We start from the raw sequence: 72089 nt of genomic DNA on the forward strand, positions 1-72089 counted from the left end.
GCCCCTCAGGCCCTGTCTTTGCTCCTGCAGGTTTGTATTCGGTTACCTGTCAGTTGTAGCCTCCTGTCTTCCTTTGTCTGTAGGCTGACGATCCATTGAGGGCCAGGTACGTCTTAGGCTCAGTGAAGTGGTCCTCTCAGTTAGCCCCACCCTGAGATCTTCCCGGCTCTGTACGTGTGTTTCTGGTCCCCATGCTCCACCCAGGCCAGTACCGCCTCAGGCAAACCCTTTACTCATGGGGCCTGCGTTTCCATCACAAATCTGTTCCATGATGGTTGCCACCTGAGTAGATGCCTGGCCTGCTCTGGTTGCCCAGGGAGACAGGGAGTGTGGCTTCAGAATATCCTGGAGTGAGCCCTATTGTTGCTAAAAGATGGCTGCTGCTCTGCACCTCGGGACACTGCTGCTCCGGTGTGGTTCCCTCTCAGCCGACTGTACTCTCCACACTCCTGTGTCCCAGAGTCAGCACTGATCAGCTGCAGTTTAGGCCCTGTCCATACCCCTCAAGAAATCACCCAAGAATCTGGACTCCTGGGGCACAGGCCTCCAGACCTCGGAGTGAAAGTGGAGAGGAGTGCTGGGAGCTCAGAGTTGCAGGTAGAGAATATATACAGTTTTATACAGTTTTATGCCTGGCATGAGAACACTGTGGCATCCTAGTAGGGGAGGTAGGTCCAGTTTTTAGAGAGTCTCTCCCATGGAGTGTAGTGGGAGGGCCATTGAACTCTGCTCATTTGTTTGTGGGGCACTCCAAGCCATTCTCATGGGGGAGGGACTCCCGTCCGCTTGGTGATGGATTTTGTACTTTTTGTTTGTATCCTTGGGGTCGCAGCTCACCTCAGCAAGGTTGATGTGTGTTCTTTGGCCTTCTCTCTTGGTGCAGCTTTAATCCACCAGGTTACTTGCTAAATTTCTGTCCTTTAACTCTCAGAAATGTAAGATTTAAACCTAACCATCCAACATTTGGATTTAGCAGACATCTACAGAACATTTCATCCCAACAAAACTGAATACACATACTTCTCATCAGCCCAAAGAACATATTCCAAAATTGATCACATCTTAGATCACAAGTCTAACCTCAGTAAATTTAAAGGAATAGAAATTATTTCTTGCATCTTCTTGGACCACCATGGAATAAAAGTTGAGCTGAATAACAACAGGAATCTGCATACTCATACAAAAACATGGAAGTTAAATAACCTTATGCTGAATGATAGCTGGGTCAGAGATGAGATTAAGAAGGAAATTGCCAAATTTTTGGAACAAAACGACAATGAAGACACAAATTATCAGAACCTCTGAAATACCGCAAAGGCAGTCCTAAGAGGGAAATTTATAGCACTGCAAGCCTTCCTCAAGAGAATGGAAAGAGAGGAAGTTAACCACTAAATGGGACATCTCAAGCAACTGGAGAAAAAAGAACACTCCAACCCAAACCCAGCAGAAGAAAAGAAATAGCCAAAATTAGAGCAGAATTAAATGAAATTGAAAACAAAAGAATTATACAACAGAACAATAAATCAAAAAGTTGGTTTTTTGAAAAGGTCAATAAAATAGATAAACCTTTGGCTAACCTAACCAGGAAAAAAAGAGTCAAATCTCTAACCTCATCAATCAGAAATGACAAAGACGAAATAACAACAGAGTCCTCAGAAATTCGAAAAATCCTTAATGAATATTACAAGAAACTTTATTCTCAGAAATATGAAAATCTGAAGGAAAGTGACCAATACTTGGAAGCATGTCACCTTCCAAGACTTAGCCAGAATCAAGTGAAAATGTTGAACAGGCCCATATCAAATTCTGAAATAGCAAACAACCATACGAAATCTCCCTAGAAAGAAAAGCCCGGGACCAGATGGCTTCATGTCAGAATTCTACCAAACCTTTAAAGTGGAACTAGTACCTGTATTACTCAACCTGTTCCAAAATGCAGAAAAAGAAGGAAGACTACCCAACACGTTCTATGAAGCAAATATCACCCTGATCCCCAAACCAGGAAAAGACCCAACAAGAAAAGAAAATTATAGACCAATATCACTAATGAATATAGATGCAAAAATATTCAACAAGATCCTAACAAAGGGAATCCAGCAACACATCAAACAAATTATACATCATGACCAAGTCGGTTTTATCCCAGGGTCTCAAGGCTGGTTCAATATACGTAAATCTATAAGTATAATTCAGCACATAAACAAATTAAAAAACAAAGACCATATGATTCTCTCAATTGATGCAGAAAAAGCATTTAATAATATCCAGCATCCCTTCATGATCAGGACACTTAAGAAAATTGGTATAGGAGGCGGCACCTGTGGCTCAATCGGTAAGGCGCCGGCCCCACATACTGAGGGTTCAAACTCGGCCCCGGCTGAACTGCAACTAAAAAATAGCCGGGCATTGTGGTGGGCGCCTGTAGTCCCAGCTACTCGGGAGGCTGAGACAAGAGAATCGCTTAAGCCCAGGAGTTGGAGGTTGCTGTGAGCTGTGTGATGCCACACACTCTACCGAGGGCCATAAAGTGAGACTCTGTCTCTAAAAAAAAAAAAAAAGAAAAAGAAAATTGGTATAGGGTGGTGCCTGTGACTCAACAGAGTAGGGTGCTGGCCCCATATGCTGGAGGTGGCAGGTTCAAACCCAGCCCCGGCCAAAGAAAAAGAAAATTGGTATAGAAGGGACATTTCTTAAACTGATAGAGGCCATCTACAGCAAACCCACAGCCAACATTGTATTGAATGGAGTTAAATTGAAATCATTTCCACTCAGATGAGGAACCAGACAAGACTGCCCATTGTCTCCACTGCTCTTTAACATTGTAATGGAAGTTTTAGCCACTGCAATTAGGAAGAAAAGGCGATCAAGGTTATTCATATAGGGTCAGAAGAGATCAAACTTTTGCTCTTTGCAGATGATATGATTGTATATCTGGAAAACACCAGGGATTCTACTGCAAAACTCTTAGATGTGATCAAGGAATACAGCAGCATCTCAGGTTACAAAATCAACATTCATAAATCGGTAGCCTTTATATATACCAACAATAGTCAAGCTGAAAAAACAGTTCAGGACTCTATTCCATTCACAGTAGTGCCAAAGAAGATGAAATATTTGGGAGTTTATCTAACAAAGGACGTGAAAGATCTCTATAAAGAGATCTATGAAACTCTAAGAAAAGAAATAGCTGAAAATGTTAACAAATGGAAAAACATACCATGCTCATGGCTGGGAAGAATCAACATTGTTAAAATGTCCATACTACCCAAAGCAATATACAATTTTAATGCAATCCCTATTAAAGCTCCACTGTCATACTTTAAAGATCTTGAAAAAATAATACTTTGTTTTATATGGAATCAGAAAAAAACTTCGAATAGCCAAAACATTACTCAGAAATAAAAACAAACCAGGAGGAATCACGCTACTGGACCTCCAACTATACTATATATAAATCAGTAGTGATCAAAACAGCATGGTACTGGCCCAAAAACAGAGAGGTAGATGTATGGAACAGAATAGAGAACCGAGAGATGAATCCAGCTACTTTTGTTATTTGACCTTTGACAAGCCAATTAAAAACATTCAGTGGGGAAAAGATTCCCCTTAACAGATGGTGCTGGGTGAACTGGCTGGCAACCTGTAGAAGACTGAAACTGGACCCACACCTTTCACAATTAACTAAGATAGACTCTCACTGGATTAAAGATTTAAATTTAAGACATGAAAGTATAAAAATGCCAGAAGAGAGTACAGGGAAAACCCTTGAAGAAATCTGTCTGGGTGAGTATTTTATGAGGAGGACCTCCCCCCACCTCAGCAATTGAAGCAGCTTCAAAAATACACTACTGCAACCTGATCAAACTAAAAAGCTTCTGCACAGCCAAGAACACAGTAAGTAAAGCAAGCAAACCGCCATCAGAATGGGAGAAGATATTTGCAGGTTATATCTCTGACAAAGGTTTAATAACCAGAATCCACAGAGAACTCAATTGTATAAGCAAGAAAAGAACAAGTGATCCCATCGCAGGCTGGGCAAGGGAGTTGAAGAGAAACTTCTCTGAAGAAGACAGGCTCACGGCCTACAAACGTATGAAAAAATGCTTATCATCCTTAATCATCAGAGAAATGCAAATCAAAACTACTTTGAGATATAATCTAACTCCAGTAAGATTAGCCCATATCACAAAAATCCAAAGACCAGAGATGTTTGCATGGATGTGGAGAAAAGGGAACACTTCTACACTGCCGGTTGGAATGCAAATTAATACATTCCCTTTGGAAAGATGTTTGGAGAACGCTTAGAGATCTAAAAATAGATCTGCCATTTAATCCTATAATTCCTCTACTAGGCATATACCCAGAAGACCAAAAATCACATTATAATAAAGATATTTGTACCAAAATGTTTATTGCAGCTCAATTCATAATTGCTGAGTCATGGAAAAAGCCCAAGTGCCCATCGATCCACAAGTGGATTAATAAATTATGGTATATGCACACCGTGGAATACTATGCAGCCTTAAAGAAAGATGGAGACTTTGCCTCTTTCATGTTTACATGGATGGAACTGGAAGATATTCTTCTTAGTAAAGTATCTCAAGAATGGAAGAAAAAGTATCCAATGTACTCAGCCCTACTATGAAACTAATTTATGGCTTTCACATGAAAGCTATAACCCAGTTATAACCTAAGAATATGGTGAAGGGGGAGAGGGAATGGAGGGAGGGGGCAGGATGGGCAGAGGGAGGGTGATTGGTGGGATTACACCTGCGGTGCATCTTCCAAGGGTACATGTGAAAGTTAGTTAATGTAGAATATAAATGTCTTACCACAATAATTAAGAAAATGCCAGGAAAGCTATGTTAACCAGTGTGATGAAAATGTGTCAAACGGTCTATAAAACCAGTGTATGGTGCCTCATGATCGCATTAATGTACACAGCTATGATTTAATAAAAATAAAAAATAAAATAAAATAAAAATAAAAATGTGAAAGACAATCCTTGCTGTACATAAACAGACTTGGACTGGATTTTGCCCACTGTCCAGTTTGCCAACTCCTGGTTTAGGTAGCCTGGTTCAATTGCAATATTATGCAAGCTGCACATGTGATTCTAACTTCTCTAACAGAACATTTTAACAACTTTAAAAAGATTAATAATTTATTCAACCCAATATATTATCATTTCAACTTCTAAATAATACTTAAAAAATGAAAGAGAAATTTTACAGTCTGTTTTTTGCACTAAGTCTGCTATACAATGTGTATGTGATACGGAAGCAGCTTGGTTTGATCAGCCCCAGGTTTTAGATGCTTAGGAGCCATGGTGGCCTGGTGGGAGGTGGCCCAGTGCGGACAGAGCCTATATGGAAAGAGATGCTAAAATTCTTCATAAAATTTTCCCATATGGCTGTACACAATGATTTTTTTTTTTTATTGTTGGGGATTCATTGAGGGTACAATAAGCCAGGTTACACTGATTGCAATTGTTAGGTAAAGTCCCTCTTGCAATCATGTCTTGCCCCCATAAAGTGTGACACACACCAAGGCCCCACCCCCCTCCCTCCATCCCTCTTTCTGCTTCCCCCCACATAACCTTAATTGTCATTAATTGTCCTCATATCAAAATTGAGTACATAGGATTCATGCTTCTCCATTCTTGTGATGCTTTACTAAGAATAATGTCTTCCCCTTCCATCCAGGTTAATAGGAAGGATGTAAAGTCTCCATTTTTTTTAATAGCTGAATAGTATTCCATGGTATACATGTACCACAGCTTGTTAATCCATTCCTGGGTTGGTGGGCATTTAGGCTGTTTCCATATTTTGGCGATTGTAAATTGAGCTGCAATAAACAGTCTAGTACAAGTGTCCTTATGATAAAAGGATTTTTTTCCTTCTGGGTAGATGCCCAGTAATGGGATTGCAGGATCAAATGGGAGGTCTAGCTTGAGTGCTTTGAGGGTTCTCCATACTTCCTTCCAGAAAGGTTGTACTAGTTTGCAGTCCCACCAGCAGTGTGAAAGTGTTCCCTTCTCTCCACATCCACGCCAGCATCTGCAGTTTTGAGATTTTGTGATGTGGGCCATTCTCACTGGGATTAGATGATATCTCAGGGTTGTTTTGATTTGCATTTCTCTAGTATATAGAGATGATGAACATTTTTTCATGTGTTTGTAAGCCATTCATCTGTCATCTTTAGAGAAGGTTCTATTCATGTCTCTTGCCCATTGATATATGGGATTGTTGGCTTTTTTCATGTGGATTAATTTGAGTTCTCTATAGATCCTAGTCATCAAGCTTCTGTCTGATTGAAAATATGCAAATATCCTTTCCCATTGTGTAGGTTGTCTCTTTGCTTTGGTTATTGTCTCCTTAGCTTTACAGAAGCTTTTCAGTTTAATGAAGTCCCATTTGTTTATTTTTGTTGTTGTTGCATTGCCATGGCAGTCTTCTTCATGAAGTCTTTCCCCAGGCCAATATCTTCCAGTGTTTTTCCTATGCTTTCTTGGAGGATTTTTATTGTTTCATGCCTTAAATTTAAGTCCTTTATCCATTTTGAATCAATTTTTGTGAGTGGGGAAAGGTGTGGGTCCAGTTTCAGTCTTACATGTAGACATCCAGTTCTCCCAACACCATTTATTGAATAGGGAATCTTTCCCCCAAGGTATGTTCTTGTTTGGTTTATCGAAGATTAGGTGGTTGTAAGATGTTAGTTTCATTTCTTGGTTTTCAATTCGATTCCAAGTGTCTATGTCTCTGTTTTTGTGCCAGTACCATGCTGTCTTGACCACTATGGTTTTGCAGTAAAGACTAAAATCTGGTATGCTGATGCCCCCAGCTTTATTTTTATTACTAAGAACTGCCTTAGCTATACGGGATTTTTTCTGGTTCCATAAAAAACACAGAATCATTTTCTCCAAATCTTGAAAGTACGATGTTGGTATTTTGATAGGAATGACATTGAATAGGTAGATTGCTTTGGGAAGTATAGACATTTTAACAATGTTGATTCTTCCCACCCATGAGCATGGTATGTTCTTCCATTTGTTAATATCCTCTGCTATTTCCTTTCTGAGGATTTCATAATTTTCTTTATAGAGGTCCTTCACCTCCTTCGTTAGGTATATTCCTAGGTATTTCATTTTCTTTGAAACTATGGTGAAGGGAGTTGTGTCCTTAATTAGCTTCTCATCTTGACTGTTATTGATGTATACAAAGGCTACTGACTTGAGGACATTGATTTTATATCCTGAAACATTACTGTATTTTTTTGATGACTTCCAGGAGTCTTGTGGATGAGTCTTTGGGGTTCTCTAAGTATAAGATCACGTCGTCAGCAAAGAGGGAGAGTTTGACCTCCTCTGCTCCCATTTGGATTCCCTTTATTTCCTTGTCTTGCCTAAGTGTATTGGCTAGAACTTCTAGCACTATGTTGAATAGTAAAGGTGACAGAGGACAACCTTGTCTGGTTCCAGTTCTAAGAGGAAAAGCTTTCAGTTTTACTCCATTCAGTAAAATATTAGCTGTGGGTTTGTTATAGATAGCTTCAATCGGTTTTAGAAATGTGCCACCTATGCCTATACTCTTCAGTGTTCTAATTAGAAAAGGATGCTGGATTTTATCAAATGCTTTTTCTGCATATATCGAGAGGATCATGTGATCTTTATTTTTGCCTCTGCTAATATGGTGGATAACGTTTATGGAATTGCGTATGTTAAACCAGCCTTGCATCCCTGGGATGAAGCCTACTTGATCATGACGAATGACTTTTTTGATGATAAGCTGTAATCTATTGGCTAGGATTTTGTTGAGAATTTTTGCATCTATATTCATGAGTGAGATTGGTCTGAAATTCTCCTTTTTGTTTGGGTCTTTTCCTGGTTTTGGTATCAGGGTGATGTTTGCTTCATAGAATGTGTTGGGGAAGATTCCTTCTTCCTCAATTTTTTGGAATAATTTCTGCAGTACAGAAATAAGCTCTTCCTTGAAGGTTTGATAGAATTCTGGAGTGAAGCTATCTGGACCAGGGCATTTTTTGGTTGGAAGATTTTTTATTGTTTCTTTGATCTCAGTGCTTGAAATTGGTCTGTTCAGGAGCTCTATTTCTTCCTGGCTAAGTCTAGGGAGAGGGTGTGATTCCAAATATTGATCCATTTCCTTCACATTGTCAAATTTCTGGGCATAGAGTTTCTGGTAGTATTCAGAGATGATCTCTTGTATCTCTGTGGGATCAGTTGTTATTTCCCCTTTATCATTTCTGATTGAGGTTACTAGAGATTTTACTTTTCTATTTCTTGTTAGTCTGGCCAATGGTTTATCTATTTTATTTTTTTAAAAAACCAACTCCTTGTTTCATTAATTTTCTGAATGATTCTTTTGTATTCAATTTCATTGCTCTCTGATTGATTTTGGATATTTCTTTTCTTCTACTGATTTTAGGCTTACATTGTTCTTCTTTTTCCAATTCCATAAGATGGCTTGTGAGATTGTTGATGCGCTCTCTTTCTGTTTTTCGAATGTAGGCATCTAAAGTGATGAATTTTCATCTCAAAGCTGCTTTTGCAGTATCCCACAGGTTTTGGTAGCTTGTGTCTTCATTGTTGTTATGCTCAAGGAAGTTAATGATTTCCTGTTTTATTTCTTCCTGTACCCATCTGTTATTCAACAGAAGATTGTTTAATTTCCATGCCTTTGTGTGGGGTCGAGCATTTTTGTTAGAGTTGAGTTCCACCTTTAGTGCCTTATGGTCTGAGAAGATACAAGGTAAAATTTCAATTCTTTTGATTCTGTTTTGTGTCCCAGGATATGATCAATTTTGGAGAATGTTCCACGGGGTGATGAGAAGAATGTATATTCTTTATCTTTGGGATGGAGTGTTCTATATGCATCTATCAAGCACAGTTGTTCTAGGGTCTCATTTAAATCTCTTATATCTTTGTTTAATTTCTGTTTAGAGGATCTGTCCAGCTCTGTAAGAGGAGTGTTAAGGTCCCCTGTTATGATGGTATTATCGGATATCATATTGCTCAGATTGAGTAAGGTCTGTTCCAAGAATCTGGGAGCATTTAAATTGGGTTCATAAATATTTAGAATTGAAACATCTTCTTGTTGTATTTTTCCCTTGACCAATATAAAGTGACCATCTTTTTCTTTTTTGACTTTAGTTGCTTTAAATCCACATGAATCTGAAAATAAGATTGCAACTCCTCTTTTCTTCTGAATGCCATTTGCCTGAAAAATTGTCTTCCAACCCTTGACTCGGAGCTTTAATTTGTCTTTTGAAGCCATTTATGTTTCTTGCAGACAGCAAATGGATGGCTTGTGTTTTTTAATCTAGTCAGCCAATCTATGTCTCTTCAGTGGGGAATTCAAGCCATTAACATTTATTGAGATAATTGATTAGTGTGGTAGTGTTCTATTCATCTTATTTCGTGAGAGTCCATTGCTTAGTTTTATCTTTTGCATCAGTGCGGAGGTTAGGTTCTGTCCTTTAATTTCTGAGTTTTTACTTTGCTGCTGATCCATTGTGGTGGTCAGTGTGCAGAACAGGTTGAAGTATTTCCTGTAGAGCTGGTCTTGTTGTGGCAAATTTCCTCAATGTTTGTATATCTGTAAATGATTTGATTTCTCCATCAATTTTTAAGCTTAGCTTAGCAGGGTACAGAATTCTGGGTTGGAAATTGTTCTGTTTAAGTAGATTAAATGTAGATGACCATTGTCTTCTTGCTTGGAAAGTTTCATTAGAGACGTCTTGGAGAAGCTTGGTTAGAGTTGAGGCGACCTGGGGTCTGATATCCCTCTGAAAGCAGTATGTCAGAATCTTTGGTGACATTTGGGAAAATTTCTTTTATAATATTTTCTAGTATGGCTTCCATTCCTCTGGGGCATTCTTCTTCCCCTTCTGGGATTCCAATAACTTGTTTGTTGGAACGCTTCATAAAGTCCCATAATTCTGACAGTGAACCTTCTGCTTTCTCTCTCTTCTTTTCTGCCTCTTTTACTATCTGAGTTATCTCAAGAACTTTGTCTTCTACCTCTGAAATTCATTCTTCTGCATGGTCTAACCTGCTGCTGATACTTTCCATTGCATCTTTAAGTTCCTTAATTGACTGTTTCAGTTCCTTCAGCTCTGCTATATCCTTTTTATATTCTTCATATCGTTCATCTCTGATTTGATTCTGTTTTTGGATTTCCTTTTGGTTATTTTCCACTTTATTAGCCGTTTCCTTCATTGTTTCCATCATTTCTTTCATTGTTTTCATCATGTGTATTCTAATTTCCCTTTCTGTCATTCCTAACATTTCTTTATAGGTGGAATCCTCTGCAGTAGCTACCTCATGGTCCCTTGGCAGGGTTGTTCTGGACTGGTTCTTCATGTTGCCTGGAGTTTTCTGCTGATTCTTCCTCATGAGTGATTTCTTTTATCTGTTTCCTTGCCCTAATTTTCCTTTCACTTCCTTTTGCTCTTTAAGTTCTCGTGCAGTTGCGGGCAGGTTTAGACCGATTGAACACACACGATCACTTGCCGGTTTTCCACTGTTTTAGTCCTCTCTTGGACTCACGGTGCCCAGATGCAAGGAGGCTGTTACTCGGCCGACATCTTGCTCTCCTCCACAACAGAATATTTTCAAGTAACTCTAAACAAACTTTTTTAAAAACACATCCCCTCACCTTACTCAAAGTCTAACATTCCCTCCCACAGCTGATAGGGAAAAAAACTGTCCTAGGGGAATGCTGAATCCATAGAGTTCAGGCACCAGAAAAGTGACTATCCCTTAAAAACTGTACTCTTAGCAGAGTCTGCCAGATTCTTCAGCTAAATATTCAACTCTGCACACAAGGATTTTTATAGTCTTGGAGGCTCATTAATGGAAACAGTGCAGTCACTTCATTAGGGAAAAGTGGAATGGGTTAAGACGCAGGAAGCAGAAAGGTTTTGGGATTACAATCAGATTTTGAGAGAATTTTAGAAAGGAGCATTTCTTCCTCGGCCTCTCCAGTGCCTATCCATGGATTCTGGCCTATGCATTTGAACCACAAGGCTTGAGAAATATTACAGAGGCTCTTCTATGACCCTGCAGATGTTTCTCGAGACGCTATTACCTGTCCGCTCCTCACTCTAGTCCCTACTAGAGAAGTTTTCATGCAGCTGCTCCATGGGCACCACTGGAAAATCCTCTGCCCACATTTCCCTCCCACTCTTCTTTCAACAGATTTTGAGTACCGAGCTTTCTTCCTCTTTTTCTTTTTTTTTTTTTTTTGTAGAGACAGAGTCTCACTGTACCGCCCTTGGGTAGAGTGCCGTGGCGTCACACGGCTAACAGCAACCTCTTAACTCTTGGGCTTACGCCATTCTCTTGCCTCAGCCTCCCGAGCAGCTGGGACTACAGGCGCCCGCCACAACGCCCGGCTATTTTGTTGTTGCAGTTTGGCCAGGGCTGGGGTGAACCCGCCACCCTCGGCATATGGGGCGGGCGCCCTACTCACTGAGCCACAGGCGCCGCCCCTCTTCCTCTTTTTCAACTGTCCTGAGCTTGGATCAAGTTCTCTCTCTCTACTTCTATCAATAGGTTTTTCTTATTCCAGGAATATAGTTAGGATACAAAGGGTCTATGGGGCATACCCAAGGAGTGGTTATACTTCCAAAATCAAAGGAAAATGGGTAGATTATTTTAGAGACATACATACCTGGTATTGCTTAGGACAATCACTATTGTTAAGTGACTAAATCCTTGCTGTATTCACCTTGTGATCTGCTGCACAGATGCCCTTTGGGATACTACAAGGAGCCACATCAGTGGCTGCCATGGAAGGGCTTGCTCTCATTCCTTGCAGTTTAGGGCTCCTATGTGAGACCACTATCCCTCTCCAGTTTTCGTGAATATGGCCTGTTGAGCCTTCACCTGAGGTCTCAAGTTGAGCCTCAGTTTCAGCTGTTATGGAGAAAAACCCATTCTCTCTTTGAGATATCCCTGAGGTCCCCCAAAGCAAATTTTATTTACATGACAAGCCTATGTATTTTCAGACCTCTGAAATTTGTTAAAGTCACCTAGCCACTTCTGTATAATTCAGCAAAAGACACTTGGACTTATTTATATAGAGTGAATAACTTTAAGACCATAGACCATTGCTCTGGGCTACAAACCTGTATGCCACCTTACTGTGCTGAGTACTTACTGTAGGCAATTGTAACACAACTTCGTGACTCAATTTGTGAATCTAAACATAGGGAAAGTAATACATTGTGCCACAATATTTATAATGGCTATGACAACACTGGTGATAGAATGACAGGAATGTTTTAGCTTTGTCGTAATCTTACAGAAGGTTTAAACAAGGATTTCCACACTAACTCCTTTTTCTCTTGTATTTCACAGCTCAGTCTAGACCTCCAGAACTGTGTTTTCTGGGAGTGTCTAATGCAGGCGTCCTCAAACTGCGGCCCGAAGGCCACATGAAGCGGTGTGAATTGTATTTGTTCCCATTTTGTTTTTTACTTCAAAATAAGATATGTGCAGTGTGCATAGAAATTTGTTCATAGTTTTTTTTTTTTTTTTTTTAACTATAGTCCGGCCCTCCAACAGTCTGAGGGACAGTGAATTGGCCCCCTGTTTAAAAAATTTGAGGACGTCTGGTCTAATGGAATGAAGAAACTCTCGCTCCATCTCACCCCACTTTTATCTCTGTCATCCAGTGTACCCTTAAAGAATCTTAAAATCTCCCCTAGCCCATGGAGCTTGTCTCTGCCTTCCCTTACCAGGGTCACTGCGTGGCATCTTGTTTCCTGAGTGACCCTCGTGATTTCCACCTCTGGGACTGGCATGAGGCAGCAAAGGATCCTGTTAGCCTCCATCTACTTGTGCCTGAATTAATCATGTCTTTTTATTTCTGGGCTTCTGATGAGCCTTTTGCTAGGTCAGTGGGAGAGCTGAGAAACTGAGCAGAAGATGCTGTCCCCACACTGCTGGCTCTGAATTGCTGCCCCATCTGTACATTCTTGTTTTTTAGGCCCTTGGTGCTTTTGGGAGGTCTAACCCCTTTTTGTGCAAAGGGGAGAGAAAGGAACCCATCTTCTCACTTCTCACCAAGTTCAGGATTAGCAACATAAAAAGTGGCTTGGAAGTTTAAAGGGGGTTAATTGAAGCAGTCTCTCATACCTGTGTTTTGTTTTGGTTTTGTGTCTCCTGTGGGATCTCAGTGAAGGAACTGGATTTTTAACCGTAACAAAAAGCATTGAGAAGTCTATGAATCATTATGACAGCCAATGAGACATCCTCTGCCCACATTTCCCTCCCACTCTCCATTCAACAGATTTTGCATGTCAGGCTTTCTTCTTCATTTTTAACTGTCTTTTTTTAAGGGTGAAATATAATATGGAGAAAAGTTCATAAAGCAATTTATGGCTTAACAAAACATTATAAAATAGACACCTATGTAACTATGACCCCAAGGTTATGAAAATAATAGCTTGTAGAAGCTTTACTGTTTTGCCTTTAATGTTTAGATCTGTAATCCACCTGCAGTTTATTTTTGTACATGGGGTGAGGTAAGGTCAAGGTTAATTTTTTCCATATGGATATGCAGTTTTCTCAGCATCACTTATTGTAAAAACTGTCCTTTCACTCACTGCTCTGCAGTACCTTCTTTTTAATATTATACATATGATATAAAAATTAATCTAGACATGCATAAGTAAAAAAATAGATGTTCTATATTCTCCTCTCTCTCACCTTTAGCCCTACCTTCTAGAGGTAATGACTAATGTAAATAATTTGGGATAAAACCATTTGTAATTACCCATGTATATAAATATATATGAATGTACATAGAATTTGTTTTTATGACGATTATATCAAGTTCTTCATACTGAAAATACCTCTTTTTGCATAATTTATTTGGCCATTGTTTCATATAGATCTATCTGTTAAATTGTTTAGCTTAAAGCTGCCTCTTTATATATTTTAAGGTGGCACTGAAGGTTTCTCTGTACAGAATGAACTGTACTCTAACTGGATGTGTAAACAGGCTGACCGACTCTAGTAACAAGTAACTAGTCTCAGCCATCACAGCAGCCAAGTTTCAGCCAATCATAGGCTGCCAACTGCTAAAAATGTGGAGATTGTTCACAAAGTCCCAGCTGCAGATGCTGGCATGGGTGTGGAGAGAAAGGAACATTTATACACTGTTGGGGGGATTGCGAACTAATACATCCTTTTTGGAAAAAGTATAGAGAATTCTCAAAGAGCTAAAAGTAGACCTTCCATTTGCTCCTCAATCCCATTACTAGGTTATCTATGCAGAAGAACAAAAACCATTTTACTATAAGGACATTTGCACATTTGCACTAGAATATTTATTGCAGCTCAATTCACAATTGCCAACATGTGGAAACAACCTGCCCATTAACTCACAAATGGATAAATAAACTATGGTATATGTATTCCATGGAATACTATTCAGCCATAAAGAAAGGTGGAGACTTCACATCTTTTGTTATTTACCTGGATGGATTTGGAGACTATCCTCCTAAGTATTACAAGAATGGAAAAATAAGCATCCTGATGTACTCAATATTAATACAAACTAGTAGATGAACAATTACATGCCCATATGACAGAAAAAGACAATTAAATTCAAGAAGGGGGGAGGGGATGGGAGGGAATGGACTTGGTAAGCTCTCACCTCATGGGCACAGTGGAGGGGTATATGGCACATCTCCGGGATGAAGGTTCAACTGCAACTTGGACTTTACCTAACAAATGCAAACAATGTAACCTAACTGTACGTACCCTATATTAATCTGACCATAAAAAGCAAACCAACATGCTTTTTTTTTTTTTTTTTTGTAGAGACAGAGTCTCACTGTACCGCCCTCAGGTAGAGTGCCGTGGCATCACACGGCTCACAGCAACCTCTAATTCTTGGGCTTACGCGATTTTCTTGCCTTAGCCTCCCGAGTAGCTGGGACTACAGGTGCCTGCCACAACGCCCGGCTATTTTTTGGTTGCAGTTTGGCCGGGGTTGGGTTTGAACCCACCACCCTCGGCATATGGGGCCGGCGCCCTACTCACTGAGCCACAGGCGCCACCCTCCAACATGCATTTTTTAAAAATATGGAGTTGTAACCAATCTAGCTGTTTCTGTTCCTCACTTCCATTTTCTATATGTCACTTTCCTTGTTCTTTTCATAAATATTATCCAACCATGAGGCAGCTCCAGAGTCACTCTGAATTTACTCTGGTTCCAGGCACTGCCCAGTTCACAGACTGTGATTTGCTCAATTAAACTCTGTTAAATTTAATTCATCTAAAGATTTCTCTTCATTTTTTTCTTTTAACATACCTTATCCCTGTAAAAGTTGCTGAGTAACTACCCCCATCCGGATGGATGCACTGTCTGGTGTATATGTTCTGTGAAGTACAACTACAATGATTTTATTTTATTTTATTTTTTTGTAGAGACAGAGTCTCACTTTATGGCCCTTGGTAGAGTGCCGTGGCATCATACAGCTCACAGCAACCTCCAGCTCCTGGGCTTGAGTGATTCTCTTGCCTCAGCCTCCCGAGTAGCTGGGACTACAGGTGCCCGCCACAGCACCCGGCTATTTTTTTGTTGTTGTTGCAGTTTGGCCGGGGCTGGGTTTGAACCCGCCACCCTCGGCATATGGGGCCGGTGCCCTACTCACTGAGCCACAGGTGCCGCCCAACTACAATGATTTTAAAGTGAAGCTGAGGAGAGAAGGAAGAATGGAAAGAATCCATTTCCGACAACCTGATTCTTTCTAAGGCATCAGGACTGCCCTCTGCAGCCCTTGCCCCTCTGGCTGGACCAGCTCTTGCCCTTGGCTTGCAGGGGTCCTGACCATGCTTTGCAGGCCTGCTGGCTCTTGTCTTTGGCCCCCTGATACTTCAGTGAAGAGCAGGCTGTCTTCAGGCACAAAGTGAAGGAACAACACCCCAGGATAAGCCCTTTCTGTCTCCAGCATAAGATGAATTTGAAATGTGGCTTGAACTTTGGATTTCTTTCGAGAATAAATTGTCCCACACACCCCAAGAGAACTGGTTGACTCAATGGCTAAAAGAACTGCTCTTTTGGGTGGCGCCTGTGGCTCAGTGGTAGGGTGCTGGCCCCATATACCGAAGGTGATGGGTTCAAATCCCAGCCAAACTGCAACAAAAAATAGCGAGTCGTTGTGGCGGGCACCTGTAGTCCCAGCTGCTCGAGAGGCTGAGGCAAGAGAATCGCCTAAGTCCAAGATTTGGAGGTTGCTGTGAGCTGTGTGATGCCCTGGCACTCTACCGAGGGTGATAAAGTGAGACTCTGTCTCTACAAAAAAAAAAAAAAGAAAGAAAGAAAGAAAAAGAACTGCTCTCTGGAGGTGACTTTTAACTTATTTATTTTTCTAAAGGTAAAATGTGAATTTTGAGTGTTCCTGAAGAGCAGGGGTGAGTCAACAGGGATTTTTACTGAAGCTTTTATGGGGATGCATTATGGTTAACATTCTCCGCACTTGAAGGTCCTTTAATGTGGATGGAAATTTATTAGCCCGCAGATAAGAGAAATGGAGATTTTTATGAGAGGCAAAGTTCTCTGCAGTCACTCAGACTGATTTCATGAGAATGCTATTTGTACAACCTCAAGCTTACTATTTAGAGAGAATTGTTCAGTTTTGATAAAATAGCTCTGAACATGAACAATTTCCTCCTATTACGAATGTTTCATTGTCAGCTGCTCTACTGCATTCTACTTATACTTCATCTTTTCTCTCCTTTCTCTCTCCCCCTCTCCCTCTCTTTCCCCCTGAAAGCTAAAGACAGACACAGGAGGCCGTGCAGGGCACAGTGGCATGGGGGAGGCAGCATATTTGCTAAGTGATGATCTGAACTGGGCTCCAGAGCCAGCCCAAAAGGGCTTGCCTCAGCTCCACCTGGGCAGCTTGGCCTCTCCCCTGGGTCACCTGAGTGCCATTTCTGCTTGGCCAAGAGGCACAGACTGCATCAGTGGGACCATTGTGTTTGTTACTCAACGCTCCTTCCAACAATTTCTTTTCTTTATTTTTCACCGATATGAATGTGTTTTTAATACGTAGTTCTTTGGAGGCAGGCATAGTTTTAGTGCAGAGCTTTCCAGGCAGCATCCCTCAAACCCAATGCATTTCCTTTCTGTAGAGAAAGGGACTTGTTCCTTTGACCCCTTGCCGTTCTTCCACCCTAAGGGGGCAGAGGGCACATAGAGCCTGTGGTGGAGCTGAAATGCCTTGAGCACATCATGCTCACCTTCTGGCCTCAGGTGCAGCCCCCAAAACTAGAGCAGCCTCACTGCCAAGCTGAAGAAATTAAAGAGAAAAGCGATGGAGATATTTTTAAGGAAAAGCAGAAAGCAGATTTGTTGTAGTCCCTTCAATATGCTAAAAGAGCATAGAAAAGCATAGAAAAGATAAAAAGAGACATCGAAATCAGGTATCAGCAGCAACTGCATCTCAATAATGACTACTACTATAAAATGCCCACGAGGCATTTCATTAAATTTGTTTCATACTCCTGAGACCATCATAAGCTATCTTTTTGTAGCTGAGGAAACAGAGACTTCTGCTGTAACACAGTAGAAGGAACACAGGTCTAGAAGTCATTTACTGGCTGTATGATGTTGGGCAAGTCATTTGAATTCCCTGGGCTTCAGTTTCTAGTTTGGGCTAGATTATCTTTTCAGTTCTAACATAAGTGGACTGACTTTGTGAAGCAAAGAAACTCAAATATACAAAACTGTTTATAAACCCATTGTATTTATACCTACTATCTTTCTTTTTCTTTTCTTTTTTTTTTTTTTAGATAGAGTCTCACTCTTTGGCCCTGAGTAGAGTGTCATGGTGGCATAATATCTCACAGCAACCTCAAACTCCTGGTCTCAGGCAATCCTCTGACCCATATGTAGCTGGCTCCCAAGTAGCTGGGACTACAGGGACTTACCACAATGCCCAGCTAGTTTTTCTATTTTTAGTAGAGACAGGCTCTTGCTCTTGCTCAGGCTGGTCTTGAATTCCTGAGCTCAAGCAATCTGCCATCTTGACCTCCTCCTGAGTGCTAGCATTACAAAACCCACTGTCTTCAAACCCATCTCTATATATGGGTGATAATTCCCCATCCAGCAAATACTCATTACCAGTGACATGCCAGGTTCTGTACTGGTCCTGGGGTATAGAGATGAACAGTGTAGGCCCTGCCATCATGGAATTGACTTGTGGTGACCTTGGGTAGTAATGGCGGCTTTAAATAGACTTTATATTTTAGAACAGTATTAGCTTTCTAGAAAAATCGAGGCAATAGTATGGTTTCAGTTTACTCTCACCCAGTTTCCCTTATTATTAACATTTTTCATTAGTATGGTACATTTCTTACAACTAACGAACCAGTATTGAGACATTATTATGAACTGAAGTCCAGAGTTCATTCAGATCTTAGTTTTTACCCATTGTCTTTTTTTCTGTTCCAGGATACTGTGTTACATTTAGTCATTTTGTCACCTTAACTCCTTTTGGCTATGGCAATTTCCCAAACATTCCTAGTTTTTGAAGACCTTGACAGTTTTGAGGAGCAGTGGTCAGATATTTTTGTAGGTTGCCCCTCTCTTGGGATTTTCTGGTGTTTTGTTTCATGATTAGACTGGGGTTATGAGTTTTGGGGAGGAAGACCAAAGACAAGTGCCATTTTACCAACAGGATTTATCACTGTTGATGTTGACTTTGATCACCTGGCTGACATTAGGGTTGGTGAGGTTTCACCTGTAAAGTTATCTTTTTTTCCCTCTTGGGAGGAATTCACACATGCGAACTTACTTTAAGACAGTTAATAGTAAGCTTTGTGAACTGAAGTTACCTGTTCCCAGAGTTCTGATTGGAAACACGGCCAGGCAAGCCCCACTACTACACCTTCCAGGGTTCATCGTCTTTTATGGTCCTTAAATCTGGGATTTGTCTTATATTTTTATTCCAGCGGTTCTCTGAGCTTCTCTCTTCTGGCCTAACCACCTCCTGAGAAGAGACAGCAAAACTTTCTAGTATGGATTCTATATGAATAAAGAACACCACGTGCGTAGTTGGGGGACAACCCTCCACTTCCCAGCCTCAACTGGGAACCTGGCTTTTTTTTGCTGACTGCTTTGAGGGAGCGGTGAGCACAGAGAACAGACTGTGGGTACAGATGAGATGCTGGGAGTTTAAAGTTTCAGGGAGGACGGAGAAACTACCTGGCGGCCCAAAGGTGGATTCTCAAACGGAGTGGAGAACTAAGAGAACAGAAAGAAGCTGGAAGACCAGACTCCACAGTGCCAGTTCCTCCCCCCCAGCCTTCCGATCGGACTTTCGTCAGGGACCACCAGGCTGTCCTGAACCAGGCTCAGTGGAGCTGTCTTCCGAACACTTGGAGATTTTACACCTTTTTAATGTGGCTATTTGTCTCCTGCCCGGGCTGCAGCTTGATCTGAGAATGGAACCTTGGATTTTAGTCGTCATCAGTATCGCCCGGATCTGCTGCTTTAAGAAACTATAATGTCCTGGGCAAAGAAATGAGATTTGGAGTCACAGACGGTAAGATTTGAGCTCTTTTTACGCCAAATCCCAGTATGCAAATCACCTAAAATCTGAATCGGCTTCCCTGTGCATAAATTGGAGGAATTCGTACGTGCGTTGCAAGTTTTTGTGACATATGTAAGGTAACGTGCGTATGCTTCGCCAAGCAGTAGTTCGTAATCACAGTTCGCGCGCGCGAGCGAATGGGAGCCCCATCTCCCGGACGAGAGAACCGCGGGAAACCTCCCGACCATAGAGTTCAGTTCCTAGCTTGGCCTCCGCTCGCCACTTCCGTCCCGCCACCTGACACAGCGCCTGCGCCCTGCGTTCCTTCCTTTCTGGGCTCGGGCCTGGTTCGTGGAGACATGGTGAGTCTGGTTCGCCGTGTGGCCTAGATTTTTATCCACCCTCATCTAACCTTTTCTTGGTTTCTTCGCCTGCACCGGCATCTGCTCGCTTGACCTGACCTGGGTCCTCCCTGGTCCTTGTACCCCAGCACGAGACACCCACTCTCGGACGTAGCCCAAGCGGAGGGGGATGCGGCTCGGCCAAGCCTGGCCCATTCGGGCCGGTTTAACTCCGGGCCTTTCTCATAGGGGAAATTTGGGGAAAATCTGGGTCACAGCAGGGGTGAGGTGGAGGGACGGTGTGTGGAGTCGCCGGGTCCTAACTCATTTTAAATATTGTTGGTGTTCCTCTGAAAAGGCTAAACGCACCAAGAAGGTCGGGATCGTCGGTAAATACGGGACCCGCTATGGTGCCTCCCTCCGGAAAATGGTGAAGAAGATAGAAATCAGCCAGCACGCCAAGTACACTTGCTCCTTCTGTGGCAAAGTAAGGTGGTCTCTTGGGAGGGGGAGGGCGAGGAGGGAAGGCAAGTTTCCTTCCGAAGTGAGGCTTCTCCTTAAATTAGTTTATAAACCGTGTGCTCGTGAGCAGTCACCATTGTACATAACTGTTGATTATCAGGAGATAATGAGTGTTGACCGATACCTTTAGATGATGTGAAACGTTTTTCATTTAAAGAACACCACTTAGAAACCAAAGGATCTAAATAAATAAATAAATAAATAAATCATTTGACAGAGAGCCCCATTGTCAGCCAGACCTGCCTTGTGGGAAATGATTCCATCAGTTTTGTGTACTGATGTCTAGTCTGAATCTAATGACATGCTCGAGATTTTTTTTTTTTTTGTAGAGACAGAATCTCACTTTTGTCACCCTCAGTAGAGTGCTGTTGCATCACAGCTCACAGCAACCTCTAGCTCTTGGGCTTAGGCGATTCTCTTGCCTCAGCCTCCCCAGTAGCTGGGACTACAGGCGCAGGCCACAACTATTTTTTGTTGCTGTTTGGCCAGGGTTGGGTTTGAACCATATGGTATATGGGGTCGGCATGCTACTCACTGAGCCACAGGTGCTTGAGATTTTTGTTTAGTAAAAGTTACAGTGTTTTCAAAGTATTATATAGCAGCAATCCTTGCTTTTTCTTTCTTTTTTTTTTTTAAAGGAATTGGGATTTAAAATAATTAAACATCCCTAGCAATACCTTTGATGAATCCAACTTTTCCTCTCATGAATTTAAGGGCATTAGAAACATACTGTAACCTCATAAAACGTACTAGCTTTGGTTTTCTTGGATAACTTATGCTTCTGGATGCTTGTAAATTAAAAGATTGTTGTTGGTCCCTGTCAAGTAAATTGGTTCTCTTTTATAGACCAAGATGAAGAGACGAGCTGTGGGGATCTGGCACTGTGGTTCCTGCATGAAAACAGTAGCTGGTGGTGCCTGGACCTACAAGTGAGTCCACTTCTTTGGGGTAGTTGGAAGTGGATGGATCACATGGGGGTGGGGGCTGGATTCTAGGCTTGTTGCTGTATAAGCTAGTGTTAACTCTTTCACAAGATTGACAAAGTAAGGATGCCTTTGTTTTCAGGACTCGAATTATGGTCTATTTTTAGTTATTCACACAATAAACACAAAACTACTGACATAAAAGTTGGGATTCTGATTTATATATTGGAATCCTAAGGTTTTGGGGATCATTATTGTGAGGATTATGATGCTGTGTAGGTCCATTAGTGGGGCTGAGTCTGTATTGGACTTGGATTTACATTGCAAGTTTTTATAAAAGTAGCTAAAAGAAGTCAACCTAAAACTATATGGAAACTTGAAGCCATATGGATCACCATGCCTTTGTCATTCTAAACAGTTTGGTTTGGATGACTTAAAGTTTGTGACCCTGATAGGGCCCGGTGATACTGTTGAGGTAAACCTCTGCTGGTTATTGCTTGCCTTGACTCTTTTAAAGAGTATCCATATCTGGAAATAAAAACTACTTTTAAAGGTCTCTGATCTTGGGATTCTTTGCTGATGCAGACGTCCGAAGTGTTCTTCCTCTAGTCACTGTCTAGACCTGTGCAGTCCCCAATACACTAGCCACATTCAAAAATGATAACATGGCTACTGTGATTAAAGAATTGAATTTTTTAAGTTTTAGTTAATTTTAAACTTAAACCAAAGCAGTATAAAATACTGGGAAATTTGAAATGGTAATAGGGACATACATTTAAGTTTCTTGTGGGAGTTTTGGGTGAGGGAAAATAGGGACTAGGTGCACTCTTTCTGATGGTAAGGCGAATTAACATTCACCCACCATATAGCATGGTAATATGTTTTTTAGGTATAGTTGCAGTAAAAATTTTTGTAGTCATTTCTGTACACCTGTCTTTACTAAAGGTGTTTTAGTCTGCTCTATTGCTTAAACTTTGTTTTCTTGATGTCTCTCACTATACCATGTTGTAATTTGTTTCTTCTGGCATTCTGTCCATTCCCTTTTAATGGATTTAGGTTGGCCTTTCACGACCATCTTTTAGGTTTTGTTTTTTTTTATTTTTTATTAAACTGTGTTAGTTTTTTATTGTTGTTGCAGTTTTGGCCAGGGCTGGGTTTGAACCCACCACCCTCAGTATATGGGGCTGGTGCCCTACCCACTGAGCCACAGGCACCTCCCAGGTTGTTTTTTTTTTTTTTTTTAATATTCTTGTCTGGTTTCTCAGACCAGAACCTTAAGATACAGATGGCTCTTAAAGGATGCCGTCATGTAGTTTAGAAGCCACTAATTTGTGAGCACAACTCTTATGTTGGTTGAACCTGTAGGTTAATTGCAGTAAAGCATTGACAGAATAGTCTGTCTCGGTATAATTCTTAGGTTTGTTTTTTTTTTTTTAGAGACAGAGTCTCACTTTGTCACCCTTGGTAGAGTGCCGTGGCATTATAGCTCACAGCAACCTCCACCTCTTGGGCTCAGGTGATTCTCTGTCTCAGCCTCCCAAGTAGCTGGCACTATAGGTGCCCGCCACAACGCCCAGCTATTTATTGTTGCAGTTTGGCTGGGGCTGGTTTTGAACCCACCACCCTCAGCATATGGGGCCAGTGCCCTACTCACTGAGCCACAGGCGCCGCCCTCAGTATAATTCCAAGAAAATTTCCACAGAGACAATATGATTATAAAATGAAAATCAGCTGAATTTACTTATTTGCCATTTTGTATGTTAACATGGTTAATTATTTTGGAAACTGAATTTTTCTTTACAGCACCACTTCTGCTGTTACAGTAAAGTCTGCAATTAGAAGACTGAAGGAACTGAAAGACCAATAGAAGCTCTAACCTTTTCAGACAACACAAGTTACTAATAAATGGGTTAATTTATGTAACAGAATTGCCTTGGTTTGTTCTGATTTGCAGTGTGTTAATAGTGCTTTTTTAAGAGTATTGGAAATTGAAGTTCTGATTTGTTTTGGGAAAGCATGGTGTGATGGATTTTTATAATCCAGTCTTAGATTTGTAAAGGTGTAGGATATGTATGCTAAAGGATAAAGTAAAGGATATATATACACTTCATCTTGTACTTTTGATGTTTCTTTTTTTTTTTGTAGAGACAAAGTCTCACTTTATGGCCCTCGGTAGAGTGCCGTGGCCTCACACAGCTCACAGTAACCTCCAACTCCTGGGCTTAAGCGATTCTCTTGCCTCAGCCTCCCGAGGAGCTGGGACTACAGGCACCCGCCACAACGCCTGCTATTTTTTGGTTACAGTTTGGCCGGGGCCGGTGCCTTACCGACTGAGCCACAGGCGCCGCCCTACTTTTGATGTTTCATTTGACCATACACTGTTGGTATTTTCAGAAAACAATTATAATTTCACAACAAATTATTAAAAAGTCTGCTAGTCTCCATTTTTCAGTTTGTACACAGGGTTCATAGGATTGAATTCAAGTTGATACAAATCGTCTTAGTAACAAAAAAAAATAAGTTGCCTTGGAGAAATTTAAGAGTAATAATTAGTGACCATTATTATTATTCACCCTTTTCCATCTTTGTTCACTTTGTCACTTATCACCAATTTTGCTGTTTAAGCTACTATCTGTGATGTGGACTTCACAGGCTTCCTTGGTGGTGGTATGTCTATCTTTTTTTTTTTTGGAGACACTATGTCCCTCTCGGTAGAGTGCTGTGGCTTCACAGGTCACAGCAACCTCAAACTCTTGGGCTTAAGAGATTCTCTTGCCTCAGCCTCCCAAGTAACTGGGACTAAAGGTGCCTGCCACAACGCCCAGCTATGGCTATTTTTTGATTGCAGTTTAACTGGCCTAGTCTGGGTTCGAACCTGCCAGACTCAGTGTATCTGGCTGGCGCCCTACCCACTGAACTGCCTAGTGCGGCCTAGTATGTTTGTATTTTATCCATTTTGGAGTCAGTCCTTTAAGAACATAAGTAATCTGACAAAAATGTGGAGTTTTAAGTAGTGCATAAGAAAAGCCTTTCTAAAGACATTTCCCTTCATTTGTACTCCAGTGTTGGCTCACAAATGTCTACCTCGGGGTAACGCTTAACTGTATCATGCTCTTTAATTAGATAGCAGTAAATGGTCAGATTTTTTTTGTTTGGGATCTTAACTGCCCTCAACAGTGTTTGGCTTATTATAGTATCCCTAATACCTAGCTTAAATTCCTGCAAATGGTAGGCCTAAGTATTTGATGAGTAAACTTGTGGATCTTGGTTATTTTTTTTTTTTTTTTTGAGACGGAGTCTCATTTGGTTGCTCCCCAATAGAGTACCATGGTTTATAGCTTACAGCAACCCCAGACTCTTAGGTTCAAGCAATCTTCTTGGTTCAGTCTCCCAAATAGCTGGGACTACAAATGCCTGCCACAATGCCCAGCTAGTTATTTAGAGATGGGGTCTTGCTCTTGGCTCAGGCTGGTCTTGAACTCATGAGCTCAAGTGATCCACCTGCCTTGGTCTCCCAGAGCGCTGGGATTACAGATGTGAGCCACTGTGCCCATCTGGATCTTGGTTTTGTAACGAAATGGTGCCCCCTGTTGATTTTCTATTGTGAAAATAAGTACTGTGGGTTAGTAGGTATGGCACCAGGAGTGACAAGTCAGGGTTATCAGACTTCTAGAAGTGATTCTTGACATGGTTTTCATAGGAATCTCTTGATGAATGACTAGGATTTCACATTAGCTGAAAGTTGAATGAACGTTATTAGGTAGCCAAATGCTGTGGTTAAGAGCATCATCTTAGCCAAACTGCCTAGGTAATTGTGTGACCTGGCTTAAGTGACTTCTCTGCTTCAGTTTCCTGTAGGATGCCTGGTGGTAGATCTATACTATGTGGTAGGAGTTAGGATTAATAATTTAGGGTCTAAATTTGAAGGCTCTGTCTTAGGAATTTGAATGTAATTAGGGAGAACAAACTTTTTTCTTTCAAATTTTTGTCTAGCCAGGGTCTTTCTGTTTTTCCCAGGCTAGTTTCAAGCTCCTGGCCTCAAGCAATTCTGCCTAGGCCTTCCTACCCACTGAGCTACAGGCGCCACCCCCCACTTTGAGATCAGAGGTATGAGCCCAGCCCATTTTTGTAATCAGTGAAGTATGCCTTGTAATATACTTTTTAAAAAATGACAGTTGGAGAGTAGTGAGTAGGTGCATACTGATAGAGACTGGTTAAAAACATGTTAAATATTTCTATACCTGGGAATAGTGACTTGCCCAAGATCACAGGCGATTGGTATAGGTATAGTTGAAAATAAGGTTTCAGACTCTTAGTCCCTACTTTTCCTGCTGTATGAGGCTGCCTTGTATTTTCTGGGTTCAGGGTATGTTTCTTACTTACATGCTCCATCCTATACTAAAGATTCCTGCCTTCATTTTACTCTTCAACCCCATCCTCTGGCTTGTTCTCAGGGTTTTCCTCAGCCTTTGGTTCAAAATCATGTAACTGAACATTACATCAGGATAAAAAGAATGAGTAAGGCATGTTACTTACATGAGTAAGTTTCCTTGGGCAAGTTATTTAAGCCTTTTGTTGACTTTATTTTCCTCATTTGTAAAATTGGTATAATAGTTTTTCTTTCAAACAGAACAAATCGGTAAATTGGGTCCAGAACAACTAATGGTGGGGTTCTCGGGAGCCTGGATTGTAGAAATAGGGAAGACTTTGTGTATTTTTTAGGGAGGTGTTTGAGGGGCTGTTAGGCCAAAAGATGGGAACTGCCTGTGGCTAAAGAGGATGAGGTGGGGTTCAGGCTACTATGTGCTATTCTCAAGGGTGTTGGCCTTCAGGGTTGACTGTGGCATGACATTGTATATGGACATGCATGATTTATGCCCAGGATGTGAAGCACTCTTCTGAGGTTCAATTTTTTGGGGGCTCTTGAGATAGTCCTTATAAGGGGAAGGTTTATTTTGCCCTTGGGCTGGATTTGTCTGTGCTGTTTGGCACATTTGAGTTAAGGATTAGACAATACCCTATTTCTCCAGGGGCTTTGCAGTCTTTTTTGTTTTTCTTGAGACTAGAGTTTCAAGCTGTCGCCTGGGTAGAGTGCTGTGGCGTCAGAGCTCACAGCAACCTCCAACTCTTGGGCTTAAGCGATTCTCTTGTCTCAGCCTCCCTGAGAGGCACCTGCCACAATGCCCAGTTAGTTTTTCGTTGTCGCAGTTGTTATTCCTTTAGCTGGCCCTGGCCGGGTTCGAACCCACCAGCCCTCAGTGTATGTGGCTCGCGCCCTACCCACTGAGCTACAGGCGCCACCCCACAGTTTGCAATCTTAACTGTGTTTTAATCTAATTGTGGATTACACAGTCTCTCTTTACTTTACAACAGGCTGTAGAGCAAATAAGTTCACTGTTGACTACATTTGCACAGTAACCATAAAAGAACTGTTCCAAGCTCTGTGGGAAAAGGATAGAGCCATTTTCTTAAGAGGGCACTGACTGGAGTTGGAATAAATCATTTTTTAAAAATGGAAACTATGAGAACTGAAGATGGATTCAATTCCTGGTGGCTGAGAGCTGGTTCCTATAGCTTCTCTGTTCTGTCCTCCCATTAAATTGTCCACTCAGCACCTTTCAGATGTATTAAGAACTGGGAGAGTACTATAAACAACCAAATGCCAACATCACTTCCATCTTAGGTGCATTTGAAAGAGCACTGGAGGTGTGAGAGTCTCCCTCTGCATGTGGTTCCTTCTAGGCAGTGATCAATGAACAAAGCAGAAAAGACTACATGGATCTGCAACTTTATGATTTATTATCTACACCCACTGGGCCATAGTAAGTAGAACTTTATATGCAACTAAAGTTCCTTTTCATCACTGCAATATTTGTGGCATACATGAGCTTCTCCTAGACTTCTCCCCAAACCTTTCCTTAGTTGAGAAATAGTGTCCATTAGAGAACAGATGGCACAATCACATTACAGAAATGCAAGAAGGTTTTTATAAGGACATTATTTACCAAAGTGAGTGCTGAGTAGGAAAACTAAGAGACTATAAAGTGGCCGAAGGTGGAAGGAGATTCAGTAGTTACTGGAACTTGTCAGGGTGAGCCCTTTGGGAAGGGTCACCTTGAAAGGGATTCAGTCTAAAAGATGGCCATGCCTGGCTCAGTGCCTGTTGCTCAGAGGCTGGGCTGCCAAACAATGACAACACAACCAAAAAAAATAGCTAAGTGTTGTGGCGGGCCCCTGTAGTCCCAGCTACTCAGGTGCTATGACCCCTCTCTTTGAGTTTGATTAATTTGCTGGAGCAGCTCACAGAACTCAGGGAAATACTTCTTACATTTACTGATTTATTATAATGGATATTACAAGGAATACGATGAAGAGATGCTATGGGCAAAGTTGGCAGGCCACCCTCCAAGCACCTCTGTTTAGCTATCTGGAAGCTCGCCAAACCCTGTCCTCTTGGGTTTTTATTAAGGTTTCATTCTGCAGGTATGATTGACTAAACCATTAGCCATTGGTGATCAACTTGACCTTCAGCCCTTCTCGTCCCCAGAAGTTCCAGTCTTCTAATCATGCCTTTGTCTTCTGAAGCCATCAGTTAACATTAGCGAACAAAATGACAGTGCTTTGGAAATTCCAAGGATTTTAGAAAGACCAAATACATATTTCACAGTATCACAGGGGACATCTTTGGAATTGCATGTAAGGAAAGAATGGTACATGGAGCACATTGGAGAGGTCATCCTGTCTTGCCCATCCAAGAGATAGTCTCTTGTTACAGCCTTTGGTACTCTTTCTGTTACAATAACAGAATACCCCAACCCACTCAGTTGATTGGACCAAGGATGGACAGCATAACAGTAAATGGAACCCATTAATTATTTTTCAATAATTTGGACCAAATGACCCAGGAGCTGAGTTACATGAAGGCAGAGCACTTAGCTTTGGGAAAAGTCCGTGGACTTAAGCTGCCAAGATCACAGAGCTACCCCAATTCCTACTTGTTTCAGCTAGAGAGTTTTGGGGTTGTATGTAATAAAATTCTAGCTAATTAAAGCAGAAAAGATATTTATTGGAGGGTTAATAGAGTGCTTCATGGCATTGAAGGAAAACTAAAGATGTCAGTGGGAGGAGTGGAAGACAGTCCCCTCAAAGAGTCAGATGGGAAGTGTCTTTGCTTTATGTCTGATACTTGCTTCGGGAGTCAGGAACCTGAAAGGGAGAGTCCAATGACTTGATTGGGGTCACACTTCCATCCTTTGGTGTCACCAAATTTGGCAGTCCACAAAGATTACACAGAAGAGGAGAAATCTCCAAAAGCAAGTTAAAGAGATTGGCTATAATTTTAGGTCAGGTGTCCATAACATCTAACTTGAGTTATTATTTAGATTGTATGCTTATTCATAACCCATCTAATATGAAAGTAACACTTTTCACATTTTACCTCTCAAACCACCTTGCATATTGCAACTCATAGAAGGACACTGCAACAAAGCCAGAAGTATCCACTGTAAATTGTCCCCAATTTTTCCCCAAGAGAACCCAAGGCCATTGACTATTGTCAGACTAGGAGCTTATGAAGTCAGATGATTGGTGGTGTCTTGGATTGAGTCTGTCTCACAGTGGGTGATATGGGATGATGGCTTCTTTGGTTTTTATCCTTTGCCAATGGAGGGAGGGCTGTGAAGGTTGGAGAAGTCAAGTGCAAACTTCTGGAGTTGCCTCTCACCCCCCACACCAAAGTAATAAGACAAAAGGAATCCTTGAGGGGAATCATGAATTAATGGCTTATTCAGATGCCTGAAATTTTCATGAGTAATGGTCTTAATATCATAACTAATCTCAGCCATGGTGCTGGGTATAGTTCTATATTTCTTCTAATATAGAACTGGCTCTGACATGCTACTATATATATATATATTTTTTTTTTTTTTTTTTTTTTTTGTAGAGACAAAGTCTCATTTTCTCACCCTCACAGCAACCTCCAACTCCTGGGCTTAGGGGATCCTCTTGCCTCAGCCTCCCAAGCAGCTGGGACTACAGATGCCCGCCACAACGCCCAGCTATTTTTTTGTTGCAGTTTGGCCGGGGCCAGGTTTGAACCCACCACCCTCAGTATATGGGGCCAGTGCCCTACCCGCTGAGCCACTGGCACTGCCCTGACATGCTACTATTAACCTAACATGTATTTTCTTCATTTCTATCTGCAAAGTAATCAAAATAAGTTTATCTTCACATTACAAGGATAGCATTATAATTTCATTGTTTAACTTCAGGGCTATCAACTCTCATAAATGCAGAAGGATCTTGATCATGTTGATAGCTCACAAAAGATACAGATCCATTATAATGATCACATGATAAGTGGACCTACGGAGATCAGGAAGTATTGACAACCTTACATGCCGTAGACATATATATGATATTCAGGTATTCTTAGGCAATTTCCTACCTAAAATAATAGACAAGTGCCTTAGACCCCTCTCCCCCAACTAAGAGGTATAATGTTTATTAGATCTGTTGGGATTTGGGGGGAAGCAAAATAAAGCAGTCACATTTGAGTGTGCTGTTCTGACTTATTTACTGAGTCATCTTGTAAGACTTAACCAGTTTTGGCCTGGCGTGGTGGCTCATGCCTGTAATCCTAGCACTCTGGGAGGCCAATATGGGTGGATTGCCTGAGCTCACGAGTTCATGACCAGCCTGAGCCAGAATGAGACCTTGTCTCTAAAAATAGCCACGTGTTGTAGCAGGTGCCTGTAGTCTCAGCTACTCTAGAGGCTGAGGCAAGAGAATCGCTTAAGCCTAGGAGTTTAAGGTCGCTGTGAGCTGTGATATCACAGCACTCTACCGAGGGCAAAAAGGTGAGATTCTGACTCAAAAAAAAAAAAAAATAACCACTTTTAAGTGGAGCCTGGAGAAAGAATAGACTTGGCAGCTGATCGAAGCTACAGTCTTATGTTCTAGGACTTAGACTCTATGACTTAGCAAATCCAAGTAGATAGTGTATTAGGGATTTGCAGTTAGTGACTTCTGCTAACATCCATTATTCATTTAAAAAGTAGCTCCCTGGCTACTCGGCCCTGGTAGAATACCTGAACATGGAACATTAAGTTTCTATGCAACTGAAACTGCTTATTATAAACTTGATGTTAGCCAGTCTATAAAATTAGATTCACATGAAAACATTGCACTCTAAAATGGAAGTGGTATATAAAAACTTGGACCAGGAGAGGTCCAGAAAGTACAAGTAAAGTGCTGTAACATGCAGCTTAGATTCACATGTAGTATGTATAGGTAATATTCATTTAGCGTCTCAATATTTTTTCTGTGATTCAGATGTGTCATTGGGGACTTTTCTGTGTCAGCCCATATAAATGCCCATCGGAGAGCACCCACTTTGGACTTTGCTAATCCATTCTGGGGATGTCAGTCAGCTCTTTTTCCCTACCACCACCTTGATGTTTGTTCAGTAAGCCCATAAACAAAACAATCATAATAGCAGAAATGGAGCCTGCTTATGAGCAAAGAAAAAAAGGGGATGCGACCGTTCCTCATCAAGGCTGATCTGGCTCTTGCCTCTGCTGTTTGACAAACTGCAAAAAGGCCAATGCTGAGCTGCTAATATGACACCATTCTCTAGGAGTACCATCTGTCCAAGTGATTACATTAGATTTTTTTTTTTTTTGTAGAGACAGAGTCTCACTTTACTGCCCTCGGTAGAGTGCCATGGCGTCACACGGCTCACAGCAACCTCCAGCTCTCGGACTTAACGTGATTCTCTTGCCTCAGCCTCCCGAGCAGCTGGGACTACAGGCGCCCGCCACAACGCCCGGCTATTTTTTTGTTCCAGTTTGGCTGGGGCTGGGTTTGAACCCGCTACCATCGGTATTTGGGGCCGGCGCCCTACTCACTGAGCCACAGGTGCCGCCCACATTAGATGTTTTCTATCATGCAAAGGGCAGTAGTTTGTCATCTGAGGAACAGACATGTAGTATGGGTATGAAGTTATCTTTCTCACCTACAGTATGTCTGCCAGCAGCATCATTCATGGGCTTGGAGAATGCCTTATCCATCACTGTGATATCCCATACAGTGTAGTCTTTGACAGTGAAGAAATTGAAGAAATTGTAGCAATATAAATTATAGTAATAGTCTCAATAGTGGGACACATGAAATCTTCGTTTTACCATGCATCCCATCCAGAGATAGCTTGTTCAATAAACTTTGTGGATGACTGAAGGCTCAATGATAGTGGCAGCTGGAAGTTAACTCACTCTTAAGTTTAAAGTACTATCCTGTAAGGTCCAGCACATGCCTTAAGTCTACCAGCATGGGTGTTACCTCCCTCATAGCCAAGATGTATGAGTCAAGAAATCACGTGATGAAAGTGGGACTTGCCCCTCTGAAAAGTCTGCATTTTTATTTCTCCTATTTGTGACCTTGAGTTTGGTGAGTTTGGGGGTCCTGAGGCCTTAGGAAGTAATACTTCATCAAAGAAATTCAACCTTGGTTCCAAATTGAAATCTTGAGATAATCCTCTGATCACTTTGGGCTCATAAGTCTACTGAACTAACAGGCAGAAAAAGTGGTCTCACATCACCTTTACCATCCAGCTCCTCTGTGCTCCAGGAGATTCCTTGCTCTGTCAAAAGAAAATATCCAGAAAGAAGTATTTTTAAAAAGAGGGAAAGAAAAGAAAAATAAATGTAAGAGACATAGAAGCTACAGTGAAGAGTTCTAATGTATATTATGTGTACTTGGAGTCCCAAAGGAGAAGGGAGAGATGATAAGAACTAAGAATTTTTCAAAACCAATGAAAGATACCAAGCCACAGATTCCACAGACCCTGCAAACTTTACACAAAGTAAATACAAAAAATCACTCCCAAGAATATAAGGGTATAACTCAATACCAAAGAGGAAAGGAATGTCATAAAAGCAGCTGGTAGAAAAAAGGAAGACACTTAGCAACGCTACCACCATTAACTCCCCAACAGTGCAATCTAGAAAGCAATAGATTTATTTCTTTAAAGTGCTTTGAATTCTATTTTCAGCAATTATACCCTTAGGATATAAAGGAACAATAAAGATAATTTCTTCCAACAGCAAAATACTGAGAACATTTACCACTAAACAACCTATACGTCACACAGAAAGTAAGTGATCCATGGAGGAGACAGTGCAGGAAGGAGGAGACAATGGCAGTCAGTGAAAAGGGGGAACGTGTAAGTAAATGCAAATGAATGTAGACCAGGTAGATAGGAGCAGCAGTAACTCAGGGTACTATTAAAATGTATTGCAAAAACAACATGTATATTGGGAAAGAGGGTAAGTAATGTTAAAATGTTCTAAGGTTCTTTCATTGTTTGGGAAGAAGTCAAATCACAAAGCAAATATACTTTGTAATCTCTGGAAATCATTACAAGGAGGGAAAGTAGAGTAGAACCTGAATAGTTGACCGCCTCCCTACATTGACGTAATTTTCACCGACCAGACACGCACCACATGTACTAAGGCCTAGTTCTTTATGTTGATCACCTCTGCTTGTTGACCAGTTCGTTACAGTCATTTGGGCGGTCAACTACTGACTATAATAACAAATTAATACAGCGGAAATAAGACTAAAAAGCAATCAGAAGAGACAGGAAAAGGCAAGTAGCACCTAGTTAGGTGGTGGATGTAAACATACCTATGTACACATATATATGTGTACACATAAACATGTCCGTAATAACATTACATACAGATAATTAAATGCCTCAATCAAAAGATAAAGATAGTAAAATTAGATTATATACCCAACGTGTAAGGATTAAAAACAAGGGCTTAAGTATAAGGAATTGAATATAAATAATAAAATACAAGGATACAGACACCAAAATCATAAAGACACAAAAGGATAGAAAGTAAAAGAATGGAAAAAAGATACCACAGGCAGAGACTGGTCCATAACGAAAGCTATATTAACACCTGACAAAGTGGACTTTGAGCCAAAGAAGCATTACTAGAGAGAAATAGAATAAACGTGTGTGATTTTTCAGTATTTCTGGGCTATCAACAAATGAACACTAGGTAAGCAGATGGCATTGGCTCTGAACATGTTCTTGGGGAGCTGATTGAGGAATTAATTGAAGAATTTAGAGAAACACAGACTAGAGACAATCAGAACTGACCAAATCTGCAAAGTCAATGCCAATGAGCAAGAGAACCCGCAAGTTGGGATTATTATGAGGTGGAAAACATGTGAACTAGGTAATTTCTGAATAATAGATATCTCTATGAAACAAAAACTTAAACTTTAATCAAGAAATGTTTTAGCACTCAAGCAGTAGAAATGATAGGAATCATTTTAAAAAGTAACTTTTTACACCATGCTAGATTGCTTTCTGTTCCTGAAACCCGTAGTAATATTTTGTTTTCTGAATTTGCATTGAACATTATTATATCCCTAAATATGTCCGTAGGGGAAAACAGTAATTATTATTGTGTGTATATCACTCTACTTATTATTTGCTTTATGTACTGACTTTGGAAAATTACTTGAATACTTGGGCAGTGCCTGTGGCTCAAAGGGGTAGGGCACTGGCTCCATATGCTGGAGGTGGTGGGTTCAAACCCAGCCCCCGCCAAAAACTGCAAAAAAAAAATTACTTGAATACTTACATAGTACACTTTGGACTTGGAACTTAATGGATTTACATAAATCTTTTGAGAACCTAATCTGTAAATCAAGAAAGTTCCTATCTACATACATTATTCATTCCTTCAACAAAGCAGAGCAATGTGTGAACATATATTGGTTGCAAGCATCATTTACAACGCTAGGGGGCGATACAACATAAATAGAAACGTAAGGTTTGGCAGATTCATCTTCAGTGCCTATATGCAATGGATAAAAACTTGTGTAGGGGTGGTGCCTGTGGATCAGTGAGTAGGGCGCAGGCCCCATATACCGAGGGTGGTGGGTTCAAACTCAGCCCCGGCCAAATTGCAACAAAAAAATATCTGGGCATTGTGGCGAGCGCCTGTAATCCCAGCTACTCTGGAGGCTGAGGCAAGAGAATTGCCTAAGCCCAGGAGTTGGAGGTTGCTGTGAACTGTGATGCCACGTCATTCTACCAAGGGCAATAAAGTGAGACTCCGTCGCTTAAAAAAAAAAAAAAACTTGTGTAAAATTAGTTGAGTACAAAGTTATTATTATTTTTCTTAAGAGACAGGATCTCCACCTATAATCCTAGCACTCTGGGAGGCTGAGGGAGTAGATCACCTGAGCTCACGGTTCAAGACCAGCCTGAACCAGAGCCAGACCCCTGTCTTTAAAAATAGCCAGGCGTTCTGGTGGGCACCTATAGTCCCAGCTACTTGGGAGACTGAGGCAAGAGAATCTCTTGAGTCCAAGAGTTTAAGGTTGCTGTGAGCTATTACGCCACAGCATTCTACTCAGGGCCACAAAGTGAGATTCTGTCTCAAAAAAAAAAAAGAAGAAGAAGAAGAAGAGATGGGATCTTACTCTGTCATTCAGGCCAGAATGGAGTGGCACAGTTGTAGCTCACAGCAGCCTGGAACTCCTGGGCTTCAGTTTCCCAAAGCACTGGGATCGCGGATATTGGCTTCCGCACCCAGCCTCCATAGTTATTTTTAACCGTCCATGATGCCATAATGTGACCAAGAAAACTAAGTTTAAAAAAAAAAAAAAAAAGGTGGGGGCAAGACAGGATTGGAAGAGGGACGTTACCTAACAAATGCAATCAGGGTAACCTGGCTTATTGTACCCTCAATGAATCCCCAACAATAAAAAAAAAAAAGGTTTTAATAATTATAGGCCCTCTGGGATAATCAACCCACTAATAAATCATTAAGATGAACTTGGGTATATTTTCTGAGATTAGCTTGTTAGAAGAGAAAATTTTAATTTAGTGTTTTCATTTAGTTGATTATATTAAAAATTATCTTTACCAAATATTAAAACAAAACTCTTCCGTGGTGATATATATAATGCATCATTAAAATATATTTTATTGAATGAGATTTATTTATCAGGTGTTGCTCACATTAGAGTGTGCAGGTGTCTGACCACATTTTCAGGGTCTTTAAGAATCCATTTTTTTTTTTAAATAAATAAATAAACTGCTTTATTATTTATTTATTTTGAGACAGAGTCTCACTTTGTCACCCTGGGTAGAGTGCCATGGCTTTATAGCTCACAGCAACCTTCAGCTCCTGGGCTCAAGCAGTTCTCCTGCTTCCTTCTCCCAAGTAACTGGGACTACAGGTGCCCACTAAAAAACCTGCCTATTTTTTTAAGAGATGGGGTCCCACTCTTGCTCAGGCTTGTCTCGAATTTCTGTGCTCAGGCAATCCATCCCCTCCCAGAGCGCTAGGATTATAGGTGTGAGCCACCTTGCCCGGCCAAGAATTCTTTTCCCTTTCGAAAAAAATCAGTACAGGAGCAAAGTAACAAAGACACCATCATAAACACCAGACTTTGTAACTGAGTAACTAGAGTAGAGAAGACATGAAGCAATAGGGGAAGGTAAGAGAGAGCCTGGCTGCTTCAGAGTGGTCAAAAGATTACACTGATGCAGGGAGTCACCCTGATGGTGCTACGACTGGGCAGAACCAATGGGATACTCGGTGGATGTGTGACTCGGAAGGGAGCCAGTGGAGAGGTATTTATTCTGTCAAGTGGAAGCTCTATGTACCAGTGTGTGTGTGTGTGTGTGTGTGTGCACCTGGGTGCGTACTCATACACATGAGATGGTATAATTTGTTAAGGTTAAAGACCAGGATTCTAGTGGTAACATGTGGGCTTCCCTTCTCCTTCCTGATGTTCTTTCTTCTATTTTGGTCCCCTATCCCGAACAACTATTCTTAGCAACTCATCAATTCCAGGCTGCCCTGCTCATATCTGCTTTAGTAGGAAGACCTAACATGTGCACCTTGCCGTGAGCCACACCGTGTTCCCAGGACTTGACTCTACAAACTCATTAGTTCTCATAGCACCTCTGCACTGAATGAGTGTGGGAAATTTCCATGCCCTTCATGAGTTGATTCCTCTTGCCTTGCCACCCCCATCTGTGGTCTTGTCCTGTTTCCACTTGAAAGACTAGCCCCACCGAACTTCTTCCAGTTACTCGAACGCACTGTGCTTTAGGCTCACAGCTGGTATTCAGTGTGCTCTATTGACAAGTCTCGGAATTCCCTCCTACATGGCCTCCCCTCCTTATACCATACTTACGGGATTAATATGACACCCCCCACCCCCATTTTATAGGTGAGGAGAAAGAAACTTAGAGAAGTCATATATTACATCTAAGATCATGTACTTCAGAGAAGGATAATAATGTGGAAAAAGGACAAGCTTTGGACCCAGGAATTAGGTTATCCACCTTCAGCTCTGTCCTTTACTAACTTAAACCTCAGAGAGATGGTTTTTCTGTTTTTATAGATAAAGAAACTGCAGAGTAGCATTTTGCAAAGGATTTTGGTGAAGAGTGGGCCAACCCGTGCATGAGACAAAGGCATAAAATTAGGAGAGCACATCAGAATGGAAATGAAAGAATATTTTCAAGAGACAATACTGAAAAGTATAAATAGGATCCCACTGATTAAATTAGAGCACGTGCATATTCTGTGTCTCAAACTAGGAAACCTGGACATGTCATATTTCACACAGGAAGATGAATGTAGAGAATGGATGGCAGGGGGAGCCCTGGATGAGTTTTGCCTGTCAAGATAAGAAGAAGGGGAAAGTGACATTCTCCCTGGTGTCCCGGGCTGAGGGCTTGTCGCCCCCTCTCTCTTTTCTCTCTGCCAGCATGTTATTTCCATGATGTGTTAGCAGCCGTGCCCGTCCTCACAGCACCGTGAGATTGCTGCTTTATTCCTCTTCATGAGATGAGGAGAGCAAGGTGCAGAGGAATTGAATAACTGCCCCAAGTTCAGTGACATGGCTGGTAAGCAATTATTAATAGCTGAGCCAGGATTTCTCAGGGCTCTGGGATTCTAAAGGCAGCCTCCTCATGCCAAAGTCACTGTTCTGCGCCCTTACCTCCATCTTTCATGGTCCTTTATCCTCCTACACAAATGCAAAGAGGGTTGAGAAGGTTCTCTTAGAGTAAAATGTCAGGTTCCTTTTAGCAGGAACCCTTAGCAAGCTTTAACTCAGAGGGGCTGCCCTACACCCAGCAGGCCTGTGGGGGAGAAATGTGAGGGCTGGTGGTGATGGTGGCAACTAGGGCATGGATTTGGAGGTGTTAATGTACCCTTATAATTTCCATTCACACATACCCCCCATGGCCCCTTATAAGCAGTGACATTATCCTAGTCATGTCAAAGCTTTGTAAATGCAGTTTCAAAACCGCTGCCTGGCTGCCACCTCCCGCCCTTCCTGAGTCCCATCGTGGCTGGCCTTCATTGGCAGCACTCAGCGTCCTCTTATGAGGATGGTGGGCTAGGTCATGCTGTGCTTGGGGACCCTCAAAAGGAAGGAGCTCCAACCCCACATCCTTAGTTGCCACAAAATAAAGGCTCCTGTCTTCTCCCTTTCTACTCTGAGACCCCACTGTGCAGCTTGGTATGGGACCAGGGGGGTTAGCAAAGACTCGGTGACAAGCTAATTGATGGATCCCTTGCCTCTGGTGCCTTCTCACCCACTCCTGCAAACTCTAGCTCTAGTCCATTGTCCGGCTGCCCAAGGAGTCTGCTTTTCTTTGTTGAGTCAGCACTATGAGTCAGGGCCAAGATCAGCTGGAGGCAGAGGAAGGACTGCAGGGAACTGGGGGTGGAGTAAGAAGCCAGTGGCCCAGAGGAAGGCATGGCCAGGAGCATCTGAACAGAAGGCACAGGGAGAGGGGTGGTCACAGGAGGACCCTCCCTGGCCTGCTGACATCACTGACCATTGGCTATTGGTGGAACTCCTTGTAGGAAAATACACGAGTTTACTCGAATCATTGCTTTGGGCCCTAAACAATCCCAGTTGTATCTCTATTGGCTTTACCTCCACTCTTCTAGAGATGCCAAAATAGAACCAAATCCCCATGAACTCTGCTAATAGAAGAGGAGAAGGCAGATGGATGAAATTCTCAGATGCACTCCAACAGCAATCCAGCCATGTCCTCTGATCCTGCTGAGGCTGATGGCACTGCGTGGCATCCTGCCATACTTCCCCACGCACAGTCTATACACATCGGTAGTGTGGGCAGAAGGAAAGGTGGGTGTTGCTGGAAGGTAAGTAAAATCACAGAAGTTAAGAGAAATCAGCCTGCCTTCAAAAAAAAAAAGTTTCCCCTCAGATGCATAGACTGTAGAAATCAGCCTTTCTGATAATGCTGAGGGAGAGAGAGTAGATAGAAAGGGGTAACCCAGTGGTACTGTTCTTGCTAACTTTTAGGCAAGATAGTTATGCCAACATTGTCCTCCAAACCATAGACCTCCTGACATACTGGAATCATATAGCTGCGGCATACTTAGAGGCTGTCTCATTCAACTCCATCATTTTAAAGAGAATAGATGTGGGTGTGGACAAGCAAAGGAACTTGCCCATGGGCATTCAACTAGATGGTGACAGAGCCCCAGTCCAAGAGTCTTTCCATGAGCAGAACCCAGGACCAAATCTGCAACAGACTTTGAGAGGATTCAGGTACAGGTGTGGGCATGAGGGATTTGTTACTTCCCAGAGACTCTGGAGCCCTTGATTTGACAATTCTGTTCCTCTGGAACTAATCTCTTTATAGGTCAGTTGGACTCCTGAGCCCTTTTTATTCTCAAGAGATCGATCAGAAGGATGAGTGTGGTGGCTCACGCCTAGCACTCTGGGAGGCTGAGGTGGATGGACAGCCTCAGCAAGAGAGACACCCCGTCTCTAAAAATAGCCTATAGTCCCAGCTACTCGGGAGGCTGAGGCAAGAGAATCACTTGAGCCTAAGAGTTTGAGGTTGCTGTGAGCTCTGATGCCATAGTGCTCAACCTCAGGGTGACTGAGTGAGACTCTGTCTGAAAAAAAAGAAAAAGAGATAGATCATTGAGAGACAGGGCCACGGAGAATGAAAGTGTCCCCTCAAAATTATATTGGGCTTCTGCTTATAGAAGAATGTAGATGGTCTGGAAGGGCACAGGAGGATTTGCTGGCTGTGTGGTCTCCCTGGGCACGGGATGTGGGAAGTCTGCTTGTGTTCCACCAATGCTGTTCTAGAAGAGGGGTAGGACTTCCATTCTTGGGATGGTTCTTGTCCTTTGTTCCTTTCTTAGGGAGACTGAGCAACACCTGTTGTGAGGATTAGTAAGACAAAATGAACAACATTCCTGAGTGTGGAGCCGCAGGATAAAGCCACACCGTTGCACCCAGCCTCTACCACTTCTTGGGTAGTGATTTTCACCCACATATAAAAATCTCCTGACAAGAGCAGGAAGGTTTTCTGTTTGGTGGCACATTTCTCACACAGTTGAGGTGGTGACTTTGGAGAGGAACATAGCTGGAGTGGGCTTCTGACCTTGGGGGAAAGCATGGCCTGTGGACGTGAATGTTCACCCCATTTCTCTAGGGCCTACTTCTGAGGACTTCAGAGCACAGCACAAACTGTTTTCTTCACTCTACAAAGGCAGGGTAGTGGTGAAAATGAGTCTTGGTTTCAAAGTTGAAGACCTAAGGGCAATTATTACCACATGGTAATGTCACAGAGTTGTAGGGTATTCCAGATGGACAAGCTCATAGAGGTGACCCAGTGTAGCACAGAGTCAACAGGCTGGGTGCAGATGTCAGGTCATTTGCATTCCATTAGTAATTATTCTTTGTATGGACTATTCTTAGTATCTAAGTATTCTAGTACCCTTGGACAAGTTTCCTGTAAGATAAGGATAATAATATCCACCTTCTAGGATTGCTGTATGGAGAAATGAAGATAATTTTCTAAAATGCTTAGCTTGACACATGATAAACATTCAATTAATGTTTGATTTTTTTATTAGGTCATTATTCTCTCCCTCGCTTTATAGACATTGAAATTGAGGCCCAAGGAAGTTACATGTTTCTTAATGTCACAAAGCCAGCCTAGTTTTATGTGAACATTTACATTCATAAAATAAGGGGACACATGGGCATTGTGACATGAGCTTGGAAAGGCCAGGTTATGTCACAGCACCAACTCTCAAATGCCCATTTCCTGCTCACCTTCCATGGCAACTGTGGCTCAGCCCTGGGCACTACTAGATCTTATTGCTAATGGCCTTGTTTCAGGACCTGGGCAGACATAAGCCCTGGCATAAGCACACAGCTAGCCCTTAGGAAGTGACTTAAATCACTCTGCCCACATTTTGTGACAACAATCCATGTGGCCATCTAGGAGTTCAACAGGGTGGGCAAGCATGATTTTCTTACAGAGAGGTAACCAGACATTGGCAAAGGGTAATAGAACTTATGGCCATCTGCTACATAAGCAAAGCTGATCTTAGTGTGAGCTATCCCCTAACATGAGCCAGTTGAAACATCTGCTTCTGGATGTCAAAATTAGCATGCAAAATTGAGAAACCCTTCCACAGCATTAAAAGGAACATCTACTGATGCCCACTCAAAATACTTAAACCATGAACAAAATTAAAATTTTCACTCATTGTAAACCAACCGTGCATAGCCACACGGCTCACCCTACGATGAGTAAGTCCTTGTACCAGAACAACTCAGAGGGCTCACGTTTCTTCTTGCCTCCTAACCCATTCCATTGCATAGCTTTTTGTGGTTCATTCCCTTAACCGCCACCGGTCTAACACAGAAGAGAAGGGGTCACAGAGTTTATTCTCAAGGAAGGGGGAGAACTTCCCATTACAGGGAAAGTCAAGTAGAATATAAGGTGGGCTTTACAACCACGAAGGAGAGTCACTTAAATCTAATCTGGGGTTATTAGAAAAGTTTGATATGGAAAAGCCGATGTAGCTGGAATTTCATCCTTAAGAAGGGTGGGAATTATGCAAATGGTAAAAGTTATGAGATGATGTTGGGGACAAAGCTTTACATCCTTTAAGAAGTAAATGTTCAGGTTTCCTGGTGCATCTTATTTATTAGGAAGCTCTTTTTTGGCAATTTTTGGCAATGTGCCAGGCAGCTAAGGGACACAGTTCGTGCCCTAAGCTGAAGCAGAGGATTTCAACCTTTCTTAAAGACCAGAATAGGTTTCAAAGAACAGGTGAGTCTCCCTGGGGCTTGTTAACAATGCAGACTTATGCAGACACCCAGATGTGAGACCCACAAGTTGACATTTTAAAGAAGCATCAGGGCGGCGCCTGTGGCTCAGTCGGTAAGGCGCCGGCCCCATATACCGAGGGAGGCGGGTTCAAACCCGGCCCCGACCGAACTGCAACCAAAAAATAGCCGGGCGTTGTGGCAGGTGCCTGTAGTCCCAGCTACTCGGGAGGCTGAGGCAAGAGAATCGCTTAGGCCCAGGAGTTGGAGGTTGCTATGAGCTGTGTGAGGCCACAGCACTCTACCGAGGGCCATAAAGTGAGACTCTGTCTCTACAAAAAAAAAAAAATAAAGAAGCATCTGTGAGATTTTTATCACATTTGAAGTTCATGCGTCACGGTTTACAAGGCAGCTATAATACTGATGCATGTTGAGAGGACCTAGGGGAAATGGGATGAGCATATTGAGCAAAGAAATACATTGGAGTAAAAAATATTTGTGTTACCTATGAGTCAGGGGCCAATGCCCTTTGAAGTGTGGCGCAAAGGTTAGAGAACTTGGCTTTTCTTTTTCAAGGCTGCTGTTGACTTCAGTTTACCAGAACCATTTCTCCAAGCTTGTTTTCTTATGGAACATGATTTTTTTTTTTTAAGTTGTGTTGCCTTTTATTTTTTCCAATAAAACAATTTTACGGGAGAATTTGGCACTCATTTTTTTTATATATATATATTTTTTATTGTTGGGGGTTCATTGAGGGCACTCATTTTTTATACAACAGCCAACTAGGGGGAAAGGTGATTAATGAATGAGGAATAGTAACATTGAACTTAGATTGTCTCATTTAATCTTTACCAATACTGTAGACATAGGTATTTGCATTAGCCTCATTTTGCAGTTGAGGAAATTGAATTTGGGCAGTATAGGCAACCTGCCCAAGGTCATAAAAGGTGACTTGTGAGCTAGCCATACTGAAAACATGATGGACTTCTTTGAGAGCTCAGTCTTTAGAACTATTCTGTTGTCTATAATGACCTCGAGGGCACTGTGTGCCTCATTTATAGCCAGACTGCCTCTGACAGAGAACTCGGCCCTTCTAGACAGCCCCATGAGCTCTGTTCCAAACACTTGATTCCCCTCTTGGACCTTGGTATCCCTTAACACAGGTACATCAACATGAATGAAGTGGTCCAGATGAATGTGAGGGAAAGTAGAAAAGAAGATCAAAGGCAAGGTCAGAAGGTGGCAGCCTCCCCTCCCACTGCCTGAAGGAAGCAGGCTGTCTGCAGTACACGGGATGAATCAGGAAGGACCACAAAGAAGTCCTATGCGACCTGCAGTCCTCTTCATCCCCCGAGTTGTCTCCCTCACCCTGGCCCTTTGCCTAACTTCCGAAGCCCCTGTCTGTCCCAAAGGGAATGTGAACTCTCTCAACATGAAGCAATTCCGAGCTTGCGTGGTACTCTTCCCGGGGGCATGTTTTTGCTTTGCGCACAAGGCCAATTTAGGGAGCTATATGACCTTAAGAAACAGAGGATTAGGGGGAAGTCTTGGCTGGGGGTGACTGAGCCTGGGCTGCTCTAACAAAATACATAAACTAGGTAGCTTATAAATAACAGAAAGTGGGGAAGTTGATCAAGGCTGAAGTCAACAAGAGGCTGGTGAGGGCCCACTTTCTGGCTTACAGAGGTGCCTTCTTGCTGGGTCTTCACATGGTGGAAAGGGCTAGCTAGTTCTCTGGGGCCTCTTTCACAAGGGCTCTAATCCCATTCATAGGGGATGGGGAGAGACAAGGAGGGCTTCCACTCTTATGACCTAATCACCTGCCAGAGGCCCCCACCTCCAAATCTCATCACCCTGGGCATTAGGCTTTCAACATGTGACTTTGAGGGGCCCCAACCATTCTGGCCATAGCAGGCAGAAGCCCAGAGAACTGTTTTCAGATGCTGGTGAGAGGAGAGAAAGCCTGGAGAGTCTCCTTCCTTCTCTTTGTCAATTTTTTGTACCTGGGACAGGAGATGGCTTTGGCTTTAGAACCGGGGCCACCATCCCAGCACCCAATGCTTGCAGTGGTCTTTGACAAGTCTCTTCAGCCCCGTTAAGCCCAGACCACCCAGCTGTTGAGTGGGACACAAATGCCCACCCTGCCCACCCCAGGGGTTGACTGTAAGACACCCAGGAGATGTGTGAAGCTAAGCTAGTGCTGCCTGTGTGGGCTGGAAGTTCCAGGGGGCGTTGTGTGGAGTCAGAATGGAGGTGCCAAGTCCCTGAGGGCAGGTCTTTGTGAGAGGCGACTCTGAGTCCCACAGAAGATTTCCATCTCAGCCGGCCATGAGCATGAGCAAGGGTCACTCTGAGCTGTTAGTTCTCAGCAGCTAATAGGGAAGTGAAGGGGGCTACTTCAGAGGGTGGGCTCAAGCCAGACCACCTGTACTTTTGTGACCCCCACTCTCTCTAGCTATGAGACTCTGGGAAGTCTTCCCTGGGACCCTGGGAAGAGTATCATACAAGGTCCCTGATTGTTTCATGCTGAGAGAGTTCCCAGCCTCAGGTACCCCAGCTGTAAAATGGAAATAATAATGAACTGTTATCAAAGAGCTTCTTTAAAAAATAAGACAAGATGGAAAAGCTTAGCTAGCACAAGAAAGAGCCCCATGAGTGTTAGCTGCAGTTATCATAATTATCATATTTGACTACCCGCACTAAGCTAAGGTTAGTGCTTTCTGAGTGTTCACAGGGTCTGTGCTGGAGCGGCCTGAGGGGCATAGGCTAAGCATTGTGCAAGTACAGGAATTAATTAAGTGGCTAAATGGCTGCAATCAATGTATTATGCATTGACACTTATACGTGCCGTGGACGGGTAAATGCACATCTGATTGGGTGGCTGTTTCCTGTGTGCTCTCCGAGGTGTAGGGGTAGGGGTGGTCACAGAGGTCCATATGCTGCTGCTCTATTAAAACAGACAGAATTAGACTCTTTGTTTTGCCTTGCAGTCTTCTCTGGGGTCCCTAGAGGGACAGAGGAGTGACTCTAACTGCAAAGCTTTTCATTCTGGCCGTCTGGCCCATTCCAGCCCTGACGCACATTCATCTGTATGTGTATTCTGAGCCCAGAGACCCTACTCCCATGTGCCACTTCTCCCCACCCTCATCTCAAATGAAAATGAAGATGAGGCTGCAGGAAAGCTGCTGTGCTGTGTTATGGAAAACAAAGGTCTCCTTGGCATCAGCTTGCAGTCCCTAGCTCACCCAGCAGCTCTACTAATGCCTGGCTTAGCCCCTCCCTGCCCTATTTGTTTTACTTATCAGTGGTTCTCTGGGAAACCCTGGGAGGGAAGTTTGTGGAGAGCCTTGAGGATTTATGGAGTCGCTGGAAGGGATGATGGGAGGTGCCGAGGGACGGAGAGAAGGCAGCCCCCTCGTAGTGAGTTATTTTAGGACAGGGCAGGGCATGGGATGGATTCCCTGGTCTCTGTCACCTCCATGCATCCCAGTGTCAGTGGAGGTAAAAGTAGACAGGAGACCATCCTTATCACATGCCATATGTGTGTACAGGATGTGGGACACAGGACCCTCTCCTGTGGAGGACTGGTGTTCTCAGAGGGGACACTGGTTTAGGAGGGGGTAGGCATGGGTTCCTACCTCAGTGGCCACTCACTAGCCCATCGTGTCTGTTACTCACAAGCTGAAGAAAGAAAGGAAAAGTGCAAGATCAAATCGAGGTATGTCAAACTAAAACTTCTCCTTATGTTACTTTCATTATTAAATTTTAGCATTTACAAATTTCCTAGGAAATAACTTTTAGCTGAATTTTCATACGTTGTAAGAATCCCACAGAATACATAATGAACGTCCAGGAATCATAGGGAGTCACAAATTTAATAAGTTCTTTTTTTTTTTTGCAGTTTTTGGTGGGGGCCAGGTCTGAACCCACCACCTCCAATATATGGGGGGACAGTTCCCTACTCCTTTGAGCCACAGGCACCACCCAAAATTTAGTAAGTTCTTAATAGTCCAACTACAAAAGCAAAATTAGAACTACGCTTTAGTTCTAATTTTCAAAACAAAGAATACAAAATAAATCATGCTTTAGAGATTGTATGGGCTAAGTTGATTTAACGTGGGTGTACTAGGCCTCCACAGGAACACGTGGCCAGGGCCCGGGAAAGGCGGAACCAGCCCCGCCAGCAGCTGTGGCCAGTTGCTTTGCTTTCCTGCACACTTTCTTTTTGTTTAGTGAGAGTGCTGAGCTAGAAGTCCTCTCAATTTCTTCTCTATCTAAAAATCTGTGTAGTCTTGCTCTTTCTTTTTCTTTGATCACTTTGTCAGCCCATAGGACAGAAAAGGTAACTCATCATCAGTCAGTTGATAGGAACCAGACGGAGGCTGAGTCGGGAGGCATTTGGAAGAGCTCGGCAGTGTTTCCCTAGGACCTTTGTGACTTTTGCCATATACATGTCCACATGTCACCTCACTATTATTTCATAATTTTCTGTAAGTTATCTCATTTTTGTTTTTTCCAATTTATTTTGGATAACTATACATTCACATAATTCAAAATTTAAAAAAGAAATGTAAAAGATACGCAGTTAGACTTCTTCCCTCTGCCCACCCCACCCCCAACACATCTTCCCTTTCTACTACCTCTTCATGGCTAACGAGGGCTTGGTAGTTTCTTATATAATCTTCCCAAGTCTTTGTACACACTTATAAAATAAAAATGTAAATATTCTTATCTGCTCATCTATTTTTACACAAAACTTTGCAGATTAAGTATATATGCACCTACTTGTTTTACTGAACCATATACTTTGGAGGTATTTCTGTAGTAGTAAATAGGATGTTCAATCTTATTTTTTAACAGCTGCATTGAATTTGCATCATACACAACCACCAGAATTCATTTAAATCAGACAGCTTATTATTATTATTTTTTTTGAGACAGAGTCTCACTATGTTGCCCTTGGTAAAGTGCTGTGGCATCACAGCTTGCAGCAACCTCTAGCTCTTGGGCTTAAACGATTCTCAGCCTCCCAGGAAGCGGGACTACAGGTGCACGCCACAATGCCTGGCTGTTGTTTTTTTTTTTTTTTTTTTTCAGCTGCTTTTTTTGTTGCAGTTGTCATTGTTGTTTTAGCAGGCCCAGGTCAGGTATGAAACCACCTGCCTCCATGTATGTGGTTGGTGCCCTAACCACTGAGCTATGGACGTCAAGCCCAGACAGCCTATTGATGAATATTTGGGTTTATTCTAAACCATTGCTGTTACAGATAGTGCTGTCATGAATATATCTCTATCTAAAAATCTGTGAATAGTCTTGCTTCCTCCTTTTTTCACTTTATTTTTCAGTCTGTGAGATTTAACATATGCCTTTTTGTTTGTACTTAAGTGTTATGGACTGAATATTTGTATTCCCTCCTGTCCCAATTCATATGTTGAAGCCCTAATTCCTAATAGGATTATATTGGAAGATAGAGCCTGTGAGAAGGTAACAAAGGCTAAATGAGGTTATAATGGTGGGGCCCTAACCTGATAGAGTTGGTGGCCTTAAAAGAAGAGAAGGAGACATCAAAGAGCTCTCTCTCTGTCATGTGAGGACACAGTAAGAAGGTGGCTGTCTGAAAGCCAGGAAGAAATCACTCACTAGGAACCAAATCAGCCAACACCTTGATCTTGAACTTCCCAGCCTGCAAAATGGTGAGAAATAATTTTCTGTTCTTGAAGCCACTCAGTCTGTGGTATTTTGTTTTGGCAGCCTGGCCTACTTTATATTTTTAACCAAATTTATTTACTAAGGAAACATTCTATTACTGCTCTGAATTGAAAAGTCGAATTTCTTTTTCATAAATAGACTGCAACTGTCAAAATCAAAACAAAGAATACAAAATATTCTATGAAACTTGTGCAGGCTGTTGTTACCTACAGCAGGGTCTGAGCCTGAGATCTGTCCCTGGTTGTCAAAAATCCAGATCAAGTGTGACCTACTACATGGTGTGGGGTGGGGGAAGGGAGGAGCTAAGAGAGGGAAGGAGACAGGTAGGAGGGGTGATGGTGTGTGACACACCTCTTGAAGGCAGGACACAATTATAAAAGGGACTTTACCTAACAAATGCAATCAGTGTAACCTGGTTCTTTGTACCCTCAATGAATCCTTAAAAATAAAGAGAGAAAGAGAGAGAGAGAAAGAAAAGAAGTAAGGAAGGAAGGAAGGAAGGAAGGAAGGAAGGAAGGAAGGAAGGAAGGAAGGAAGGAAGAAAGGAAGGAAGGAAGGAAGGAAGGAAGAAAGATGTTAATGACAGGCCCAAGCTGAGGCTTTTTGTTGACATATTGTGACAGTGGCACATCGATCAACCATAGCTCCAGACTCCTGGCCCTTCTGCTAGGCAGCTATTGTATAGCTGAGACTATATTGTAGCAGGGAAGCAGGAATCTGGGTAGTTCCACCAGTCGCTGTCTGATTGTGCCTGTGGACTCATTAGGTCAGATGAACAAGTCCCCGAACCTGCTGGCTTTGTCCTTGTAGTAAGGAGAGCGGTACCTGCATCTGGACATCTCACTAGGAGGCACGCAGGGTGTTTACTCTCAGTCTTTCACCAAGTGCCTGCCAATAGCAGCTTTCTGAGTCAAGTCACATTTTTTGTAGCGTACTTTATTTTTTCTAGATTTTACTCTTTCAGAATAGATTTAGATTCAAAGAAAAGTTGAGCAAATAAGTGTTCCCTGTGCCCCCCATATATATTGGGTGCTCCTTATTATTAACATCTTACATATATTGCATACAATATGTGTAATAGTAGTAGTTATATATACATATAATATGCCATATTTGTTACAGTTAACCCACCAGTATTGATTAATACATTATGATGTACTGAAGTACATAGTTTATTCAGATTTCCTTAGTTTTCACCTATGGTCTATTTCTGCTGAAAGTTCCCACCCAGGACCCCACATTGCATTTATTTGTCATGCTTCCTCAGGCTCCTCTTGGCTGTAACATTTTTTTAGACTTCCCTTGTTTAGGTGACCTGATGTTTTGTTTCGTGATTAGACTGTGGCTATGGGTTTGGGGAAGGAGGATCACAGAGGTTTAGGGATATTTATCATATAATATCAAGGGTACGTCCTATCCATATGACTTATCACCTGTTAGGGTTGGTCAGGTTTCTCCACTGTAAAATTATACTTTCCCCTCTTTTCGTATGGTACCCTGTGGAAGGAATTTACTCTGCGCAGCCCCCTCGTAAGGAGAGGGGAGTTATGCTCCCTCTTCTCCCCACTTATTTATTATGTACTCATTCATGTCAGCGTGGATTGATGACCGGGAGTTTGAGGTTATAGTGATCTACAGTGACACTCCTGCATTCTTGCCTGAGCCGTAGAGCAGGACTCTGTCTCAAAGAAAAAAAAAAAGTTCTGAGATTTGAACTCATATAGCCAGACTATCTGAGATAGGACTGTTACATTTTTTTATTTTATATTGCGTTTGGGTTATAAATCAATATCACTCTTTGCTCAATTTTTCTAGCTTTGTCCCCTGGGAGCTCCTTCAGTTGGCTCCTGTGTCCTCTGACATACCCCCATTATTTAGATTTTTGTTTGTGTGTTTGCTTTTGGTTTTAGATCTTTCTGCTCCATATGATCTGCAGGAAATGTTTAAAAAATGTTTTTTCAGGCTCGGCGCTTATAGCTCAGTGGCTAGGATGCCAGCCACATACACCGGAGCTGGTAAGTTCGAATCCAGCCCGGGCCTGCCCAACAACAGTGACAACTACAACAAAAAAATAGCTAGGCCTTATGTCGGGCGCCTGTAGTCCCAGCTACTTGGGAGGCTGAGGCAAGAGAATGGCTTAAGCCCAAGAGTTTGAGGTCGCTGTGAGCTGTGATGCCACAGTACTCTACTGAGGGCGACATAGTGAGACTCTGTCTCAAAAAAAAAGAAAATTTTTTTCAGCACTTATTTTATGATTTTAAACAGTGGCTCATCTTATATATCTCCTGCTGCAGTTCTGCTAGAATCAGACATTTCTCCAAGGAATCCTGGTTCTCTTTATTGGACAGTGGTGTTAGAAACCAAGGTCTGGGGACCAGGTGTACTTGTTGCTGTTGGGGTGTCGCATGACATTGAATTTGCAGAAGGCATTCAGTATGCCTGTATTTCCAGCCTCTCCTTAATACTCTGATAATTCCCTTTAAAACTAACTGGTGATCTCACTGCTTCCTTAAAAGACCTGGGGGTTTTACTTGTTTAAAAAAATCTGCCCACAGTTTGTCTAAATCCTTCCTGTCCTTCATGCCTCAGCCCTCTTCTGCCACCACCTCCCACCCCACTTCCTTTTTGACATGCTTATCTCTTAGTTCCTGCTTTCAGAAGGCTCTGAAAACCCAAATGCAACAGAAACCGGAGACATACTTGGAAACAGAATTCCACGAAAACCAAACAAGATGGATCAGGAAGGGAAGATAGTATCTATGGGACATCTTTTGTTTCCATTTCTTTCCTTTTTTTTTTTTTTTTTTACCCCCAGAATTAGAAGAAATACATTTCTTCTTATAATTTACTTTGAAGCTTGGCTCAGTGGTCTGTATCTGTAATTCCAGCACTTTGAAAAGGCAAGGGAGGAAGATGGCTTGAAGCCAGGTGAGGGAGGAGGAATAACAAAAGTTATCCAGGTGTGGTAGTACACAGCTGTAGTCCCAGCTACTTAGGCTGAGGTAGGAGAATTGCTTGAGCCCAGGAGTTTGAGGTTACAGCAAGCTATAGTGACACTAGTGCATTCTCGCCTGAGCAATAGAGCAGGAGTCTGTCTCAAAGAAAAAAAAAATTAGTTCTGTGATTTGAACTCATATAGCCAGACTGAGATAGGACTGTTATTATTTTTATTTTTTTATTTTTTGCAGTTTTGGCTGGGGCTGGGTTTGAACCCACCACCTCCGACATATGGGGCCAGTGCCCTACTCCTTTGAGCCACAGGAGCCGCCCAGGACTGTTATATTTTTTAAAGTTTTTGTTTTTCTTTTGAGACAGAGTCTCACTCTGTTGCCCTGATTAGAGAGTGCCATGGCATCTAACAGCCACAGCCCACAGCAAGTCTCTTGCCTTAGCCTCCCAAGTAGCTGGGACTATAGGGTGCCTGCCACAACGCCCGGCTATATTTTTAGTAGAGACAGGGTCTTGCTCTTGCTCAGGCTGTTCTTGAACTTCCCACCTCAGCCTCCCAGAGTGCTAGGATTACAGGTGTGAGCTATCATGCCTGGCTTTTTAAGGTTCTGATTTAGATATCTGGGATGCATTTTGTGATTCATGGGCAAAGCTGAACTTAGAAATCTGTGCCCAAGCGCTGCATCTGTGAAGCAAGCACCGTAGAGAATCAGTGAAGATGGGTGATGCTTTGACATAGCTGTGTCCAGCAGACCTCCAATAGTAGTTTTACAGATGAGACCCATGGAAGAGGAGAAAAAAAAAAACAAAAAAAAAACACCTCACATAGAGAAATAAGGCTCGGGGGCGGCACCTGTGGCTCAGTGGGTAGGGCCCTGGCCCCATATACCAAGGGTGGTGGGTTCAAGCCCAGCCCCGGCCAAACTGCAACAAAAAAAATAGCCGGGCGTTGTGGCGGATGCCTGTAGTCCCAGCTACTCGGGAGGCTGAGGCAAGAGAACTGCCTAAGCCCAGGAGTTGGAGGTTGCTGTGAGCTGTGTGACACCACGGCACTCTACCGAGGGCCATAAAGTGAGACTCTGCCTCTATAAAAAAAAGAGAGAGAGAGAGAGAGAGAGAAATAAGGCTCAGGGAAGGAAGAGCTGGATCTAGAAGACTTTTGATTCCAGACCCAGTGCTTTTTCTACCTCTGTGTATGGGATTAATTAAGATCTTTTTCCCCCAAGAAATTTATCTTACTTTCCCCTTACAGCACACACTCAGGCACCCAATGATACCGTTAGAAGGAGGCAGCCCAATTTCTCAAAGATGCATAGGTCTGGGAACCAGTGAGACCTATATTGGAAGCCTATTTCCATCCCTTATCAGCCATTTGATCTCTAGTCAACCTCTCAGAATCCCAGTCTTCTTATCTGTAAAATGGGTGTAAGGATTCCTGGGCCACAGGTAAGCTTTGAGGCTTAAGTAAAAACCTAGATGCTAAAACATCTGTAGGCTGGCAGGCATGTAACCAGTGCTCAGCATTTGTAAAAAGGGTCTCAATTTGCTGGGACTGTTCTATACCTTCTCATCTGGATGTCTGAATCCTGAAATCAGAAAGGTCCTTGTTTGCTCCTACTTTCCCACAGAGCTGGACACTCAGCAGGCGCTTGGAAGCCCTCGCTGGATGAAGGAACAGCACAGACAGCAAAATCCAGTCCTTAGAATTCACCCCACAGGGCGAAGTGGAGGGGCAAAGGGTGTTGCAGGATGGCGTGTTCGTGCAGCAGAAGGAGACAGCAAGCAGTGGGCGAGGCAGGCGGGCAATAGAACAGTCGACCCAGTCCTCCCGGGTGGGGGTTGCCTGAGGCTTCCTGGGGGAAAATCTGCTGAGCTAGGCCCTGGAACTGTTGCATTTTCACCGTTTCTAGCCTCCTGCCCCTGCTCGGGGCCTGGGCACGTTCATAGCTGAACAAGATGTGGCAGGAAACCATGAATCAAGGGGCTGAAGGCATTAACGAAGCTGAGCTAACTTCTGGGTCTAAATCCCTTTCCCTTGGCTTCCAGGCTTGCTCTGGCCTGTCGTCCTGCCTGGCAGAGTCTGGTGGCTGTTCTCAGCTCTGCCTTTCAAATCACACGGGGGCAGGATGACAGCAAGAAGCAGGGAGGACTCAGATGCACACAAAAAAGTTAGAATCTAGTGAGCAAGATTTATTGCTGTGGGGATGGGCGCATGCTTTTATGGAAAGCGAACGTTTTTTTCTTTTTTTTTTTGCTGTAAGTTTATCTGTAAGAGTCAGTATAACATAGAGCAGGGATCAGCAAACTTTCTATAAAAAGCTGGATAGTAAATATTGTAAGCTTTGAAGGTCATGTAGTCTCTCCTGCAAATACTCAAGCTCTTCTGTCATAGCAGAAAAGCAGCCGGGCAATATATAAATGAATAGACATCTTCTAACAGAACTTTATTTATAGACCCTAAAATTTAAATTTCATATAGTTTTCCCGTGTCTCAAATATAAGTCTTTGTTTTTTTTTTCAGTTATTTAAAAGTGCAAAAACACATCTTAGCTTGATGGCCATATAAAAAGAGACTCCAGGCCAGACTGCAGAAGGCAATTTGCAGACCTGCCTGCATAAGCCTGGACCTGAGGGTCAGGCAGGCTTGGATTTAAACCCAGGCTCAGCTACCCTCTTCTTATCTGACCTGAGATGGGGGACAATCTCTCTGAACTTCAACTTTCCTATCCATGTGTAGGGATAAATGTAACTACCTTGTAGGGTTTTAGGAAGCAGTAAATGAAGTAAAGAGTCCAAGGAACCAGACAGGGACTACTTGAAATCCTTGATAGGTGGATGTTATGACTTTTACTTTTCTCAACCTCGTCCTTGCGAAAACTATAAGAGCCTAGAGCAATATCCCACTCTCCTGTCTGCCTAGAAGCTCTGAAGTCTAGCAATAAAGGCAGCCATTTTAGGACTTTTGCAAAAACCGACCCCCTTGCTCTTTGCTGAAATTAAATCATCTTCCTGTGTCCAGTTCTTTCCAATTTAACACACGCTCACTAAGTGCCGACTCTGTCCACGCACTGGGTGCAGCAGGATTGGGAGGCGGACTTGCACAGTTCCTGCCAACAGCTCAGTATCTCTTCCCGAGGCCAGATAAGACACAAACCCAAACAACTGTGAATCAGAACAGCCTGTGGAATAAGACCTCCTGCGGGTGGCAACTAAGCCTCCCCTTTATTGAGACCAGGCCCCAGGCTAAATTTTTTCTGTTGTGTGTTAATCTTCTATAACCTCATGACAAGGGGATCATCATCATTCCCAGGTGACAAGGGGGAAAACAAAGCAGGCAGACGGTGAAGATCCTTGCCAAAGGCCCCACCTGGGTGAGCAGAGGACAGAGATCAGGTCTGGCTGATGCAGGAGCCAGAACCTTCCCTGCCAGCTTGAAGAGCCTCTGCTGCTCAGAAAGCACATTCCGGCTCTGCCATTTAGGGAAGCCACACAGCAGGGGCAGGTTTTGAGCTGTCCCCTGAGACCTGGAGAGGGCTTCTCCAGTCATCAGTTGGAGTAGGGATGAGAGGGTGCAGGCCCAGAACAGCGAGCACAAATGCCCGTTGGTGGGAATGTGGAACGCTTTAGGCCTGTCTGGGGAGCTGCGAGCAGCGTGGGAGCATAGGGCGCATTCTGTCCTGGTGTCCTCTCCCTCCAGGGACCTCTGTGCACCTTCAGACAGGGGTGAGGGAAGGCAAGGTCTAATGACTTCACCAGACTCACATAAACAGGAACTTCACTGCAGCGAAGTGTGACCTTCTTATTTTGAAACAATTAGCCATGCAGTGGATTCAACTCTTGGAACTTGCTTTTCATCTGTAATTCCTTTCCTAATGGTGTAGTGAAAACATGTTCCAGTAGGTGCTTCGTGACTCTGGGCCAGTCACTTCCTCTCTCTTGGTTAGTTCCTGCCCATGTAAAATTAGGAGTTAGGTGTTTTCTGGGTATTTTCCCAGTTTTAACCTGAATTTGCACATACTAGGCCTATCTCAGCAAGGGGGCAGCTTCACCTGTAACTTAGAGTAGGTGAGACCACTTTGCAGCAAATTGAACTATTGACTGCAGTTCCTGAAAACCCCAGGGGCTGGGATTAGAATTTCCAGCCTTGCTGTCAGGGTGAGGCTTAGGTAACTTGCCCCATACTAGGGCTCATGGGATCCATGTTCTTCGCCTGTCCATACATCAATGCATCAACTTTTTTGTGTGTGTCTATTTCTAGAATTTTATTTTATTTTATTTTGAGACAGAGTCTCACTTTGTTGCCCTTGGTAGAGTGCCATGGCATCATAGCTCACAACAACCTCAAACTCTTGGGCTTAAACGATTCTCTTGCCTCAGCCTCCTGAGTAGCTGGGACTACAGACACCCACCACAACACCTGGCTATTTTTAGAGATGGGGTCTCACTCTGGCTCAGGCTAGTCTTGAACCTGTGAGCTCAGGCAATAATACATCAACTTTTAACACATCCATTGATTTAGCTGCACTGAGGCTCTGGAGCCAGACAGCTGGAGTTTGAATCCTGGCTCTGCGACCATGGGCAGGTTACAGAACCTCTCCGTGCTTTAGTTTGCTCCTTTGTAAAATAGAGATGACAGTGGAAACTGCCATATACAGGGCTTGGGGATTATATTAGTTTATATATACATGTATATATATGTATAAAGTGCTTAAAACTATTCATGGCATGTGTAGAAAGCACAATAAAAGTGTTTGCTATTATAATTATTCAAAGCATTTCTTGACTAGACAGTGTGTGCCATGGAGCTTTTCCTGTGTAGCACGTTAATCGTCACTGCAGCCCTACAAGGAGGGCGTTACTGAGCATGCTTGTCAGAGGAAGGAACCAAGGTGTGAAGAGTTGACTTGCCTTGCCTGAGATGTGCAGCTGCCCCCAGGGCTGTGGAGGGTGTGCAGGCTGGAACCTGGAACGGGTGGGCAGGTCACCGCCTGCCCCTGCGTCTAACAGTCGTCTCATGTTGCTCCCCATTCTGCTTTTGGTTCAGCGTCAGCCTGGACTCCTGCTGATGTCTTGTCTTGGCTGGTGTAACCTGTCAACACAAGACAATCATTTGCAGTGACAGGGGCGCGATGTGATCTAGGAGCAGGGGAGGAGAGCTCAGGGACCAGAAAACCGCTGCTCCCTGGTGCATTTTGGAGCTGCCTCTCGGCCAGGTCAAACGGGAAACTTCCTGCTTAGAAACAGTCAGGAGAGGGAAGACACACGTGTCTCTAATAATGTCCCAGGCAGCCCGACCGCTGTCCTGCAATTTCCTCTCCGTTTTTATTTCTTTGGCCCGCAGTGGGCAGATGGTAAGCTCTGCTTACTGGAAGTATGGAAATGATAAAGTAGAAATGCAAGACATTTAGATATCATCGGAGCTGAAATGGGACATTGTAGGTCTGATTGAAAGTCTAGCAGGCCTCTTTCCTGACCCTTTATCGGATAAAGTTTATCCCTTCCCACTGACTCCTCCAGCTGTCCCTCAGCATTTAAGCCCCAGGACGCACGTGCACTTGCACGTGTATGCACACACATCACACTCGGGCACACACACCACATATGCCAAATGCATGCACACACATACGTGCCGACAAGCACATACTACACACATCACACACAAGCATAGTGCACACACCATACATATATACATGCACACACCTACATGCCCGCAAGCACATACTACACACATCACACACAAGCACAGTGCACACACCATACACATATACATGCACACACCTACGTGCCCGCAAGCACGTACTAAACACATCACACACAAGCACAGTGCACACACCATACACATATACATGCACACACATACGTGCCCGCAAGCACATACTAAACACATCACACACAAGCACAGTGCACACACCATACACATATACATGCACACACATACGTGCCCGCAAGCACATACTACACACATCACACACAAGCACAGTGCACACACCATACACATATACATGCACACACCTACGTGCCCGCAAGCACATACTACACACATCACACACAAGCACAGTGCACACACCATACACATATACATGCACACACCTACGTGCCCGCAAGCACATACTAAACACATCACACACAAGCACAGTGCACACACCATACACATATACATGCACACACATACGTGCCCGCAAGCACATACTACACACATCACACACAAGCACAGTGCACACACCATACACATATACATGCACACACCTACGTGCCCGCAAGCACATACTACACACATCACACACAAGCACAGTGCACACACCATACACATATACATGCACACACCTACGTGCCCGCAAGCACATACTACACACATCACACACAAGCACAGTGCACACACCATACACATATACATGCACACACATACGTGCCCGCAAGCACATACTGAACACATCACACACAAGCACAGTGCACACACCATACACATATACATGCACACACATACGTGCCCGCAAGCACATACTACACACATCACACACAAGCACAGTGCACACACCATACACATATACATGCACACACCTACGTGCCCGCAAGCACATACTACACACATCACACACAAGCACAGTGCACACACCATACACATATACATGCACACACATACGTGCCCGCAAGCACATACTACACACATCACACACAAGCACAGTGCACACACCATACACATATACATGCACACACATACGTGCCCGCAAGCACATACTACACACATCACACACAAGCACAGTGCACACACCATACACATATACATGCACACACATACGTGCCCGCAAGCACATACTACACACATCACACACAAGCACAGTGCACACACCATACACATATACATGCACACACATACGTGCCCGCAAGCACATACTAAACACATCACACACAAGCACAGTGCACACACCATACACATATACATGCACACACCTATGTGCCCACAAGCACATACTACACACATCACACACAAGCACAGTGCACACACCATACATATATACATGCACACATATATCATGTGTATGCTACCGATACGTTCCACACAGTGTATGTGCACACACTCCACACATGCATACCCCACCCCCCAAACACACACATTTCTCTCTTTCAAGTGCTGCCCAGGACTTCCTTTCTAGCTTTAAACTCCTCATTGAGGACTTCCTGCTGTCCCAGACTTTTCTTGTCTCACACTGTCCTTGGGACAAGGCACCCTCCTCTGTCCTTCAGCTCTACCTCCTTCCTCCTTCAGAGCCTGACTCCCAGAGTGCCTCCTCCAGAAAGGCCGCCTTCTTTTCCCTACCGCTGGCCAGGCTTCTCTCAGTCCTAGTCCCTGTACCTGAAGTCTGCTCTCAAAGCAGAAATGCCACTTGTTAAAAGTTTCAGGATCTCTCTCTCACGTCTCAGGCCCCACCATCCTGCAGTGTGGAGCCCTCACTCCTCTGTGCTTCTGGCGGTTTCCAGAGTGACTGAAGATTCCAAGGCAACTGAGGTCTCCATGCACCTGCAACAGTGCTGGGTGGAATTCTTGAAATGCTCTTCCTCACCCTACTTTCTGACTAGACCAATTTTAGTTTAACCAAACCTCAAGACTATGGTTTTGCCTGTTCCTTTTAATGCGAAGTTGCTTCGAGGAATCCAAGAGCCCAGACCCAGTGACTGCTGACCTGGTCACTGACCCATCCTAACGCTGCCTCCCGTGGGGTTCATCCTCAGGGCTCTGGCCCACTTCATGTGAGGACGTGTACTCCTATTAGATGCCAGTTTTTCTTCTCAAGCTGGGTGGAAATATTGGCCTGCCCCTTTGATCCTACTTCTTGTGGCAGTTTGGTGTAAATGCTCTATAGAATAGAAAGATGATGCTGGCTTTGCTTTGTTTTGGTTTTGCATTTTAACCTCTTTAAACCCCAGTTTTTAATTCCATTGCTCTCAAGTCCTGATCATGTCAAGGAAAACATCATCAGTTGCCCTGCTGCTGTACAGGCCACCTGGGGCTACATTGAGGATGCTACAGGTTCCCCAGCCGAGGGCCGGGCTGGGGTCTGCAGGCAGCCAGCTGCCCTGCATGGATACCATATGACCCTGGCAGACTCCTTCCTCCTGGTTTCTCTAAGGCATTCCTGGGTCATTGCTGTCCATTCTGCTTAACCAGAAATTTGTTTTCTCCCAGCTCTGGTGCTGGAAGTGTGAGATGAAGGTATCCTTATGGATAGCCAAGGTTGTCTTCCCTCTCTGTCTTTAAATTCCTCTTCTTACAAGCACACATGTTGGCTTAAAACCCACTCTACTGACCTCATTTAACTTAATGACCTCTCTAAAGAGACTGTCTCTAAATACTGTCACCTTCTGAAGTACTGGGGGTTAGAACATCAACATACAGAATTTGGGGAGACACAATTCTGCCCATACCATTCTCTGCGTTAAAAATATACACTTCCTGGTTTTAGGGCATCCTTGACCTTAATTTGCCTTGTGGGGGCCACTCCCTCCTCTATAAGAATATGGGTCTCTGCAGCTTGTTGTGAGGTTAGGTGCAGGTAAGCCTCGAGAGTGCTTACTGAATGTCAAGAGCATTAAAAAATAAAAATGGTGATGAAGCCGGTGGTGGTGGTGAGCACTGCCATTGTTACCACATCCTGGTCATAATGGAATCCCCTTTTTTATAGCATTTGATGATCATTTTGCGTGTTTCAATTTCATTTTGCTTCTTCCCAAAGGTCTTCATGTTTCTTCCCAAAGGTCTTCACTGTGACTACTCACCTCCCTAGGATGTAGGTCAGAGGCACTCTCCACTGCCTGTGAGGACTCTGCAGCGCTCTGACGGGAGAGGCGCTGGGCCCGCACACCTTTCCCATCTCCTCTTGGTAACCAGGAGGCCTGGGGCTTAGTCACCACTCACTCACTCAGGTGTCTGCTTTTGACTGTGGCATCTTCCCCTGTGCTGTGCCAGGGGCCTGGGCCATTGCCAACTCTCTCAGCCTGCCAAGCTGACTCTCTTCCATCACTCCAGTGACTTGGGAAATCCCATCTTCCCTCCAGCAGGGGAGTCTCCCCGGATTGATCTTAGGAAAGCAGCTGCAGTTTGGGCACACGGCTCCATCACCCTCCCCACGGATGCTTGGCAGGCATTCCAAGCACCTTCTGATAAAGGCTTTCTGCTCAGGACTTTCCTTCCATCTAAGTGTCTACCAAGTGTCTACCCTGTCAAGATTTTCTTAAATCTTGAATCGTAAGGCTGGGTCTAATTCCATTGTGGGTCCTGTGCATGACATGGGTACAGACCCAGAGGAGAGGCTGGGTCTATCCAGCAGTCACGCATGAGCACTTGCCCCTCTCCTTCATCCTGTTTCATGCCTCTGGGGCTTTGCATCTGCTGTTTCCCTCTGCTGGAAGCACTCCTGTGCCTTGTGCTGGGGTGAACGCCTGTCCTGAGTCAGGCCTGGGCCAAGGCTCAAGGAGATGTGTCATGGTCCCCAGGTGGAGACAGGGCTTCCTTCCCTGATGGCTCCTGTGCCTTTGCTGACATCTTGTTCGTCCTTCCCATATTGTACTGTGATCGTCTGTCTGTGTAGCTTCCCCAGCTAGACTGGGAACTGGCAGGGATGACAGTTCATTCAACGGTGCACCCCCAGCACCCAGCACAGTGCCCGGCTGCAAGTGAATGGAGCCAGTGAGGGGAGCGCTGGGTCCTGGCCACACTGGGCAGGGCCTTTCATGGCATTTTCTATTTGGCCTCACCTCTGCCTTATCCTGTTTTTAGCCTAATTCCTTTCAAGGCTCTGGCATGGGACTTTGAGCTCATGATTGCTTTAAATATTTGGGGCTGTTGGCATGCCAACGTGGGGACCCACACTAGGGAGGGAGAGGAACTCTCTGGCTCTCGGGGCCCTGCCCAGACACATGGAATGTGCCAGAGGCAGGGGAGGTTCTGAGAAGGTGCCAGCGTGGGTCAAATTAAAGCGCCTTTCTACCTGGCCTAGGGAGCCAAGAATTTGAGTAGGAGTAAGAGACTAGAAAGTGAGGGGACACAGAGCCCTGGGAGCTGGAGGGATGGTGTTCTGGGAAACCCCGGAGGAGCTCCAGAGAAAGTGAAAGGGCAGCAGTGGCACCGATCTGGAGAGAGAGTATTTGTGCCCCCCCAATGCCAACGAGCCCCCTGGATGCCGTCCCAGTCTCGGGAGCCACTTCCAAAACCAGATCTATAGGAGGGGCTGCCTGGAAAAGCAGGCAGCCACTGACATGATCTCATGTGCATTCAGCATGCAGAGGGGCCTCGGAGGTCACCACAGGCAGCTCTGCCACTTTCTAGATAGGGAAATGAAAGCTCAGAGATGACCAAGGCTATACAGCTGATGGCAGTGGTGCCAGGACTGGGACCCAGGTCTCCTGTTCTTTTCCCAAGGCCCCTACCAACTAAAGGGCTAGAGAGGAGCTAGATAGAATTAGGCTCTTCACGCTTCCCCAGCCATTATTACAGATAGAAGATAGAGAGAGCAGAAGAACTCATTTCTGCTTGGTGAGTTCTTGGTATATGCCAGGTGCAGTGTTAAGCAGTTTACATGTGTTATCTCAGAATGGCCTTTCCTGTAGACATCCTTATCTCCATTTTAAAGATGGGGAAACTGGCCAGGTGCCGAGGCTCACACCTGTAATCCCAGCACTCTGGGAGGCTAAGGTGGGCAGATTGCCTGAACTCACAAGTTCAAGACCAGGCCTGAGCTAGAGTGAGACCCTGTCTCTAAAAAAAAAGAAAAAATAGCTGGGGGTTGTGATAGGCACCTGTAGTTCCAGCTACTTGGGGGTCTGAGGCTAGAGAATCGCTTGAGCCCAAGAGTCAGAGGTCGCTGTGAGCTATGATGCCTTAGCACTCTACCAGGGGCAACAAATTGAGACTCTATCTCAATAAATAAATAAAGATGGGGAAACTGACCCTCAGCAGCTAAATGACTTGCCCTAGATCATCAGCTACAGAGCAGTGAGGCCCAGAGCTCAAGCATTTATCAACTATTTTCTAAAACCTTTCCAGCCTCGCCTTGACAGATCTCAGGTAACTGAGTCGAAAGAAAAGCAGCTTTGAACTTCTAGATGAAAATACAAATCCCAGGCCTTCTGACAGTGAGACTTGAGGTAGGTATGTGGGCATCTGAAAGAGGTGGTACATTTTTCTTCCCTGAAGACTTTTAAGTCCAAAAGAGGCCTGTAGTTAGAGAGGGACAGATGGATGCCCTGTGATGGATTACTGATCCTAGAGTGTGCTTTGAGATGAGGCCGCTGAAAAGAACAGCTCTGAGAAAGGCAGTGGAGATGCCAGATGGACTGTGCGGGTTGACTGTTGGCTGCAGAGCTCAGGTGCCCAGGAGGGTGGATTCCTTACAGAGGAGAGCAGCCCCATAAAATGCACAGCTCTTGGCATTTTCATGGTCCTTTGCACTGTCCCATACCTTCTCTCTGGATTCTTACATCAAGAAGACATGGTTATCATTCCCACTTTAACAATGAGGACACTGACCCAGAGAGGTAAAGCCAGAGGCACAGAGTCACCCAGCTACCTAGCAGCAGTGGTGGGACCAGAGCCCAAGTCTCTTGAGCCCTACGTGGAAATGCTTGATCTCGACAAACAGAAGAGCCAGCAGAGATGCTGCCTTGTGGTCTCTGGGGATATGACCCAGGTCTAGGCTTGCTCCAATGAGTCTATGGAAAATCTGGGTTCCTTTACTACTAGTTGCTTCAAGAAAGGCCACGTGACATAATTCTAGCTAATAAAGCAGGAATGGGGGTCTGCTGAGCAGCTTTGCTCCTGAAGAGAGCCACAGAAAGGCAGTCTCTATTCCTCTGGTGGGGGTTGTGCTGGAACATGATCACCGGGACTTCTGCAGCCGGTTTGCTGCTTGGGAGAAGGCTGCACGTGGAAGAGGGATGCGCAGAGACCAGATAGTCCAGAACTCTGATGACATCACTCCACTAACAGTGAGGCCCCAGCTCCCTGCGGGCGGGCTGCACAGATTTCAGACACAACACAGTCTGGAAAGTGAGTCAGATAATCTCGAGTCTCCTTTTTAAGAGTTAAGATAATATTCCCAGAAGGTCCCCAGCACACTCCCCTTATGACATTCTGGCCAGCTCTGGATCTGTTGCCTACAGGAAGTAACGCAGGAATGCCTTGATTGTCTCACCTAGAAAGGGTGTAAACAGCAAGTGCTCCATAAACACAACTTCTGTGCTGGGCCCTGTTCCCAGTGCATTCCCTATACCATCTCATTTAACAACCCTAATAATACCCTACTACTGTCAATATCCTCATTTTCTACTGAGGAAATTGAGGCACAAAGTTTAAATAATTAACCCAGAGACCACATACCTGGGAAGTGGTAGAATAGAGTTTTGAATTGAGGCCCCAGCACCTGCAGCCTTAACTACTCCCTGGAACTGAGAATGAGATCAGCCTCTCTGAAGCACAAGGCTGTGCACACTTGAACAAAAAGAGAGCTGGAGACCTGAGCAGAATCGAACTGCAGTTAGGAAATAGATGTCGGTTAGCAATGGTGCCTGGTATAGTCCATCCCTTTGGTTCTTCCACCTACAGATCTCCTGGCTGTGCACTAACAGGCATTCTCATGAGATCAGTCTGAGTATTTCTCAAACTACTACCCGTGGCCCAACTTCTCTGACTATAATGGGCCATTATTGTGGGCTGGAGTGGTCGGAAAGGCCTTTGGGGATAGGATTAGAACAGATGGGCTTTCTAGGTGAAGAGAAATGCTAGTCAGGTCTGGAAGGAGGGCTGAAAACAGAGAATGGGGCCAGCTCTTGGAGGTCCTTGCTGCTGGGTGAAGGAAGGTGGGCTTTATTCAGGTGATGAGGTCTGCAGGGGATCCTTGCATAGAGGAATGACTGTGCATTTAGAGAAACCCATCTGATTCAAATGGAATCATGGAATTTATGGAGCGCTGATCAAAGGAAGGAATATGCTGGGAAGAGCCTATTGGGAAGAGGATTTGGCTGTGAGTGGAAATTTGAATAAGAGGGATAGTATTAGAAATGGAAAGGGAAAGACAGTCCAGGAGACATTGAGTAAAAATAATGGATTAGATCTGATGACCCTTAGGTGTCACAGGGTGAAGAGTCTAAGGTGCCTTTGAAGTTTCAAGCTTTGGTGTTACTGGGAGCTTGCCTGTGAGAGGTGGAGAAGGAGCAGGACTTGGTAGATTTGGTGTTGGATTTGGAGATTTAAAATGAGGGACAGCCGCGTGAAGTTCACAAGCAATAGAGGGTTGGTGCAGTGGCTCACGCCTGTAATCCTAGCACTCTGGGAGGCCAAGGCAGGAAGACCCCTTGAGCTCAGGAGTTTGAGACCAGCTTGAGCAAGGGTGAGATCACTATCTCTACTGAAACTAGAAAAACTAGCCAGGTGTTGTGGTGGGTGCCTGTAATCCCAGCTACTTGAGAGGCTGAGGCAGGAAGATCACTTGAACCCAGGAGTTTGAGGCTGCTGTGAGCTAGGGTAATGCACGGTGCTCTACCTAGGGAAAAAGAGTGAGACGCTGTCTCAAAAAAAAAAAAAAAAATTAGAGATATAGGAGTGTGACATTAGTGATGTGTGAGAACTAGGGGTGTCAATTAGGAAGCTGAGGGGATGGCTGGAATGGACGAGCCTCTGAGAAAGAGGATGTGGAGAAAGGAGTGAAGACTGGGCCTCAGGAAACATCAAACATTATGCTGACTCAGGACAGGGGCTGCAACAACAAGAGGGGACGAAAGAGCAGAGATTTATATGAAAGGAGAACCCAGAGGAGGGGGAAAGAGAACCAGACATTAGAGAGTTTCAAGAAACAGGGAATGATAGTGCTAAATCCCACCACTATAGAGAAGTCTGGGCTGATGAAAACAAACATTTTGGGCATTTTGAAAGAAGAGGGTTTCAAAGACTGTGGACAACGCAGTGTCTTTGTAAATTGCTTGTGGGAATGTAAATTGGCATAATCCTTCAGAAGGGCAATTGGGCAATATGTTCCAAAGGTCTTAAAAATGTGCAAAATAGCTGACCCAGAAATTCTTCCAGGAATATAACCTCAAAGATACAATAATTAAAGTTTGGGTACTTTCTCAACCCATGACGCAGTGTTGAGGGGAACATTGTTGTCAGCTCTTACATTACATTTATTAATTTATTTAATCTTTAACACAACCCTATAAGGTAAGTAGCATTACTTACCTACTTTTTACTAATAAAGAAAATGAGGCAGAGAGAAACTAAGTCATCTGAGCAAGGTCTAACAACTAATGAGTCATGACGTTGGGGTTGAGACTGGGGAGAACAGCTGCAAAGCCCTTGTTCTTAACCACCACCCATCCTGCTTCTTGAAATGATTAGAAATGAACACAACACTCACCCTGAGGGTGTTCATTTTACTGTTATAATAACAGGAAACAATCTAAATGCTTAACAGCTGGAGATTGGCTAAATAAAGTATGACTCCCAAATGAGAGCATGCTATATAGATGTTAAAATCATGCTGCAGAAAAGTGCTCGATGACATGGGAAAATGTTGATGATACCTTTTTAAGTGAAAAAAGCTGTTTTCAAAACAGGCCCAAATATGAAAAAAAGAAAGAGATTGGTTACTACCCACGTGTGCGTACACTGGCAGATGGACCTGGCTTCTGTACTAGATTGTCTGTGTCACCACCAGGTTCCCTCTTCCGTCCTCCCCTGCCTAGCGTGATTGCTCGTCCTCAGACCCCAGTCAATCTGGGGCAGTCATGCCTATGACTCTGGACAGAGGAGTTGCATATTTTAACAAGGGAAAGATAACCAGGCTGCGTGGTGGAATTTCATGCCCTGAGTGTCATTGTTTCTCAAGTCATTATAGAGACATGCTGTCTGGTTGAGGCAGGATTCCAAGGGAGTGTTGACTATTGGAAATGGTTGGGTACAGCTCATAAGAAGAATATTTAAGATACACGGTGCCACTTAAGAGTAGGAGAGTTGGGTCCCCCAAATGTTGGGGATTGTGGAAAATCCTGAAAGAGGCTTCTTGCTCTTTGGGCCATGGAAAGTAGGCCAGTACCCCTGCCCCCTAGGGTCACTGGCTTTACATTATAAGCAGCTGAATATCAAGATGATTCTAATGCCCTACTCCAAGCCCTGGCTTTCTGTCCTATGCTTCACCCCAGCTCTGTATCCCTGTTCAGGCAGAGCCCAGAACTGACTGCTTAGAAAAATATTTAATTGAAATTCCTCCTACGGTGCCTATTTCTGCCTTGATAAGGCCTTGGCATGCCATGGGTGGCTAAATATATTGGCTGTTTCCTCTCCAATCCAACCTAGTTTTTTTTAAATGTTCCCAAGTGCATCTGCCCAGCTTTTCCCTTAGAGAAAATTTATAGCATTAGCCCTTTGTGACCTAGAAGAAAAAAACTGCAGAGGACGTTAACTTATAGAGAAGAGAAACTAGGGAATTCTGTCTATGCAGGAGAAGTGTCTTCATGCATTCATTCATTCATGCAGGTAATCATCTCCTGAGCTCCTATTGAGCTTTTGGCACTGTGTTTAACATGGGCCCCACAGATTGATGGTCCCTGTCCTCAAGACGGCAACAGTCTAGATCCACCAGCAGTATAATGTTGAATATGGAAGGTGCGCAAAACATAGCTGAGAGGAGGTAATATCTCCAAATTACCTTTGGGTCCAACCATTCTTTTTTTTTTTTTTTTGAGACAGTCTCATTATGTCACCCTTGGTAGAGTGCGGTGGCATCACAGCTCACAGCAACCTCAAACTCTTGGGCTTAAACAATTCTCTTGCCTCAGCCTCCCTAGTAGCTGGGACTACAGGTGCCTGCTACAACGCCCGGCTATTTTTTGGTTGCAGTTGTCATTGCTGTTTAGCAGGCCCGGGCTGGGCTCAAACCCGCCAGCCTTGGTGTATGTGGCTGGAGCCCTACTCACTGAGCTGTTGGGCCCAACCATTCTAATAGTCTCTGTGGTATTGATTCTCTCTGAAACGTGGGGGAAGATGCATAGGGAACATTCTCCTAAATACCAGCATCTCTATCTGTCCTTGGAGTATGGAGGAATGAGGGAATGGGGAAAGCTGAAGAAAGAAAGAGCAAGAATGTAAGGGTGGATGGGATTTATGTGCATGTTACATTAGTTTGGGGGCAACCCCTTGGGACTTTCTTCATTGAATTGCCTCAGCCTCCCAGAGTGCTAGTATTACAGGTCTGAGCCACCGCGTCTGGCCTTGATATCTGATTGTAAAAAAGTCTTAAGTACGACTAATTTTTCTTTGGGCTTTTGGTCTCTTAAAGAGACCAAGATTTAACCAGATTTAACAGTGCTGACAAATGCTTTACAGACGTTTTTAGAGCCACAAAATCCCTTATGTAAACAAAACACATGCAGTCCCCTAATACTTGAGACCAATAACATCAGAGATACTGTGGTTGAGTCAGGGGTGGGAGACATAAAGCTAGCTCTGGCCTCCTGCCATCCCTGAATAAGATACCCCAGATGGATTCCAGAGGTCACTGGGGCTGCAGGTGGATCTCAGGACAGATGCTACTTCAGGTGTCCCTGGCTCTAAGCTGGTTCCTCAGTGCTCTCTCTTTACCTCCCTTTGGGGTGTGCCTGGTCCCCACCTCCCGGGGAGTCTGCACCTGCTGCTTAGGAGCACTGATGGAAGCTGCTGGGAGATGGCCTGGGGGTGCTTGGGATCACCAAACCATGGGAGTAGCCAAGGGATGGTTCCCTTGGTGGGAAGAAGGTAGGTTATCCTCTGAAAGCAGGAGGAACGTTGGCAGACGAGAAGGTAAGCACAGACTGGTGAATGTTACAAATGGCTCTGGCCCCCTTCCCCATTAGGGGCCTCTGGAAGGTGCAAGTCCTCGTTTTCTCATCTTATCTGGATTACCTCTTATTTCATAGATTCCTATAGACACTTCCTTTCAACGTGCCAAGGTCTTTAGCATCTCAAATGGGCTTTACCCTCTACAATGCCAAGTAAGTCAAGGCAGGAAGTGGCCTTCTCATTTTTTAGGTGAGGAAACTAAGGCCCACTGCAGCTGTCTCTTCTGCAAAAGAACATCAACAGTCACATCAGATTATGGTCTTTGTCTCACGCCCCTCAGGCTCCTGAGAGGTTCTTTCTGTTCTCTGACCTTTATCCGTTTCATTGCCGTGGCATTTCCTCTGTGTGTGTTTGTCTGAAAAGTCTAAAGCTGGACTTGTTTCCCTTCTCAGCATCGCATAGACAGCCATGGCTGAGGGGTCTGAATGAATGACCCCCGAGAGTTGTGCAGATTACCATCTCTGTTCAAAAAATGCTGCTTTGGTCATCTTGGCAGGAGGCTGAATGCTGGACATAATATTTTTAGGGTGAGGGTGATTTTAGTCCTGGGGAGTCTATAATTCTCCAAATCTTATTAACATAGGGGTTGAATACCAGACGTTCCTCTGGGTCTGCGTGCTGATGCGCTCAGCCTTTTCTAGCAGCTTCTCCCCTGGTCTGGAACCTTTTAGGGCATTCCAAGCCCCCGCATCTCTCCCCCCACCCCAAGGCTGGCCTGCAGTCAAGCATCTTCACACTCTGCTGCTTCCATCTGGAACTCCCTTGCTCCACTCCTGATGCTGGCTGCCTCCACGCCTGCTTGCTATTCTGGTGCCCAGAAACCCACACAACTTTGCCAGCCAAAGCCATGCTGCACTGCAGCAGCCGCGGAGGGTGGGCTTCCCTGGGAAGTGGCCCCATCCACGGTGCCTCTGACGCATCATTAAAGGGTACCTTGGAGACCGTGAAAAAAATAAGTCACAAATGGGGAGAAGATGTTTGATAACACCTAAACCACAAAGGATGTTATCAAGAGTGTAGTAGAAAGAACCTCTCTGAGTTACCTTTAGGCCCAATGATTCTAACTGATTCTTCCTGAGACGTGGGACTTTGTCTTATTTGGAGTCAAATCCTTTCCAGAAACTCTTATTCCTCTTCTGCAAAAGAGTCGGGAGAGTCTGGACGTAGCATTTGGGGAACTGCTAACTGATAGCGTCAGGAATCCAACTAAGGCTTAGGAAACACAGGTGTTAAGTGCACCTCTGCTGCTGGGGACAGCTTGCATAACCACCTGCCTCTAGGCCCACCTAGTTAGGAATTCAGTTGGGTTTTACGAAACTTGATACTGGAATAAAATGAGAGGAAAGGGTAGAATTAAGTCGAAGGGGCCTTGCCCGCCGAGGGGATATACACTTGGCAGGACGTTGCACCTAGAGGGCTCTTGTTCAGGCATCTCACACCGGCTTGTTCCAGACCAGCCAGTGGCTTTCTTCTCTGGATAAAGCCCCTTTCCTCACTCCTCAGTCTCCAGAGCCATCAGGCGGGAGCACTCCAACTACACTTCCCTTTCAGCCCCTGCATCCCAGCTGTGGTGACGCTTACTGGTCTCTCTTTTGTGGAGGGCTCTCTCCCTGCCTGAGTCTTATCTTTCGCTCTACTCCATAAGGCCCAGATCTCATGATGTCAGAACCTACAACGCGCCCCGTTCTGATGAAACCCTGGCTTCTGCCTCTGCCCAGTTTCCAATGCACCACATCTTGCTCCTGCCCCTTCCCTGCCATATCCTTTTGTGCGGTAGGTCAGTCTTCCTACACTCCACACACATGTTGGGCTGCTCCCTCCCACCACAGCTGGGCCTGAAGCGCTGGCCTCAGTTCTGCTCCAGTCTCCCAGCCCTTTGTGGGCCACTTCCTCTGTGCAGCCTTCCCTATCAGGGCCACCCCTTTGTGCCTGGGTTGTTGTTTCTGTTTCTAGCACCACTTTGGCTGTTTATTACATATTGCTAAGTGTTGTCTTTTCAGCAAGGCTGTAAAGGGCGTGGTAATTCCTGTTTGCATCATGTCCTTACTACACCCGAGATAAGCACATGGCCATAGGAGAAATGAACCTTTATTACGGGCTTTAAGACATTATCTCAGTGAGACCTTTCAACCCCAAACATTGGGTATTTTGTCTCTATTTTAAAGATGAAGAAATTGAAACTCAGAGAAATAGATACATATATTTTTGAGACACAGTCTCACTTTGTCTGTGGTGTCATAACTCCTAGCAGCCTCAAATTCTTCGGCTCAATCAATCCTCTTGCCTCAGCCTCCAAGTAGCTGGGACTACAGGTGCCAGCCACAACACCCAGCTGTTTTTAGAGATGGGGGTCTTGTTCCTGCTGCTCCTTGCTCTTGCTCCTGGTGTTGAATTCCTGAGCCCGGGCAATCCACCCGCCTCAGCCTCACAGGATGCTAAGATGATAACTGTGAGCTACTAAGCCTGGCCCACAGAGAAATATTTTTACGTTCATAGCTGCTACATGGCAGCTTTGGATCTGAAACTAGGGCTGCTTAATAGCAAAAGCATCTTTTACGGCTCTGTGTCTCTATTTCAAGTGAGGTGTGGCTGTTCACAAACACGTTGAATCAGAAACAGCACATGAAGCTAATAATGTGTTTAGAACCATTGCTAGCATTGAACTCATACACGTTTCTTGTGATCATACCCTGAGAGCTTAAATCTCAGACTGACTTACTCTAACGCTCATTTTTCCCCCCAAAGAAGCTAAGGGCAGGTTTTATGATTGATATCTCTTTTAAAATATCCTCATTTTTTCCCCTGGAGAAATCTTTCATCTAAAAATTTTGCTTGATAGGAAATGGCCTGGGAATGTCTAGTGTTGTCTCTAAACTGGACAACCAGATAGGAGGCTGTGACACCCAGGAATATGCCTCTCAAGGCTGGGATTTACAGTGGATTAAAGCAACTTGGCAGAAAATGTTCCTGCCCTTGCATAGGATTAGATTGTAATCAAACGAACACGGTCACAAAGCAGATTTTCAAAATGGAACTCAGGTATCGTAAATACATATATCTTGATTAGGTTCCCAGATGTGAGAACTTCCCACGTGATCCCAAGAGAGAAATATTCCATTGCATTAAGATTGCATTAGATGAGAGAGAGCAAGAGAGCACTTAAGGAAAGATAAAGGAAAAAGCAAAGAAAATAAGGAAACAAGAAAAGACTAGAAGAAGGCCAGTAGAAGCTTTCTTCTATTAAGTGCATGGAAAATATGTTTTTGAATCTTCAGGACTGGAAGAGAAAGTGACCTTTGCCTTAAGCACCAACTCTCCCTACATCCTCTTTCATACTCCAGTGGAGTAAATACAGGACAGGGTCTGGTGGCTGGGGATTTACTCTGGGTTAAAGCAACTTGCAAGCAACTAGCTCCACTGGCCAGTCTCCGTGAGACTGTGGCCTGGCCCTTGGTTCTCCCCCTACAAAGGAAGAGAGAGGATGGGGTTGACTAATCTCATCTCAGTCACTCTTGGCTCCTTGACCTTGATTCCTAGGAAAGTGAACGTTCTGGGGCCATTGCCAAGGAATCAACACAGAGCTCTCCGCAGTTCTAAATGGCACCAGGCTTTGCATTATCTGGCTCTGTGAGACCCTGTGTGTCTCTTCATGTGGTTCTCAGTCAATCTTCTTTTAGTTCCAAGAAAGAGGGTACTCAAAGGCCTTGGCACCTGAGGAGCTGAGGTGAGAGTCCTGCCCAGCAGTCCTAGTTCCCTCTGTTCTGGCCTCTGGACAGCTTGTGTGAGGCCACACAAACCACAGCCATTCTGGGGCCCTAGGAAGAAGGGAAGGCCGGGATCAGTGTATGAGTCAGAGGGTGTCTGTGTGACCTCCTCGATCAGGCTTTTGTCCTGGTTTTGTCCTGTGCTCAGGACAGACCATGGGATCAGACAATGTGCCCTACACAGAAACTGCTTAGGTAAAAGCAACCCAGGTTCCTAAAACAGAGCCTGTCTCCAGAAGGAGAAACTGAACAGGCTGTGGAGTCCTGTATTCCTGAGTTCAAATCCCACTTAGCCTCTAAGTACGATGTGATCTGGTAGGGTTTCTGAGGCCATGTGCGCCCTCCTAGGGTGGTTTTGAGAACTGAGTAAGAGAGATGCCGGGCACATGGTGGTCACCTAAATGAATGCCAGTTCTGTCTTCCTCGTTTGAGATTCGACGCAGTGTAGAGAGTAGAGAGACACACTAGCTCTTGGTCCATTTCCTGCTGCTTTTCCCTTTGCTCATTTCATTCCAGCGTCAAGTACATAGGCGCTCCCATCCGGAGAAGGATGTGTGATGCACTCATGGCTGGAACTTCTGCCATCAGATCCCCTCGGGCCTTTACTCCGCTCAGGTGTCTGCTCAAACATCACCCCTCTGACAACCCCCCGGCCCAGCCCCTGTTCCTGAGAACATTCTAACGCCTCTCCCACCCCGACATCCTGTTGTCTCTTCCACAAGCTTCACAGGGACAGGGATTTTTTTGCTTCCTTTCTCCTTATTTTTAAAAAATTAATTAAAAAAAATTTTAAGCACCGTGTTTTAGGAGATGTTTTTTCTCTTTATCTCAGTGTCTCTAAAAATCCCAGGTACATAGTAGGACTATGTAATGTAACAATCATTATTATATTACAGTCATTGGTTAAATGATTATAAACCAGAAATATTGGGAAGGGGAGTTCTGCGAGGAAGGGGCAAGGGGCACAGTTCACTGCTGCCTGCAGGGCCATGTCTGGGCCAAGCAGACCCTGAGGCTTGTACCACTGTGTGAGGTGACACTGCAAGGTCATGCTATGGCTGTGGGACAACCCTAATGCTCCAGTCTGTCTTTGTCCAGACACCTGGAATGAGGCGCCATCTCCTCACATACTGTGCTGGCCACAAAACTCGAGCGCTATAGCAACTATACCCTGACCGAGCTGTACTTTTTCACCTTGGGCATGGGGCATACAGGGTGGTCTGGGGCACAAGAAGCCATAACTTCCTGGGTTATCCTTTTCACCTGATGGTCATTC

General features: G+C 43.9%; 1 protein-coding gene and 1 long non-coding RNA gene across 2 annotated transcripts; both read left to right on the forward strand.

The window, feature by feature from the left end:
• Window positions 1–19818: 19818 nt before the first annotated feature.
• On the forward strand, window positions 19819–23286 carry RPL37A (ribosomal protein L37a). The gene is made up of 4 exons (XM_053597669.1): window positions 19819–19937; window positions 20275–20403; window positions 21285–21367; window positions 23165–23286. Exons 1-4 carry the CDS (start codon window positions 19935–19937, stop codon window positions 23226–23228), a joined length of 279 nt encoding a protein of 92 aa, XP_053453644.1. The 5' UTR covers window positions 19819–19934; the 3' UTR covers window positions 23229–23286.
• Window positions 23287–35896: 12610 nt separating this feature from the next.
• LOC128590337 (uncharacterized) lies at window positions 35897–39226 on the forward strand. The gene is made up of 3 exons (XR_008381259.1): window positions 35897–36026; window positions 37175–37313; window positions 38371–39226. It is a non-coding gene; the product is annotated as an uncharacterized LOC128590337 (long non-coding RNA).
• Window positions 39227–72089: the final 32863 nt, after the last annotated feature.

Source organism: Nycticebus coucang, chromosome 7 (genome assembly GCF_027406575.1).
Source record: "Nycticebus coucang isolate mNycCou1 chromosome 7, mNycCou1.pri, whole genome shotgun sequence".
In the NCBI taxonomy this organism is placed as follows: Eukaryota; Metazoa; Chordata; class Mammalia; order Primates; family Lorisidae; genus Nycticebus; species Nycticebus coucang.

Bases quoted from the DNA above. Each gene is read 5' to 3' on its own strand.
- RPL37A (XM_053597669.1), top strand. The intron at 20,404-21,284 runs GTAAGGTGGTCT...TCTCTTTTATAG, and splicing joins CTTGCTCCTTCTGTGGCAAA to ACCAAGATGAAGAGACGAGC. The intron at 21,368-23,164 runs GTGAGTCCACTT...TTTTCTTTACAG, and splicing joins GGTGGTGCCTGGACCTACAA to CACCACTTCTGCTGTTACAG.